This window comes from Rattus norvegicus, chromosome 13 (assembly GCF_021556685.1).
Source record: "Rattus norvegicus strain SHRSP/BbbUtx chromosome 13, alternate assembly SHRSP_T2T, whole genome shotgun sequence".
In the NCBI taxonomy this organism is placed as follows: domain Eukaryota; kingdom Metazoa; phylum Chordata; class Mammalia; order Rodentia; family Muridae; genus Rattus; species Rattus norvegicus.
In genome coordinates, this window is record NC_141546.1 from 87,570,658 (window position 1) to 87,631,400 (window position 60,743).

General features: G+C 49.5%; 2 protein-coding genes and 2 long non-coding RNA genes across 9 annotated transcripts in view; 3 read left to right on the forward strand and 1 right to left on the reverse strand.

Annotated features, from left to right (window-relative positions):
* LOC148001817 (uncharacterized) overlaps nt 1–7,760 on the forward strand; it is a 9,783-nt gene extending 2,023 nt beyond the window's left edge. Inside the window, exons 1-5 of one of the 4 annotated variants that reach the window (XR_015636187.1) lie at nt 2,135–3,084; nt 3,226–3,371; nt 4,544–4,773; nt 5,331–5,663; nt 6,095–6,956. This is a non-coding gene — a long non-coding RNA (uncharacterized LOC148001817). Of the gene's footprint in view, nt 1–1,528; nt 1,626–2,134; nt 3,085–3,225; nt 3,372–3,437; nt 4,774–5,330; nt 5,664–6,094; nt 6,957–7,558 lie in introns of those variants that run through there. The other 3 variants (XR_015636189.1, XR_015636188.1, XR_015636186.1) reach the window with 3 other exon arrangements.
* Nucleotides 7,761–10,720: 2,960 nt separating this feature from the next.
* Cfap45 (cilia and flagella associated protein 45) lies at nt 10,721–34,114 on the forward strand. Its single transcript, NM_001024882.2, is given in 12 exon segments — nt 10,721–10,778; nt 16,612–16,737; nt 18,267–18,409; nt 20,485–20,629; nt 20,975–21,145; nt 22,382–22,560; nt 23,709–23,838; nt 26,785–26,931; nt 28,928–29,041; nt 29,637–29,830; nt 33,407–33,631; nt 33,921–34,114. Coding segments are annotated over 12 exon segments (1,656 nt in total). The 5' UTR covers nt 10,721–10,775; the 3' UTR covers nt 34,000–34,114.
* Nucleotides 26,389–47,254, reverse strand: LOC120096318 (uncharacterized). 3 transcript variants are annotated; one of them, XR_015636192.1, is made up of 3 exons: nt 39,129–39,361; nt 36,401–36,523; nt 26,389–26,787 (listed from the first exon to the last, which is right to left on the reverse strand). It is a non-coding gene; the product is annotated as an uncharacterized LOC120096318 (long non-coding RNA). The 3 variants fall into 3 exon arrangements; XR_015636191.1 differs by lacking the exons at nt 36,401–36,523; nt 39,129–39,361 and adding an exon at nt 46,202–47,254; XR_015636190.1 differs by lacking the exon at nt 36,401–36,523.
* On the forward strand, nt 44,399–52,537 carry Vsig8 (V-set and immunoglobulin domain containing 8). The gene is given in 7 exon segments (NM_001105972.1): nt 44,399–44,595; nt 48,479–48,654; nt 49,124–49,325; nt 49,451–49,672; nt 50,364–50,483; nt 50,785–50,983; nt 51,841–52,537. Coding segments are annotated over 7 exon segments (1,254 nt in total). The 5' UTR covers nt 44,399–44,546; the 3' UTR covers nt 52,127–52,537.
* The last annotated feature ends 8,206 nt before the right edge of the window (nt 52,538–60,743 follow it).

Genomic DNA, 60,743 nt, shown 5'->3' on the forward strand with positions numbered 1-60,743 from the left:
ATCATCACCACCACCACCACCATCACCATCATCATCACCATCACCATTACCATCATCATCATCATCACCATCACCATCACACATCATCATCATCACCATCATCACCATCACCACCACCATCATCATCACCATCATCACCATCACCATCATCACCATCATCACCACCATCATCATTGCCATCATCATCATCATCACTACCACCATCACCACCACCATCATCACCATCACCATCACCATCATCACCATCACCATCATCACCATCACCATCATCACCACCACCATCTCCATCATCATCATCATCACTACCACCATCACCATCACCATCTTCACCATCATCATCTTCATACTTCTACCATATACTGAGCCATATTTCCCTACTAGAAAAAGTGAATTTTAAAAATTGGATTCTGCCATACACCTTCTAAGGTGTGTGGAAGAGGATGACATCTGGGGATTCAAGGATGACTAGAGGCATAAAAGGAGGCCAGGGATGGTGCAGTTTCCCAGGCAGGATGCGCTAAGTGCCTTTGCGAGATGAGGTTATGCAGAACCGGGTTGTAGATCTTTGAATTTTGGGATGACGCTCAGGAACATGACTGAGAACAGAGGTAAGGATCAGATTGTCAAAGGAGCTTCAAAGAGAAATAAATACCGTGAGAAATTCCCAAAGGGAAATAAAGACAGGGTCTTGTGTGGTTGACCTTGGACTTGTGGCAGCCTTCCTACCTCTGCCTATGGCATGCTGGGATTACAGGGGCTTGCCATGGTGATGATGACTGAATGATTCTAAGCCAGACAACACAGTTGCAGACTGTGTTTTGTTCGAAAGCTCCGTGAGGCTTCCAGGTAAATGGCCTGAAATTGGGTCAGGATTGCCAGTCTTTCAGGCTGAAGTGACAGAAGTCAGGGTTAAGGGGAGGGCACAAAGGACTGAAAGGAGAGCGGGAGTTCCAAATTGTTTGTGACTCTCTTGTTGCTAGCAGAACATGAAGGAGAGAGAAAGGGATTAGGAAAGGTCTAGCTTCAGTAACTCACACGTTAGCTATTGCCAGGATGAGAAATCAACAGAGAGGGCACTCGCCCAAAATACGAATGCTTCCCATTTTGCAGAGGAGGAGACTGAAAACTGTACAGTAACAGTAACCTAGCCCAGCCAGAATAACGGAGCGACTGAAATCTAATCTCTAGATGGCATGAGTCTGAACTACCACTCATCCTATTTTGGGGTTCCCCTGTGAAGTGACTGGCCCCGAGGAAGGGGTTCAGCCTGCAGCTGACTTGGGCTGCGGTTTTCCTGTGAGTGGAGGCCAGGGCCGCTGTGGAGGAAGGGAGAGGTCAGGCTTGGCAAGAGGTACAGGAAATTCATCTCTGTAGCAGAACTCTAGTTAAATGGAGATCTGGCTGCTCTGGATGGGAGCTGACAGAGAGCCTGAGGCACTGCCCCTGGATCCTGCTTCTGCAGGTTTCTGTGCTCAAAGCAGCCTGACCTTCTCAGACTTCTCTCAGATAGCCCCATTTTTACCTCCAGCAACAGAAGCTACTATGACCACCAAGGCAATACCCGAGAGATGTGCTTTCAAGACACTTGGACATTTATTGATCCCGGAGAGGCTTGTAACCTCCTGGTAAGGCTTTAGTATGTCATATCCTTTGGAGAGAACAGAAAGACCGAACCATAGGGCATACATGTGATTTGCCTGGAGTCCTCGGGTTCCTGGGAACAGAAAACATGCATGACATATTTCCCGTTGGCTCTGGCTCTCAGAACCAAACGTGGTACAGCCAGGAGCTCAGAACTCAGGAGTTTGAACTGGCTCTGCATGAACTAAAACCCAGGTTTCTAGACTCGGGTCACCAATCAGTCAATATTGAAAGTCAGGTGCCCTTGGGCATGGGGCTGGCTTTAGACCTCAGGGAGCACAGGATGGTAAATTCTCCTAACCTGACCACCAGAAGTTCCAACGTGCTAAACACGGCTGTTCTCTAAGTGATATCCTTCAGCATGGGACTCCAGCATGAGAGTGAGAAATGCAGATTCCAGGAGACTTAATAGATCTGTAGACACAGATCCTGGCCGGGATTGCACCTCAAGCTGACTCTTCCTTAATCTTTAGGCAGTATGTCCCAGAAGACTGGAAAAACGTTTCTTTAGCAAGAAAACTGAGGTCTTGGAAGGGCCCTGGCCTGAGCCAGGAACAGTTGTCCCTACCCCCTCAACCCTAGCTCTGTTTGGTGACTGTGGTGGGGTTGCCAGGGGAACCGGGCTGTGCAACTTCCTGGCTTTGGCGTTTTTCCCCCTCGTTGGCCTTATCTCGGCATCCGCCACCCAGTCCAGGGCTGCGTGCTGGTCACGTAGAGGGGAAGCTGGTGCCAGGCGTGTCGAGGACACCAAGGGAACACTGCCCAAGTATTGGAAGGGCCAGAGGGTGGTGCTGCGAAATTCAAGAAGTCCAGGAGAGTGGGCAGGGCCATGAGTTCGTTAATGTCTTTCTCTATGGCTTGGGAGGTACCTGCCAAATGAGGATGTTGGAGAATTATGGCTAACTAGGGGCTCTCTCTGCCTTATCGCTCAGTTCTTTTCACAGCCGGATCCCGGCATCACCTGAACGAATGTTCTTCTCCAGACCTACTCTCCAGCCCCAGGATCCCCCAGTGGTCCCTACCCCAACACCAACAACCCTGCTTCCAAAGTTCTATGCATGTCTGCTCTTTCTGCTCGGGTCAAGATTACTTTCTGTGTTTTGGGCTCTCCCTGCTGCAGCTCAGTCTCGTGGGCAGTCATTAAGAGCAGGAAAGGGGAATGGGGTTTTGAAGACAGATGGAATGCTGCTAGCAGTGTAAGTAAAGTAATTCGTGCATTTAAGTATTTATTTATGTTTTGGGCCTTTGATTTGAGAAGAATTTAGGGTGGTTTGGAGAATTTAAGTGTTCCAGGAAAGGCAGCGGGGTGATGCAACTCTCAAGCTTCATGCAATTTAGAAACAAAAGAAAAAGACCCATTCCTGAGTCCTGATGTTTGCACTACACTAAGGACAAGACCCCTGCATGGCTGAGGGGAAGAAAACACAGCAAACTGATTCTCAGGCGAGGTCTTATCTTCATTCCCTTCCGTCCCCCAGGGATGGGGGCTATTATCCCCTCCCAGGAGGAAACCAGGCTCAGGCCAGGGTCAAGCCTTGGGAGACTTATAAATCATAGCTGTCCTTTTCCGTTCTGTTCCTCCAGGGAACACAGCATGGGAGAGCTTCCTCCCAGCCCTCCAAGATGGGATTTTGGCTAGGAACCAGACGCAGCAGAAGCAGCTTTACTGAGGATCAAAATGGATACCCCGAAAATGGAAGCAGAGGCTATGGAAGGCTGAGGAGAAGGAGGTGACTCCTTGCCTCAGGAACTCTGAGGACGAGTATAGAGGTTCAGAGAGATCCTGAGGAAGAAGCGTTGCCACATTGGAGCAACACAAATTCCTCCACAGGAATGTAGATCTCATCCCGTTCTCTGTCCAGGCCCAGCCACGTCATCCTGCTTCTTTCCTCACCTACCCACGGAATGTGTCTTTCCCCCTAGTGCTGGGTGGCTGGGTTCCTCCATGCACTTCAGAGGGGCGGGGGAAGGGGAGGACAGGGAGTGGTAGAGAACTAGTGTCCCTCTGCATTGCTCTTAGGAGACATGCTTAAGTGAGAAGCCAGACTTTATTTTAACAGCTCTGCTGAACCATGTCTCCCAGGCTCCTCCTGCCAAGTAGGCTTCTTCATCATAGAGTCAAGCTTCCTATGTCTCCTGCCTCAGCTACTGTGACGGCATCTCTAGGGCCAGCAGGGCGATTGGGATGAAAAGGCCGTTTCAGGGTCAAGTCCAAACCAGAATGGACAGGGTGGGCTACTGATGTTTGGCCCCCTCTACTCCTCTCCTGGATCCTGACCCTTGGGTAGCAATCTAGGCCTTATTCTGGGCATTTCTGGGAGCGATGCCATGGTAGGACGGCTAGAGGTAACTGCTTGAAGTTTGGGTAGGGATATTGCTGTACTTTTGAGCCATATTTTGCTGAGAAAGCTCTGTATCAGTGCTGGGACCTGGTTATGGGAGGCCTGAATCTTATGTAGTTTTGGAAGCTCCACTTGAGAAAGGCAATATGAAATTATTAATGCAAAATTAAATACAGAGACAAACACTTGGAATAATAAAGCCAGAATAATTACAAGCTGTAAGCACTCTTATATGTCACCAAGATTGCCACCCCAGGAGGAGTAATATGCTTTGTGAATGGCGGTAATTCCACCCCCGCCTCTCAGTCTCTTTGAATAATAATGATTTTATAACTTGTATAACAACCCAGTCTTTCCCGGGATGTGGACTGAACGACACTCTTGTTATTATTGATAGATTAGGATGTTTCTCTTCTCAGCTGCTGTGGGGAGAAAAATCACGTCAGTTTTTATTGTTCTTGTCAAATTTGGGGGAAATTGTATTTCATTTCTTTCTTATAGGAGCTGTAGGATTTCGGAGCATCGTTCAGTAATTAATCTTATGTGTCTTTTGAATTGAGGGCACTCAGTAATTAGCTTGTCGCTGGTCCAGCTCTTGCCCGGCTAGTATGGGTTTCATGGATTCTCTATCAAGGCCAACGCTTTCTGTTAAATCAACAAGGACTTCAGTGGTCTTCTCCCAGATGTTCGCGTCACTCCCTTCTTGTTAAGTGGATCACTGTGCAACAGAAACTCCATCTTACTCCTTCAGATCTCATCTGCTCCTCTTCCGGAATTGCCTTTCTCTGTGGTATAATTTAAAAATTGATTTAATTTGCCTCTCAATTTCAGAGTAATTCCCACCGAGTTCGTGGCACGCTTTTGCTGTTTCCACTCCATGAGCTATCCGTCTTAAGCTCATCTAAGGCGCGTTAATACATACACACGTTAAAGACGTCAGAAGAAGAATGTCCATCCGTGTCCGAATCAGAAATCTTTTAAATTCATCCTCTGATTTAGCTCCGTGGTAGAGTCAGTGCCTAAGGCCCCGAATTCGACCCTCGGTTTAAGGAGATTGCAAAAGTGCTTGCTGCAAAAGCGTGACTGACCCGAGCCTGATGCCTGGATGTGGTAGCCCACATCTGTATTTACCTGGTAGCTTGCATCTGTCTGCATGGCACTCTTATGTGGGGATGGAAGGTAGAGACAGGAGAATCATGCTACCCCACCTCATCCCTGCCTGTGTGTGTGTGTGTGTGTGTGTGTGTGTGCGCGCGCGCGCGTGTGCATGTGAGTGCGAGCGAATGCCACAGATATATAAATAAATAAAAATAAAATAGAATAACCTCATCAACTCCCTCCCCTCAGGGTACAGAGACCTATGCAGAAAATGAGGTAAAATATTGCAAGAGCCAATGGATGGAAGACGCCAAAGAAACAAGTGTCTTCCAGACGCGACAGGGCTGATGCACTTGTGAGCTCACACCAGGGAAACAGTATCTTCCAGACACAATAGGGTGGACGCACATTCAAACTCATGAAGATGTGGCAGTAAACACAGGGCCTGTACAGGTCCAAGCCAAATGGGGGGAGTGAACATGAACCCCTATCCCTAACTGAGAAGCTCTCTCCAGCTGGCAATGTCTCACAAAGGAAAAGCTGGTCTCTCTAATGGAGTCTCGCTGGGTGTACAGATCACAGGTAAGGGCAGGTCCCATTCCCAGCAGGAGATGCCCAATACAAGATGAACTCAATGCTATTTTTGTATTATATTGCTTTGCGTGGACTTTTTTGGTCTTTTGCTTGTATATTATGTTTTCTGAATTTTGTGTTTTTATGAGCTTACATTTTGGTGTGTATCTCTCTGAAGATGTTTATCATGCATTTTCTTTCTCCCTTTAAAATGTTTCCCTGTTTGCTTTCTAAAGGGAGAGAGGAGGAAGGTCTGAAGTTGGAAGGGTGGGGAAGTGGGGATAATCTGGATGGAGATGAGGGAGGGGAAATAAAAACATAAATAAAAACATAAATAACATAAATAAAACAAAACGGATTTAAAGCAGCGTATTCAATTGTTTCATCATTTTAAATACTTTTTTATTTCATTTTTTCAAATCTTTGGAAATACATTACAGGGTATGGAGAGATGGATCTGTGGTTAAAAGCACTGACTGCTCTTCCAGAGGACCAAGGTCCAGCACCCACATGGCAGATCATAACCATCTGGGATTCCAGTTTCACGTGATCCTATGCCACCTTCTGGCCACCAGTGGTACTGCAGACACATGGTGTACAAACATTCAGTCTTCATACTCATCCACATAAAAATTGTAAGAAAAGCGTTCAAAAATGTTAAAATATTCTTGTTATGCTTCACAGTGTATTTGTAGCCCACTGTCCTGATGTACTTGTCAAATGTCTGCCTCTTCCTCCCCAGAACTTGTGAATACTTTCCTTACATGGCAAGAGAGGTTTTAGAGAAATGATTAACTTAGGGAGCCTGAGGTGGGAGATGATTGTGACTGTTCAGGTGGAGTTGATGGGCTTTGGGGACAGGGGAAGGGGTCGTGAGCCAAGGAAAAGGGGCAGCCTTCAAAGCAACAGAAAGCTCTAGGGAGAATGCAGCCTTGTCGATGCTTCAATGTTAGCTCAGTGAAACGCATCAAACTCTAAATAAAATTTGAATAAATTTGTTTTTATTTAAGCTACTACATCCATGGTGGTTTGTCATAGCAGCACTGGAAAGCTAATGCACAGGACTTAAATAGTTTTAAAATGAGAAGACTGCCTCATCATGTTTGGGAAAATTCGGGTGACATAGAGATTCAAAGAGAAAGCAAAGGAGGAATACAAGTGGTCAACCGGTTTGGGTGCCCAGTTGTTCTCTGATAGGAGGTCTGACATGTAGAAAAACTATGTGTGTTGAATTGCTGTGTCTCTGGACACAGAAAACTTCAGGCTTTACTAAGCATTAATATAAATGGAATCCCCACTTAATATTTTGTTTTCTATTCTTATTTGTATGTGTATGTATGATGTGCATGCATGGTGTTTATGTGTGCCTACATATGTGTTCACTGCATGAGTGTGAATGCATGCATGTATATGTGTTCACTTCATGGTGTGCATGCATGTGTGTATATGTGTGCTTACATATGTGTTCACTGCATGAGTGTGCATGCATGTGTGTATATGTGTACTTATATATATGTTCATTGCATGAGTGTGCATGTGGAGAATGGAGGTTGGTGCTGGGTGTCCTTTTCAATTGTTCTCCACCTTTTACGTTGAAGCAAGATCTCTCACCTGAACCCAGAGCTTGCTGATTCTGGTTATGTAGGAAGCCACACTGCTCTGGGACTGTTTCTGTTTCTAGGGCTTATGGGAGGGACTGTCATACCTGCCATACCCATCAGGCATTTATGTGGGTTTGTGGGATCTGAACTCTGGTCTTCGGGCTTGTGTGGCAAGCATTTTACCTGATGAGCCAGCTCCCCAAGCCCACTTAGAACTTTACAGCATCAGTGGTTGGAGGAATATTTTTTTCATGGACTGGCTTCTGGCTTTGTTTCCCAACCACGTTTCCTTTCCATTTCCAGGCAGCAGGCGTCACAGCACAGCTATGTGGAGAGTATGGCTGATAAGTTGTGGCCTGGATGTCCAACGAGTTGACTTAGTAGCCCGGTGAAGGGAGCGTTTCAGGAAGTTTTCCTATCCTGGGAGAGTCTTAACTGTACATGCAAGTGATGGAAACCACACCAGCATGTGTCACTAAATTCAGAATAAATGTTTCTTTAAATCAACTTACATTGCACAAATACATGAGTAAGCAGACGTATTGCTCAGGGCTTTGCTATGAGCCTTAGAGTGGCTCACACCAAACGGCAGGCCTGGAGCACGGCACTGCTAACTGAGACACCTTCAGGCAGAACACTGGGGAGTGATTTCTTTTTTTTTTTCTTTTTTTTCTTTATATATATATATATATATATATTTATTTATTAACTTGAGTATTTCTTATATACATTTCGAGTGTTATTTCCTTTCCCGGTTTCAGGACAAACATCCCCCTCCCCCCTCCCCTTCTTTATGGGCATTCCCCTCCCCCTCCTCCCCCCCTTGCCGCCCTCCCCCCAACAATCTAGTTCACTGGGGGTTCAGTCTTAGCAGGACCCAGGGCTTCCCCTTCCACTGGTGCTCTTACTAGGATATTTATTGCTACCTATGAGGTCAGAGTCCAGGGTCAGTCCATGTTTAGTCTTTAGGTAGTGGTTTAGTCCCTGGAAGCTCTGGTTGCTTGGCATTGTTGTACCTATGGGGTCTCGAGTCCCTTCAAGCTCTTCCAGTTCTTTCTCTGATTCCTTCAACGGGGGTCCTGTTCTCAATTCAGTGGTTTGCTGCTGGCATACGCCTCTGTGTTTGCTGTATTCTGGCTGTGTCTCTCGGGAGAGATCTACATCCGGCTCCTGTCGGCCTGCACTTCTTTGCTTCATCCATCTTGTCTAATTGGGTGGCTGTATATGTATGGGCCACATGTGGGGCAGGCTCTGAATGGGTGTTCCTTCTGTGTGTTTTAATCTTTGCCTCTCTATTCCCTGCCAAGGGTATTCTTGTTCCCCTTTTAAAGAAGGAGTGAAGCATTCACATTTTGATCATCTGTCTTGAGTTTCATTTGTTCTAGGCATCTAGGGTAATTCAAGCATTTGGGCTAATAGCCACTTATCAATGAGTGCATACCATGTGTGTTTTTCTGTGATTGGGTTACCTCACTCAGGATGATATTTTCCAGTTCCGACCATTTGCCTATGAATTTCATAAAGTCATTGTTTTTGATAGCTGAGTAATATTCCATTGTGTAAATGTACCACATTTTCTGTATCCATTCCTCTGTTGAAGGGCATCTGGGTTCTTTCCAGCTTCTGGCTATTATAAATAAGGCTGCGATGAACATAGTGGAGCACGTGTCTTTTTTATATGTTGGGGCATCTTTTGGGTATATGCCCAAGAGAGGTATAGTTGGATCCTCAGGCAGTTCAATGTCCAATTTTCTGAGGAACCTCCAGACTGATTTCCAGAATGGTTGTACCAGTCTGCAATCTGGGGAGTGATTTCTTTTCTTTTCCTTTCCTTTCCTTTCCTTTCCTTTCCTTTCCTTTCCTTTCCTTTCCTTTCCTTTTCTTTTCTTTCTTTTTTTTTCGGAGCTGGGGACCGAACCCAGGGCCTTGCGCTTGCTAGGCAAACACTCTACCACTGAGCTAAATCCCCAACCCGGAGTGATTTCTTTATAGCTCACTCCAGCACCCTCTTCTCCCTGCCTTTAACTGTTCCTGCCGTGTGGCAGTCCAAGCTGAGAAAAGAATGCATCCTTTGTTTTGCAGTCGCCTCTTTTGGCCTTACTTTGCTCTTTGGTGTGTGGTTAATAACTGCCTAAGAGAGGTGTGGATAGTAATTGGATTCCAAAGGAGATAAGAGTAGAGGAACCCAGAGGATAAACTGTGCAGCTTTTTGGATTAAGCAGCAGCAATGGAGGCCGTAGAATCAGTGGTGGTGTGGTGGTGTGGTGGTGTGGTGGTGTGGTGGTGTGGTGGTGTGGTGGTGTGGTGGTGTGGTGGTGTGGTGGTGTGGTGGTGGTGGTAGTGGTGATGGTGGTGGTGGTGGTGATGGTGGTGGTGTGGTGTGGTGGTGATGATGGTGATGGTGGTGTGATGGTGTGGTGGTGGTGGTGGTGGTGTGGTGGTGTGGTGTGGTGTGGTGGTGGTGGTGGTGTGGTGGTACAGTGGTGGCTGATGACTCTGTCTCCCTTCCTCCACTACCCTAGGGTTAGTCAACAGCTTTCCGTACTCAGGTTGGAGTAAGGTTCTGGAAGACAAGTTTGGAGGGAGACTTGGGGGTTTGGAGAGACCAAGAGGTCAGAAAATAAACTGAGAAAGAAAAGCAATCACAGTTTGGTGGGAGGTTTTGTGGGGGTGTGAGGCATGCGGGATCCCAGGTCTGCTCAGCCTTGTGCTACAGGTCTAAGGCACAAGGGACTAAGGTAAAACTGGGGAAAACCTTAAAGCTCCTGAAAATAATCACAGGAGGAGTGTTAAAAGGCAGGTTCCCTTAAGTTCCTGCCATTGATTTTGACCTTGTTTCGGGTCGGGCTTACATTTGAGTTTGTTTGTTTATTTATTTATTGGGATAGATCTTGCTATGCTGCCCAGGCTGGTTTTGAACTTCCTCTCTCAGACTCCTTGTATTTTCAATAAACTCCCTCAGATCTAAGGCTGTGAGACTGCATATGCGTCTTCAGGGATGGAAGTCGTTCTTTGGTCTAGTCAGACTCCCTCCTACTGTGAAATTTGTTTGGTTTAATGCTGCTTGCCTCTCAGCAGCCTGAACTCTCATCAGGTTTGGTTTGAATCCTCCCGGAAACCGGTAGCAGTAACCATGGTAACCTAGGGTTGGTGGAAGGGTCTGTGAGGGAAAAACCATGATCCTGGGCCTGGCTCTTAGGGGTCTTGCTAGTTGAGCTCTCCTGGGCCCATGGAAAGTAGACCTTTAAAGTTTGAGCCTGACTTGAACTGGGTTAAAGCCAAAGTGGACATGATGGGCGTATCCAAGGGGCTCAACCTTCAAGAGCCTGGTCCCAGCGATTCTAGGGCGGGAAAAGGTTGAGGGAGGGGTTCCTGCATCTAAACTACCTCGTGACTGCCCCAGGAATTGGGAGGGGCGAGGGCGGGTCTAAAACGCTGAGTGCTGGGTCTTGGTTGCTGTGGTAACGCGTCAGCTCCGGCGGAGCCGGTCGAGGCGCCTGCTGCTGAAGCCGCCACAGAGATGGTGAGGCTCTTGTTAGCTGTGGTTCTCGAGTACTGGAGTGGTTTGGGGCTCTGAGAGGGAAAGCTAGGACTTTCTCCAAGAGACTGGGGAAGACAGGAAGCTCTGGGAGTGAGGACAGGACGACGGCTGGAAATGGAGTAAAGGAAGTCTCAAAAGACTTAGTAGTGACTGGCAACGTCTGGCACGGTTGAGTGGGGGATGTGGTGCACTCTCTTCCCCCATCCTCTTGAGCTGAGTCTTCTTGGGCTGTGCGGTGTGATGTTGAGAAGAGCCTGTTGAGTCTGGTTAGAAGGCCAGACGATGGTCTCCATAACCTGCTACGCTGTTAACCAGCAGGGTGATCATGGGAAAGGCACCTAATGTTCCAGGAGAGCTTATGGGAATGCCATAAGTGTTTGTGAATGAATGAATGAACGAATGAATGGATGAATGAATGAAGAGGATCCCAGGTTGACAAAGTCCTGGGGGAATGATTGGGATAAGTCTGCCAGTCCTGACATGCCTTGATCCGGGGTGGTCTGTCACGGTCATAGGTCTCGTAGGAGTCATGAAAGCCTACACCCTAGTGGGTTGGCTCTGAGGGGTTAGGAGGGTCTGCGGACAGGTATTAGAGCGTGTGGTTCCTGGAACTTACTTGAAATGTCTGGCAGCCTAGGTGGCTGAGGCGCATAACTGGGTTGTGTTTGTAGGCATACTTTTGGCTCAGTGTCTGCCTTGCTCTTATGAGATTTAGTGGATTTCAGAAGAAGCTGGGTTCCGAACTTCTGAGGACTCCCTGGAGGGTAGTGATGGGGTTCCCTTTCGGTTGTACATTTATTTAATTTTCTTCCCTCAGTACAGCAGTGTGTGTGTGTGTGTGTGTGTGTGTGTTGCCACTCACAAGCTTTTTTGAGAGCATGGAGGAATGAGAAGAGGTGGTGGTGGGGTGGCTCATAGACAAGCTCCCAGGACTCCTCAAAGGAAAAAGACTAATGGCATCCTCTGGAGGGAGAGGCAAGAGGCTCATTTCCAACCCTGGTGTCATGTTCACGGAATATGTCACAGGTGGGCAACCTGGTCCATTTAAAGAAAGAGGATAACCGGGTGGATCACTCAGAGAGGCAAGAGGCCTGATGTGAGAGGATCCTTCCTTTCCTAGTAGCCAGGTCTGTGGGATGGGAAATACACCCAGGCCAAGAATCTGAAGCCGGACCTTGTCAGCCTGTGTTGACTCTGTATGTGGAAGAGGAACTGGATGTGAGTGGGGAGGGACCTCTAAGAATGAATAGCCTTTGTCTTTGTTTGGTTGACAGGTGTTGTACTTACGTCAGGGAAACTCCACACCGACCTATTCCTGTTCCTGCTGGCCTAGTCTTGCTTGCATTTAAGCCAAACACCCTAGGTCCTGCCATATACAGATATATTTTGTTCTCAACTAGAAATAGCTTTCTTTTTACTATGTTTCTTGGCCATAAAATAGTTACCTATTCATTGCCGAAAACTATTCAATGTAAGAAACCTCTTAAGGTGGTAATACCCAAAATGTGGGGCCGGGGGTAGTGGGTGGCCAGAATCACAAACGTGCAATGCTATGCCTGGCTTTTATGTGAGCGCCAGAGATCTGAACTCAGATTCTCACAGCCGTGCAGTGAGCACTTTGCAACCAAACCAGCCCTCCATACCAACATCCCTAGAGGAACACTTACATGAAGTGAAACTTAGGGGTTCTTTGGAAAGTCGGTTGGATGATGTTTTGCTGGGGTAAACAGTGAAGGAACGTTTAGCTGAAGTGGACACAGGTGAAAGACTAAGGCAGACTCGTGAAGGAATGTTTCACTGAAGCAGACACAGGAGAGAGGATGTTCTGCTAAAGCAAGCGTGTGAAAGGACACGAGATGAAGGATTCTTTGCTAATGACACACATGTATTGGTCCGCCTTACACCGTGTAGTTGAGCTGCATTTGTCGGGACTTGAAGTTTCTTGCTACTTCCACACACATGGGCTGATTGGAAGAGTGATGTCAGGTGAGATAGCACGTGCTGAGGCAAGACATGTGGAGGACACTCGATGTGTGGAGGATATAAATAGGACTCGAGGCCGAGACAGGCTTCCTTATAGAGCTAGCTGTGCAGAGCTTGTGGGTCTCTGGTCTTCGCTGACTTTCACTTTGCTGAGAGAGGCGCAGCTGAGAACTCCTGTTGGTCCTCATGGTCCCTCCTGCGGAGGCCTGGCTGTCTCTGCTAGGTCACTGCTGTTACTAACTGGACCCTACCACACGTGACAGCCTGTGCATCCACGAGTGTTCTCGAGTGGATAGAGCCACAGCTGCTAACCTGTGAACTGAACTGCCGATTTCCAGACAACACAGACGGCAGTTGCTCCAAAGAACTTTTCTTTCCTTTTTTCTTTCTTTTTTTTTTTCTTTTTTTTCTTTTTTTCGGAGCTGGGGACCGAACCCAGGGCCTTGCGCTTGCTAGGCAAGCGCTCTACCACTGAGCTAAATCCCCAACCCCCCAAAGAACTTTTCTAAACAAGTCCACTTCCTCCCACCCCCATCCATATCTTTTCTTTCCCACTACCTCTAGTGGGTGATGGACTAAAGGGAGGTTAAAGCGTTTAAGAACCATCATTAAAAGTAAGATTTTGAAAGAAAGATTAAAGTTACACTTACATGTTTCTTTCTTTTTTTTTTTTTTTTTCGGAGCTGAGGACTGAACCCAGGGCCTTGCGCTTGCTAGGCAAGCACTCTACCACTGAGCTAAGTCCCCAACCCCCACTTACATGTTTCTTAGAATATATTTTCCCCAATAAAGTTTTGACTGCTTTATTCAGTTATAGAATGAGATTCAGGTGTGTCGTCCCCCCCCCCCCCCAATTGGGAAAAAAAAATCCATGTTTTCTTAAAAACTGTATGTTATGGAGCTCTCCCTGTCTCATCGATATCCACTTAACATAATCTTTCTGCCCCAGAGTCCCTGTATGAGTAACCTTGTTTGGAGCAAATTCTGTGCTCCCGGAGTGAGGTGGTAAAGAAAGGGGGAGGGGCAGCTGGGTCCCTAAGATAAGCATTTATTTCAGGACTTGCCTGCTTCTCTGCCCCCAGTCCGTCTTTCCCTCCTCCGTTGTTGGTAGCTGGAGACAACTGCTTTTCCTTCCATGGCTGCCTCCTTCCAAGCAGACCAGGCAGCTTCTGGCCAGCCACTGCTCAGTGTCATGGGGATATTGTCTAGTCACGCAAGAAAGAAAGCCAGCCCTTCTCCTCAGAGGACAGCTTGAGTACAGCCTCTGGTCCGGAGGGATCCAACTTTCCATTTCTGCTTGGTTCTTCATTTTTTTCCCCCCTAGCGTGTTTACACAGTGACCTCCCAAGCTCTTCTTGTTACTCTTGGCAAAACTGGTTATTCTAGCCCTGGGGTAAGGCTTGTGGCTTCAAAGTCAGCAGTTCTTAAATGAGGTTTTCTTAGTTACCCAACGACGGGGCGGGCGCTCACAGCCCAGCCCCTCCCCTCCCCTCCCCACCCCTTGGCCTGCTAGTGGCAACTTTTCTGTGGTTATTTGCTTTCCTTCCTCTGTTCTGACTTCGAGGTTCAGACAGTGGATTATTTCCTGTGGTGACTTCCTCCAACCTGGGTACCAAGGACGCAGGAAAGAGAAGGCAGTCTCTACAATGTGGGACCTACAGTCCCGTGCACAATGGCACACACGGGGAGTCCTTGAAAAGAAACAGGAAAACAGATGGGAAAACAATTGTAACACTTCCCATCTGCACTCCGGAGTGCTCTCGTATATGTTATTATCCACACACGTGACCTAGAAAACGCGGCATGGTGGAGTGACTCGGAGTCAGAAAGACGCGTTCCCCAGAGGCGTTCATCTCAGTCTTCTCTAGAGTCCTCAAGGGGTCATCTTATTTAATTTCATCCCTTGTTCTGTATCACATGTGAGTTGGGTTCCTGCCATGTGTCAGACCCCACACGCCTTCCTTAACTCTATGGAGAACTCAAACACTACCACCCCTCGCGTTCCTTCCGCTGGCTTCCTGTATTCCCAGGGCTTACTCGCAGTCCTACCCATGGCCTTTCCGTTCATTTCCTCATAGTCTAATTTTAAGTGGGAGGGGGAGCGGTTGCTCACCACCCACCCACCATACAACAACCCTTCACAACAACCCTTCAGAGGCTGCTCTTGGCGTCACCCGGGGCTCCCTTATCTGCCTCTTCACAAATCTAGGCTCTTCTGCTCTGCTCCCTTGGGGCTGGCCGAAGATGGTTCCCTCCGGAAGCCTACACTGGCTGGGCATTGAGGGGAAGGCGCGCATAGCTGTGCTCGTTGCTTGGTAGAGAGCCAGTTGACGAATAATCAGTGTAAAAACCAAACACAGGTGCTGCAGGTGCTGGGAGGGGGTCTTGTTGGTAATGACAGATCAACGGGAGATTGCAAAAACACTGTTTAGTGACCTGAAGAGTCACTAACACTCAGTGACCTGGTTGGCTCGCTTCTCCGTTTACGCCATCCCCCTGGGGCTGCTGATTCCCAGACTCGGAGGGACCCAACATGTCTAGACCATTTCCCCCAAGATAACTCAGCTCACAGAGCTTTGCTGAGACGGGTATGGGCTCCTTCAAAGCAACGAATGAATCAGCTTTAGATTAAGGCTATGGTTATCCAGAAGCCTTCGCAGAAATTGCCTCCCGGATGTAGATATCTACTCTCAGCAGGGCCAAGGCGAAGCTGAACTGACCACTGGGACTGGAGGTTGTGATTAGCTGGGTTCTTGGTTTTAAGCCGCCGAACCAGGACTCTTATTTAAGTGGGATGGAATATTCCGAGAGGATTTAGGAGAGCCCCACTGATTTTGTACCAGCAGGGAAACGAGGTTTGAAAAGTAGGAACAGAGGGAGCCCCTTCAGCTGTAACGGAGGCCAAAGTCGAAACAGAACGGAGCTGGCACACGCTCCTCAAAGCTGCTGCTGGCTTTGCATGCTGGTGGCTGCATGCTGGTGGCGTCCTTATCAGCGCTGTTCCGGATGTGGCTGCTCCTGCCAGGCTGGGTCAAAAAGACTTTCCTCATTCAGTGTCTCTCATCGCTGGTTCCCCAGTTGCTGTCAGGTCAGGGGCTCTGCCTAGATCCCCTACTTGACTAGGGAGGCAAGACCTGACGTTTTCAGCTTTTGTCGTTGGGTATGGTCCTTGTCTCCCACAATCATTAGACAGGGTAATTTGCCAAACATAGGAAGCTATTGGCACATCGAAAAGTATTCTATTTTCGTTTGCTCTGTCTGACTGTAGCGGGTAACCACTGTTCATCCACTACCTGAAGTTTGCCAGCCGTCACATGCTGAGCTGAGTTTCTATAGCTTTTATTTCCTTCAGTTCCCAGCCTGCTCAAGAAACAGGAAGGGGGTTGGGTGGTTTGTCCTTAATGAAAGGGTCCTAAAGCTGAGGCTGCAAAGGTTGGCCACAAAGAGGACCTATGCTTTCTTGGGAAATAAGGCGCAGTTGCCTCTCTAAGGCCAGTCTTGTGGGAGACTGTGCCTGTGTGCAGGGACGAGGAACAGGGAGCCTCCCTCCCTCTCCCCACCCATGCTTTCCACCTTTTCATCTGTACCTTGGGACCAACTTGGCTTCATTAGCTCCAGAGACTGCAGAAATGCCCTTTTGCAGACTTAGTGTGCACTTCCCAGAGCTCTCCTCATGGGGGATGCTCTGCCCCTACATTTCAGGACCTATATAGACATGTTCTGTAAGAGGTTTCGCCCTTCTAGCTCTCAGCATAGGCTAGAGAAATGTTTGCTGCCTGTGGTCTGGATGCCACCGGGTACTAATGACCAGACTTTCTGTCTCTACCTGCAGCCACTAAGCACAGGGGATGCCTCAAGCTCTATTTCCACCGCTTCCAACCGGTCACGGAACAGGACTCGCTATCGGACCAAAGCCATGAACTCTGAGGTAGACGAGAGCCTTTTTGGAGGTGTCAAGGTAACTCATCGTCAGTAGACCCCACTCCCCACTAGGACAATGATGGTTACTGGAGTGCAGAAAGGGAGAGGTGCAGTGCTCCTCGGCACAGCTTTGGTGCCTGTGACAGTTGATGAGAAGGAAGGAGAAAGAGTGACACTTGGAGAGCTGGGCAGGAGTGACAGAGAGAGAGAACACAGAGGAAGATGGGCCACTTCTGGTAGCATAGGAGCATAGGTAGGCCAGGGAATAGAGAGCTGATGTCTCTTCCTGCTCTCCCTGTGAGTGGAAGAAGCCTTTCTAGAGGGTCCCCTTGGAAGATCTCCCACTCTGCAGTGTCTTTGCCACTGGTGAAGGCAAGACTTAAAAGGGTGCAATTCTGTAATTACACTTACAGAATCTTTGTGAGGGGAAGGGTCCTCATGGAGTTTTCTATTCCAAAAGGAGGGTGGGGAGTGGCCCAGAGCTCCAGGAATAGTCCTGCTTGTTTACCAGTCCTTTCCTGGCCCAAGTTCTTTGGCCTTATGGGTAACCGAGAGTCCAGGCTGGCCTTATGGGTAACCGAGAGTCCAGGCAGTTGGCGGTAGGGGGCAGAAGTGGCCTGCAGCATTGCTTCGATGTGCCCTTGTGGAAGCAGAGACGAACACCAGGTGGCAGTAGCGCTCAGGGGACAGTGTAAAGTGACCCAGTCAAAGCTACCCCCTGGACGCCATGCAGGTGTCAGCTACAGCATCTGTGGCACCTAAAATTTCCTGTATTTGGAAACTGTATTTTCTTGCTAACCCTTCTGAGGTTAGAAAAATCTGAAAAAAACATCTGATCTGTGTTCATTTTGCTGAATCCCGAGTGTCCTCCTTAACCACATTTTGTTTCCTAAAGAGTCTTGTGTGTAGCCCATGCTGGTTTAAACCAGCTGTCCTTCTCCTGGCTTCCAGTTGCTGGGCTCAAAGGTATATGCCACAGTGCTTGACCCAATGACGTTAGATTTTAAAGGCAGTTCCTGTTAGGCCACTTAGCTATGTCTAACTCCCCTGATAATGGCTTTAAAAAAAAGTTAATCATTAGAAAGGATTAAAAATTACTAATAGTGTAGACTTATCCATAACATGTTGTGTTGCTTCAAAGTCATAGGGTGGTCCAAGAATTTCACAAGACCAGAAATGTTCCTGGAGAGATAACCTAGACACCAACTTTTAAAGTTTCAACCCGATGGGTTTAACATAGGTACAGATACACACTGTCAGCCCCTCTCCTCCCCACCTCTCAGCATAGTTTCCGGCATCTTTGGGAGGAAAGCCTGCCCAAGAACAAAAGGTATCGTTCTCAGAAGGTCAGGCCAGTGGGGAACACACCCAAGCCATGTTTTGATGAAGACGGCCAGGATGCTGTCCAATACCCTAGCTGTTCTGGTGTTCTGTCACTTATACCAGAGCCAGCTGCCCCTGTGGCTGCATGGGGTGGAAGCCTCCAAGGAGTCACTCCTGAGATTTGTATTGGGTCAGTGGGAAATGGAGTGACCATCTTCTATGGCCTTCTTTCTGATCTTATAGCCTCCACCCCAGGACAAGTGCGACAGCCCTATCGTGGTGATCCGTGATAAACATGCCATCCGGAAAACTCTCAGTGCTCTGGGCTTGGACCACAAGCCGGAGACAATCCAGCTCATTACCAGAGACATGGTCAGAGAACTCATGTGAGTCCCCAGGGCACAGGCCTTGGGTCCTGGCTCAGACTGTGCTGCCTCTATGCAGGGTGACTGGGCCACCAGGATGATTCCATCCAGACAGCCCAGCTCCATCTGCTTCCCTACCCACCCGTCTCCTCTTTTCTTTTCCTTTCGAGATTTTGTTTTGGTTTGCCTGTGTCGATTAAAAACAAGACAAACCAAAACTATTTTTGGTTAACGTACACAAAAATGGATTTCATTATGATATTTTATTATATCTATATACTTGGTTCTTATTTGTCCGTTCCCCCGCGTCTTCCCTCTCCTCTTCTCGATGGTCCCGTACTCCTCCAAATAGTCCCTTTCTGCTGTCATGACAGAGATATTCCAATGTCTGCTATAGTTCCCTTCTCCTACTTTAAACCTCTTCTTCCCTCTAACAGTCCTCTCTCTCTCTCTGTATGTGTGTCTGTGTCTGTCTGTCTCTCTCTCTCACACACACATAATTCCATATGTAAAAAACATATCAATATGCTCCTCTTGTTTCAGCGGTTTTTCTCCTCCATCTTGGCGGCCCTCTCCGCCCTTCACTGGAAAGCACGCTTTAGGCTCTAAAAGTAAAGGGCAGGGGGGCAGTGCCTCTAGGCTATCAGCAGTGCGTTTGGGGAAGGGCCATGAACGATGAGTCACTTCCTTTTGGCTCCATCCAGAATCCAAAGCAAAGGGGAACTGACCAGATGCCTAATTAGCACTCTGGCTTCTTCCCAGACTCAAGGCTACCAGAGGAAACTCACAGGGGCTCTCCAGGTTCCTTTGGGGTTAGCTCAGTTTTACTTCTGGACTGGAACAGCGCCATCAGTCTCCTGCAGGGCACAGGCTGAGCTCAGCCAAGTGCCAGGAGCCACTGCCGTTTGGTGGCTTGGCACTTGTGTCTAGGCTTGTGCTCTCTGACCATCCCTACCGCTCTGGCGCCATTGCTGGATGATGAATGACATCAGTTTGCTGAGTTTGAAGCCCTTGGCTCATGGCTTCAAAGCTGAAGAGACACAGCTGGATCCCTGTGCAGGAGCTGAACCTGACTATGGCCTCTGTTTAGCTGAGCCTGGGCATCTGACAGCCAGATGTGGGCAGTGGCCTGAGGGGCCCTACTTCTTGGCCTCTCTGCAGACAGGCCGGTCATGGTTCAGATCCACTGTCTTAGATTCAGGTTGCTCCGGGTCACTTCCCACCCTCCGTTGTCTTGGGCCACACCACTTGGTGCAGTCTAAGACCTTGCTAATAAGCGAACCTACTTCTAGGACAACCCTCCCCCGTCCCCACCCCCACCCCAGCTTTTATTAGAAGAGATTTCACTTCCTGTCTCAGATCGCCTGCGTCTTGTTGCCATTGCACCTGTTAAACTGCCCCGCCCAGAAGCAGCTTTATCCTCCCCCCTCAGCTGCTCCTCCCCCACCCCTAATGCATGTTATTTATTTCTAATCATTATAATTAGCTGTAGGTTTGTTGAATGCGTTGGGTAGCTACACGGAGAGCTCCAGAGACACGTCCCCAGTAGTTGTCTGTCGATCAGAGTTTTTAATTAATATTTAGGGTTCAAAGCTTCTATCCAGGCTGGGTGGACAGAGATACTTAGATTTCCCACCAGCATCCACTTCAACGTCAAGCATTCCCTTATACCTTATTCCAGCATCAGGAACGATCTGCTTTTAAAGTGCCTAGTACTGACTGGCTCAGAGATCAGTCTCCATCTGAAGAAGCTCGAAACAGACCTTGCACCATTGGTCCTGAAGTGGGCTGTAAAACGAGTCAGAATGTGGTGGGGCTCAGAGGAAAATGCTTGGAGGCAGGGTGGACTTACGGAAACACAAGGACAGGTCGCTGACAGTCACATAGAGAATGCGACACGGGATGGACCATAGGAAGAAAGACACAAAATGTCTCTTTTGGTCTGCAGCATCAGCTGCTTCGCACCTGAAACCCTTCCCTTCAGTGGCCCATGAGCTGCAGACTCTTCTGTCTCAGCATACATAGTATGGGGAAGAGAAGAGAGGAGGGAGCTTGGAGCCTGCCCTCCTCCCTAATGCTGGTCCTTCCTATGTCAGTGTTCCCACAGAGGACCCCTCTGGGGAATCTCTAATCATCAGCCCTGAGGAGTTTGAGCGGATCAAATGGGCATCCCACGTCCTGACCAAAGAAGAACTGAATGCCAGAGAGCAGGCCTTCAAGAAGGAGAAGGAAGCCATCTTGGTAACTTACCTCCATAGCTCTGTCCTTGGTGGACGGGTGGCAGAATAGGAAAGTGGAGTAGGGAAGCCAGCTTTTCATAGCGGGCGGGATAAGCTCAGTTAAGGCATGCTAAAATAAGGCGTGCATGTGCATTTAATAAACAAATGTTGGGCATCCGATGACTGGGAGGAAATCCCTGAGATAGGGGAGCGGCATGTGGACCACTGGGTGGATGGGAACAAAGCCAGGCCGTGAGACCTCTCTGCTCTGATTCAGTGATGGACCGAAGAGAACTCTTCTCGGGTTACCTGCGGCAGGCAAGTTAACAGGGAATAACCCCACCAACCCCAGGCTGGTCTCCCTTAGGATGCAGTCACAGTTCGCAAGAAGATCATGAAGCAGAAGGAAATGGCCTGGAACAATAACAAGAAGCTAAGTGACCTGGAGGAGGTGGCCAGGGCTCGGGCCCAGAACCTTCTGCAGAGAGCCAACAATCTTCGCATGGAGCAGGAGGAGGAGCTCAAGGACATGAGCAAGGTGGGTCTCTCCCTTTTACCTGAGGACTCCCTGCCGCTCCCTCGGTGCTCTTACTCACACAGGAGACAAGGTGAGGGACTGGCGTGGGCGGGGCTCGCGTGGATAGGAGGAGACGTGACCCACCCTCCCTGAGCCTCCTCATGTCTACGTAAAATAATGACGGTAGCACTACTTGGCAGACATTTTGGCAGCACAGCACTGAACAGGCTAAGATGTGGGAGCGTCTTTGTGAACCGTGCTTGATAGAGATCTCACTCCTCACTTCCGTCTCTATCCTGTTAGTTCAAGTCTGGCCCTAGATAGTGGTGGAGACAATAGGGTTCTTTTTGAAATGCCCAGAATACTTCCTTTAGCTGGGAGCACAAGGATCAGGGAGCTCATTTGAAATGCCGTTCTGTAATTCACTTACGTGTCACTCCCTTTGTTGACCAATAAAAACAACAAAAACCCCCACCGACTCCCCAAGCCCCTCATCATCTCTGATTTCCATCTCTCCGGTAAATCTCTACTTGTACCTGCTTTATTATTCCAAAGCTCTTACTTTCTGGTTCTTAATGAGGGCACCATGGTTTCCCGTTTCTTTTATGCATGTTGGGCTCTTCTAGATTAAAAAAATGTACCGGTTGAATTTCTGCTGGAATGTCTTGGCTTCCTTAAGCATAACATGCTGCTCATGGTTCCTTGAGAAGGAATTGCGAAGCTCTAACACCTTATGGAGATTATGTGTGTGTTTATGTAGGTGAACACGCTATCACTGTGTTAATCATATTTCCTTCCAAAGGCCGATCCATTACCTCCAGAATGCTACAGTACCCCTACTGGTGCTGTCTCTGCTTGAATAAACCTTAGTGCCTGATAAGGGTCTGGAGAGATGGCTCCGTGGTTAAGGCCACTGACTGTTCTTCTAGAGGACCCGGGTTCAAGTTTCAACACCCACATGACAGCTCACACCTATCTGTAACTCCAGTTCCAGGGCTTCTGACAGGCTCACACAGACATGCATGCAGGCAAAACATCAATGAACATTAACTAAAAATAAATTATTAGAAAAACCCCACAGGTAAATGTTTGAGCTACCTGGTGAGTGAAAGGTGCTATTGTTTGAACTCAGCAGCCAAGCCCATCTCCAGGACATGGCTCTGCCCCCATGTTTCCCCTTTTACATTCCCACCCACTCATTTCTCCTCCTTCCTTAACCTATCCCCAAGCCCAGAATGCTTTCCCCCGACTCCCTAGATTATTCTGAATGCCAAGTGCCACGCAATCCGGGATGCCCAGATCCTGGAGAAGCAGCAGATAAAAAAGGAGTTGGACGAAGAGGAGAGGCGGTTGGACCACATGATGGAGATAGACCGGCAGCAATCCCTTCAAAGGCAGGAGGACCGGGAAAGGAGAAGGAGGGAGGAGAGAATACGGTAGGTAAAAGTGGGGTTTCGTCACTTCCCCCATAAGTCCTTTCTGAGGATCTTCAGGTCCAGGTAGCCTAGCAAAGAGGCAAGACATGGTTCTGAGGCACCCATAGCTCTCATCCCTTAGGGAATGACACAGGGAATCATACACCCTGTAAGGCTTATGTATAGATTGTACTAGGTGCTTCTCTGTGTACTCCAATTCAGTGTCCTCTCTCAGTGCCCCCTGTCACCCACTCTACCTGTCTCCCCACCATCTACAAAGTCTTCATAAGCAGATCCAAGGAAGGAACACTCTGCCTCATTAGGCCGCTCCCGATCTTGATGCTGACTGAGCTCAAACCCGCTCTCCAGGCAACTCTTTCTGCTCCTGCTAAGTCTCGTCTGTCACACGAAGCATTCAAGTACCCCATCTGAATCTGAGCTCACATTCTGCTTGATTCCTATCTTTGTCTTGTCTACTCCCACCCCTCCATTCTTTACTCATGCCATAGGCTTTAGATGCCCCCAAGTTTACTGATACACTTATCGCACCCTGGGGTCACAGGCAGGCGGCTCTGATTGTCCAATCAGTATCCCTGGATTTACTGTTGAAAAGAGGGCTTTGCTGAGTGGACCGCAGGGTTCAGGCCTGTCTATCGGCAGCCGAAGAGTCTTCAGTGTTATAAGTTCTTACACAAAAAGACAGTAGGCCGAGGGGGCATGAGAGTCAGGTTGGAAGACAATAGAGGACAAACACTAAAGGAATTAGAGATCCTGGTCTTTGAAATCTACAAAGCTCTCTGTGAATCAGGGAGGAGGAATCTGTCTTCCCAGACCATTAGGTGACTTAGGGAGAAGCTGGATTCCAGAGGCTCGTTAAATTAAACTAGGAGGGAGAAGGTGGGTTAGGATGTAGGGTAACTCCTGGGCAGACAGATAAGAGGAATCTCAGGCAGGAGTACTTGGGAACTAACACAGCAAAATGAGGACCTGTGTTCCAGGACACTGGAGGAAAGGACTTTAGTCTGGACCCAGGAAGCATGATCATGACAAAGAGACACTTGTCAAATGGTGCCTGTGAAACCTCCTGTCTTGGGGGCTATGTGGGTAGAAGTCAGGGTGGAGACTTGGATTCGTAACTTCAGAGTCACTGTGGTTTTGTATTCTCCCAGGGGAAAACGGCACATTGTGGAACAGATGAAAAAGAATGAGGAGGAGAGATCGCTTCAGGCCGAGCATCGTGAACAGGAAAAGGAACAGATGCTGGCGTATTTGGAGCGGCTCCAGGAGGAAGATTTGCAGGTAACAGACCACCAGACCATGCTGCGTTTCCCCAGCACAAGCAGCTAAGCCCTCCAAGGTTTCAGGGCTCAGGGTATGGAGTGATTTTTTTTTCCTCCCAGGGCATACGCTCATTTCACATCATCACCGCCATCAGCTTCTTAATTGCTGTCTGGAACATTTGTTTGGTCATGGCATCATGCTGGGGCCGGACTGTGATTTGGATAGATATTGTCCTTGCCTCCCAGGGACTTGGGGTCCAGGGCTGTCATATCAATGTGAACAGACACATAAAGGAAATAGATGGTTGTGTGCTTCGCGCAAGTAAACAGGGATGCTTTACAGTCCGTCCCTCGGTTACTGGGGGAAATTATACACTCCATCAATGAACAGACTCCTGCTCCCCGCTGTTGTCTCATTCAGAGTACACAATATCCCATTGTCATTAACTGTGTTGAGAAGCCAAACCTTCTATCCCTATTAGCTTAGATAAAATTAGTAGGGACATTTAATGAAAAAGAAAAAGAAAAGAAAACACCCGCTGACTCACCCATGTGAACTTTATAAAGCTAAGATGGTCTTCTCCTTGCCTTATCTGGTGTGTTGCAATGCACAAAAGCACATAGCACACATATGCACACAGGTCTGTGGGTATGCATGCTTTTGCACGTGGATAGACACACGTGTGTGCACACGTGCACCCGGGAAGGCCAAAGTTGGTGTGAGGAATCACCTTCCATCACTCGCAGTTCACGGAGGCAGGCCTCTCAGTCAAGCCTAGTCTTGCTGGCCAGTTTGCTCTGGGGAATTTCTTTCTCTGTCTTCTCGGGTTATAATTATACGTGGAGCACCACACCCACTCAGCATTTACAAGATTTCCAGGGATCCGAACTCCAGGCCTTATGGTCCTCATGCCTGTGTGGCAAGTGCTTTAGCCACCGAGCCACCTGTCTGGCCCTGCATACACGCATTAGAGCTGTATTCCTTCTTTGGCAACGTCGTACAATGTGTTTTGATCATTTGTTTTTGTTTCATTTTTCAAAATGCTATCCACAAACAAAAGTTGAAAGAATCGGAACCATACCGGCCATACTTGGTTAAACTACACTCACCTTCGACATTTTGACCCCTCAATACAAAATGCTTCACGCTCCCGTCTCTGAAGAGCAAGCAAGGCCCACTTACACAGTCACCACCAAAAGCTCCTCCAGAGGCCCTGTAACATCGCCTAATACTAACCCAGGTTCAGTTTTCTGTAATTGGTAAAGAAATGCATTTCCAGCTACTTTCCTGTTTTCCAAACCGGTTTCTAATCAAGGTTTGCACGCTGTATTTGATTAAGTCTCTCTAGTCTGCCTTGATGAAGAAGCATCTCCTCATTTGTTGACTCATTTGTTTCTTAAATATATTTTTATTTTTAACTGCACCCAGCAGTCGTGCATCTTTGCGATCTACAGTGACAGTTCTGTGTGTAGGGTGTGTAATGGTCAGTGCACCTTTGTGACCTACAGTGACATTTCTGTGTGTGGGGTGTGTAATGGTCAGTGCACCTTTGTGATCTACAGTGACAGTTCTGTGTGTAGGGTGTGAATGGTCAGTGCACCTTTGCGATCTACAGTGACAGTTCTGTGTGTAGAGTGTGAATGGTCAGATCAGGGTGATCATCATACGCATCACCTCAGATAGCTGACATTTCTTCATATTGGTAAGACTCAGGAATCTTTCCCATTAGCATTTTGTAGTGTACAGTTGGTTAATATCACAGTAATTGTCCCGTTGTGCTATAGAACACCAGAAATTATTCCCCTTATCTAATTACATTCCTGTACCAGATTCCTTTTCCATGATGCCATTTAATTCACGGAACTCACGGTCTTTGTTTTTGTCCCTCCTCCTCCTCTATGTGTGACTGGGGACCCCCAAGAGTCCCGTAAGTGATCAGCAGGTTTTCCTAGCTCCCACAATGTGAGGACCGGTGTGAAGACTCAGGTTGGAGATCCCTGCAGGGGGCAGAAGATGAGAAAGGAGACCCAGGAGATAGATAGACACAACTAGCTAGGGTACTGGCTCTGGGGAGAAGTGTGGGAAACAGAGGTATGGGGGGGGGAAATACGCAAGGAATGAGGTGGTAAATGAAAACTGGACACTTCAGCTCAGTTGTGGGGAGCTGGGAATTGGTGGGCACACTGGGATGTTCCGGTAGTGAGCCAGCACCATTCCACTGGTGCGTCACTCTGAATGTCCTTCCAAAAGACACTCCCAAGTCTCCAGGAAGTAGTATTAGGCAAGCTCAGGTAGAACCCAGTGCCTCACCAGCCATAGAGCTGCTTGTCAGCATCTCAGGCAGCAGCTAACAAGATGGAGAAGAATCGAGGGAGTTTGTTTGTTTGTTTGTTTGTTTTTGGGTGGGGGTTGCTTTGAAGGGTTTCAATGGCAAAAAATAGGGTAAGTCCCTTTGGTTCCTTGGAAGTCAAATGGACCAACAAAAACAACAACTGAGGAGTAAATACACAAGTTTTTCCTCTGTTCAAGCCCCGCCTTTCAGACCTTGGGAAACAGCTAAATGCCCAGTGAGTGGAAACCAGTCAGTGCGAGCAGCACTGATTTGTTTTTTAATCATCACTACAGAGTGGGATCTCAAATTCGAGTTTCAACAGGAGCTCATGAGGTCACAGGGGTAGACTTTAGCACTGCAAGAGGGAGAGAAATTTAAGAGCCTTCATTTCCGGAAAGCGTAGAGAGCTAAGTGTCAGGGGCCATCACTAAGCTGAGTTGGGTGAAGAATGCAAAGAGGCTGTTTGATGGCAAAGTCGCCTCTTGTCCATTGCTGAAAGACAGCTTCAATCCGGGCTGGTGCTGGCCGCTGTGCCACCTCCTGCCTCTGTCTCTTTCTCTCTAACAACACGCAGGTAGGAGCTGCATATCTTGCCTTCTGCTCCTCTGAGGATCTCTTCCTTTTGCTCGCAGGATCTGGAACGAAGACATCAGGAAAAGCTGAAGATGCAGGCTGAGATTAAACGCATCAACGATGAAAACCAGAGACAGAAGGCAGAGATGCTGGCACAGGAGAAACTGGCAGACCAGATGGTGATGGAATTTACCAAGAAAAAGATGGTAGGCACTTGGGGTCTGATGCCGGAACTAACGGGCCTGAGCAGTCATGGGACTCTAGCAGGAGAGCGCCATGCCTTCATTGTAAAATACAGAGGCCTGGCTTTCCCCCTCTTCATCATGGCCTGACAAATTGTTCAGTAAGAGTATAGCTTGTAGAGACACCCTCCCCCCAACCAATGTGTCATTATCTTCATTAATCGTCACTTAAAAGCTGGAGTCAGGGTCACAAAAAACAAACAAAAACCTAAAGTGATTGGTGAAAGTGAACTTTATGAATTCTTCAAGGGTGGAGAACCTTAGAAACCAATCGTTAGCTGCCCCATACTTTTTTTTTTTTTTTTTTGTAAAACCTCTTATATAGGATGCCCTGTACTGGGTAGTTAAGATACCTCACTGTAGAATGAATGGACAGAAGAACTAGATGGGAAAAGCAATATCTGCGAAGAGCTTGGGATGGATGAAGCTCCCAAATGTGTGAGCTCACTCTGGGACAAAATGAATGATGGATGATTTGGGTGTGTAGGGAGTAGAGGATGAAGGAGAGGGAAAAAATGACTTTTAAGTATAATTTAGAGTGAATATGGAGTTATGTAAAAAACATGGCAGGAAAATGATTCCTTTGCATGTGGACCCAGTCTCCTCTGCAAATTTGGAGTTCTCGATGACAGTAAACGTATTCTACTTCTCTATGGTGCATCCTTTTAGAAAGTATGAGAAATGGCTCAGTGGTTAAGAGCACTGTCTGCTCTTCCAGAGGTCCTGAGTTCAATTCCCAACAACAGCATGGTGGCTTACAACCATCTGTAATTGGATCAGATGCCCTCTTCTGGTGTGTCCAAAGACAGCTACAGTGTACTCACATACATGAAATAAATTGAGACAGAGAGAGAGAGAGAGAGAGAGAGAGAGAGAGAGAGAGAGAGAGAACATGCTGATCCTCCTAGCTCTGCCCCTTGTGGAACCATCTAGAATTTTGTTTCTTGCTATCCAGGGCAAGGTGAAGCAGAGAAACCAGTGTTATGAAATATAATAGGGTGGGGGGGGTACCTGGTGGTTCCAGAGGAGTAGAGGCAGTGAGGGAACCATGAGGGAGGGCATTGAGAGAGGTAGCAGAGAGGGAGAGAAAGAGGCTCCGAGGACAAAAAGGGGGAGAGAGAACTCCAAGGAGAGGGAGGGAGGGAGATGAGGTAGGATTCTTGTATTCAGCCCTACACCTAGGGTGGCAGGTGATGACGTAAGCAGTTGCTAGGTCCCTGAGGGCAGGCCAGCTGGATTGCCTGTAAGCTAACAACCAGCTTGACAGTGGAGCATGACCCCCAAAGAGGCAACATTCTGGGATTTTGGGCAGTCTGGGAATGTAGAATAATGAGGGATAAGGGACAGTCTTCATGGGATGACCACGGCATGCCACCCAACATGTGCCTGTGGTCATGTGACTGCTCTAGGAGCAGCGGTCAGGAAGCCGTGGGGTTTATTTGCTCCTTTTACCACTGTGAAAAGTGATAAAAGGGATGAATTTTGATGGTTTACTCTTGAGGTATCTGCTAAGCACTGTGGGGTTGCCCAAAGCATGGTTGGCAGTTTTCCCGGGCACTAATGAGATAACCTCTACCTGCTACATTTTACAAGGCAGGCAGGGAACCACAGTTGTTACTGGGCTCTGTGGCCTTGCAGCTTGAAATTATCTTCAGTGTGATGGAAGGAGTAAGAAAGCCTGGGCTCAGGGCTCCTGCGTTCAAATCAGTTTCGGCACCCACAGCTTCTGTCTGGTGTGATGCTGTCTGAGCTCTCTAGGATAAGGCCTGAGAAAGCTTCTTGTAAACCACGACTGCCTTCTACAAAGGCTAGTTGTCCTTATGTCTGTGCATTGCTAAAGTCCTGTTCCCCATCTTAGATGGAGTGAGGAAGTGGAAGGGGGAGATGCTGGAAGGGATTTGTGTTTCTCTGCGCAAAGCTGCAACAGTGTGCGTTATCAGGAGGCCTTTCTTCCTGGCAGGCTCGCGAGGCAGAGTTTGAAGCTGAGCAGGAGAAAATCCGGAAGGAGAAAGAGAAGGAGATTGCCCGCCTGCGGGCCTTGCAGGAGAAGGCTCAGGATTATAGAGCAGAGCAGGTATCCACTTCCTTTCCCTCTCCGCTTTCCTTTGTCCCGCCCACTCCCGGAAGCCATCCCTTGACAGCCTGTAAAGTTGCCTGCGGGGCGGAGGTATAGAGGAGAGGAAGCTCGGCGTCTAGCCTTCAAAATCCAACCGCAGACAAATGCCATTTAATCATGGGGGATGTATTCTGGAAAGTGCACCTGAGGAGGAAGGGTGGGCCTTTTCTCATTGTCCACGGTGGCCAGGAGAGAGCAGAAGTATGCGCTTAGGTTTTAGAGAAAGTTTTTGACTGCTACATAACGATTTTCCAACCTTAACTGACTAATGGAACGTCACCAGAGGAAGTGTTGGCACCTCTATCATTAGCAGTTTTTAAAGTTAAAAGCAATTCTAGGAGTCCAGGGAGGAACCGGGAAAGAATAAGGGTGAGAGGGGTAGGGCAAGGTGACCCCTTGGGGAATCTTCTGACCTTAAAGATCTATGCCAGGATTCCTTTTCTTCCTTTGGCAGACTGAAGTCTGTAAGTCGGTGACTCCTCTATCTCAGGTTCTTTTGTATCCTCATAGCTGCCCCTCCACCCCCACCCCTACCCCTGCCCGGCTTTCTTAGGATGCCTTGCGGGCTAAGCGCAACCAGGAAGTTGCAGATCGAGAGTGGCGCCTCAAGGAAAAGGAAAACGCTCAGAAGAAGATAGAGACAGAGGAGAAGCTGCGCAAAAGCCGCCTGGACCAGGTGGCATTCAAGGAACACACGCTGGCTGTTCAGGTTCAGCGGGACCGGGATGAGTTCGAGAGGATCCTTCGGTAGGAGAAGCCGAGAGCCCTGACTTCCTTTCCCTGTGTCAATAAAGTTGTGGAAGGAGAGCAGGAGTATGCTTAGGGGATGGCATGTGTTGGCTGGAGAGGAGATTTCCTGCCATGTTAACAGGCAGATGCACATCCATCTCGGTCACATTGCTGCAATCATCCCGACTAGATGGATGACTGAGATATTTCAAAGCCATTCGAGCCAGAAATTCTCTGATGAGAGAATTGGAAAAGAGCATCTGGAAGTGTTTAAGGAACTGAGGGTTATTTATCCTGTATCAGTAACGGTGTAAATACAGGTATACCTCTGTGTCTCTCCTAGATCACATTACTAGGGAAACTGAGTGGGCGAAGCCTAGAGGAGATGTAGGGTTCATCCTGACACTAAGGCTTGTGTCACTAGGGCAAGCCTTTGAGGGAGTCTTTGCCATTGATTTGACTCATAGCTGGTAAGCAACACATGCTGAAGACTCTGTCTGGTTATCATGAAGCTCATTAGAAATGAGGAACACTGTCTGTGCCTGCTCTACTCAAAGGTGTCCAGAGATTCCTGTTTGGGTGGGCGTCTCTATATATATCGTGCTGCTTGGAGCCTGGTGTCTCTTTACTGTTTGTTGTTTCCATTCAATGATGATTCCACCATGTACACAAGAGCCAGGGACTCATACCGCTTACTCTTCTGGTCCTCCCTCAGAGCAGTGGGCTTCTTCCTTTTCTGTTCTGTTTTCTCCCAGTCATATCTACCACCACTAGACCTGATCTGACTGGGGACCACTTCCTTTTTGCTTTGTTTCAAATATGATTTGTTGGGAAATAAGATTTAAAAAAGTAGAGATGGCGGACAAACCAAAGAAAATTTGCATTTGGAGAACTTGAAATCAGAGAAGTTATGCTCAAATGAAGAAAGATTGACCAGCATCCAGTCCTCTTGGTATCTAGGCTCTGGGTCCTTCCTCTTGGAGCTGTTTCAGCCAGGAGCAAGCCAGTCCAGGCTCCTGGGCCTCTAAGGAGGCAGAGCAGATCTGTAGACCCTCTCCCCTGAGAACAACACTCCTGGATTCTCACAGGACCTTGCCCCTGCTTTTTTCTTACTGGCTGTGATGCCTTTTGGCTCTTCTGTTTTTCCTGCTGTCCCCAACCCCCACCCTAGGGTTGTGCTGTGGTCACTGGACACCTAGTAATGGAGAGAGCCTCCCAAATCCCCCATAGAGCCTGCCCTTGGGCTCCAGATTGTCTTGCAGGTGTCTCCCCTGCCTCTGTGTCCTTGGACAGCTCTGTGCCTTTGGCAGGCACTAATAAATATTAATGCGATGAATTCCAAGCCCTACTTTTGCTACTGACCCACTTGACTCTGCTTTGCTGTGTTTGCCTGGAGCATGTACACGAGCCAGCTATTAAACTCCATCCAGCTCTTGGGAGAAGTCCAGCTTCACCTGCTGCCCTACTAGCTTAGCATCCAGACCTAGTGTCTCCTGACCAGGTGACTTCCATGACAGATGTCTTTACTCAGGGAGTGTCCCTGCCACAGCCAGCAATCCAGATGTTCTTACTTCAAAAGCGTGACCTTCAGGACAGCCTGCATATGGACTTCCTGCTTCTGTTCTGGAGATCCTGAACTTTCAGACTGGATTGAGACCATTAGAGGAAATGCCGAGATTTAGGTGACACCCTCATCGGTTGTGGTTTAAACAGTCTAGGGCAAGTAGCTTTTGAAATCTCTTGGGTGACTTTAGCATGCAGTTAGAGTCCACAGCTTGTTGCCTTGCCCTTGTGGCATGACCAGTGTATCACTTACTTTTCTTATTGCCATGACAAAATGCTCAGTGAAAACAGTTTGAATAAGGGCTTATTTTGGCTTATGGTTTGAAGGGATGCAGTACATCATGGCAGAGAAGCCATGGCACTGAGATGACTGGTCAAACCACATTCAAGAAGCAGACAGAAAAAAAAAAAAGCTGGTTCTTGGCTCCCCTTCTCCATTAAAAATATTCAGTCTTTCAGTCTAGGACCCCAGTCCACAAGTGGTGCTGTCCAAATTCAGGAGGAGTCTCTCCTCAGTTAAACCTCTCTAGAACCCCTACCCCCCACCCCCAGACACGTCCAAAGACAGTGTCTTCTTCTAGGTGAGTCTAGGATCTAGTCAAGCTGACAATGAAGATTAAGTTCCTCCTCATTTGGACTTTCCACTGCCCACCAATCCAGCAGCTCTCTAGTAACGCAGCTCGCTCCCCCTCACCCCCCACCCGTGAACTATCCCCTCACTTAGATGAGTATGAAACAATAGGAAGCTAATCCACCACAGGTGAGTGATCACAAGCAGGGAGAGTACACCCGCCTCAGGGCCTCCTCAGGGCCTCCTCAGGGCCTCCTTAGGGCCTCCTCAGGGCCTCAGGGCCTCAGGTCCGCGTGGGTGTGGGGCACTTGATGTCTCAGTACTGAGGTGCACGGGGACCAGCACTTCCCTTCCCATATACCGGGCAGCGCCCCACAGAGCTGTGGGATTCGGGGTGGTGCTTGCATAGGGCTGGAGGAGCTCTTAGGATTTGTTAGGGTTCGCCATGTATGATAGATTTTGGAAGATAGTAAGGACGTGAATAAATGACGAGGTCTTTGGCAGTGGGATGGGGTGGGGGGGTTTGTTTTGGTGTGAATGATTCTGTGGGAGAAAAGCAGGTGAGGATTTCCTGCCTAAGATAGTTTTACAATTTGTTTTTGTTTGTATTAAGAAGAAATCCAATATTAGGTTAGGTGGCCTCTGACCAAATTTCTTTGAGATGTAAATATATTTCATTTGAGCGTCTCTGGATGCCATTAGAGATTTTTCTCCCCGATAATAGAGTCTAGGAACTATTCTTACAGAAGACATCCACAGAAGGAATGTCAGGACAGGAATCCATGAGAGAACAGAGAGACGTCAGACTGAGTTCTTGCCTTCTCCCAGCACCAAAGTAGGGCTAACCTTACAGACGATGATTCTTTACCCTTTGTTGATGTTATCGTAAGGGAGGAAAGGAAGGAAGGTAACTTAGAACAGGCTGGAGAGGAGTTACATGCATCCTTAGGAGGAGGAGAACAGACAGCTCTCGGTGGGTGAAACCCTGGCTGTAGGGCCAGCTGCATAACTTACGGAGCCCAGCGAAAGCTTTGACTGTGGAGATTTCTGTCTAAAATATATTAAGGGGTCGGAGAGTTATCTTAACAGATAGGAGCACTGGCTGCTTTTTTGAGAGGATCCAGGTGCAGTTCCTATCACCCACATGGTAGCTCACAATGGTCCATAACTCCAGTCCCAGGGGATCCGATGCCCTCCTTTGGTCTCTGAGAGCATCAGGCATAGATGTCGTGCACAAACACATGTGTAGGCAAAACACACATAAAATGAAAAACAGAAATTATTAAGAATGTTAACACTGTGACATATGACAACGTATTTGGGTCTGTCCAGGGAGAGGAGCACCCAGTGGCCACTTTTAGTCTGGTGCTTGAGGTTGGACAGCTGTGGACTTTGAAGCACGACCAGTGAGGGGTCACCCAGGAGCTCAGCCACTTGCATTCCTTTTGTCCCTTCCCCAGGGCCCAGAGAGAGCAGATTGAGAAGGAGAAGCGGGAACAGGAGAAAAAGGCTGCGGGGTGCCTCCAGCATGCCAACGAGCTCCGAAGGCAGGTGCGTGAGAACCAGCAGAAGCAGGTGCAGAACCGGCTCGCTACCTTTGAAGAGGGCCGGCGCCTCAAGGAGGAAGCCCAGAAGCGCCGAGAGCGCATCGAGGATATCAAGAAACAAAAGCTGGAAGAGCTGAGGTGCGCTGGGTTCCTTTCTCTCTTTCCTCCTCTTTTTCCCAAAGAGGTGACATAGCAGGCTGGAAAAGCCTTAAAGGGAGGGCTTTCGGCCCAGGGCTCCTTGGCAGTGTGTTAGGATCCTGACTGGAATGTACTTGGTGGTACATCAGCAGTGCCAATGAGCCAGCTAGAGACAACCTGAGGAACGGATTGGGGTACAGGACCCCAGGTTCTGGAAGCCCAGGGTGCTTTCTCCTATCACACCTTTGGTAAGTACCCTACTTATATATGCCCTGCATCTCTCCGGCAGAGCCACCGGCCTTCCTGAGAAGTATTGCATCGAAGCTGAGCGCAAGGCCAACATCCTGCCACCCACTTCCGTAAACTGAAGGGGAGCCTCTATGGTCTCTGGGAGAGCACGGATTCAGCTTAGTTCCAGGGCATCCAAGTTGCTGCTAACCTAGACATTTCATAGTTACAGATTAAAGCTATTTTATTCTCTAAGGCAACATCTCCACTTTACTGCTGTGGGGATGGGGGGTACTAATGGGCACTGAGGGTGGATCAAAATAAATTACAGTGGACCTGGATGTGGGACGATTGACACCCAGGGGCTAGAACCAGATGGTGTTTTGGTGGGGTTTTCTCCCTAAACAGTGGGATCCATTTTCTCAGGGGAGGGGGCTCCTGGCCTTTTTGTAATCATATGGCCTGTCCCTTTTCACTATATTCTTATCTCTCCGCTGGCCCTGTACCCAAGTCATAGGAATTTGGGGCCACTGAGGCAAGAGTTAGAGCTCTGCTTTTGTCAAGGGCTGGTGAAAGTGTGCACAAGGCAGAGCTGGAGGGGGAGGAGCATGGAGAGCTGGGACTGGCTCAACCTGGGCTCCGAACTGTGACTCAGACCACATGTATGGAGGGGGCAGTGTATGAGCCCGGGTCTCAATGCCCTGGGCTTCATCCCTTCCTGCTTAAGACCTCCAACTCCAGGCAGTAGTGCAGCACAGACATTTGCCCATTCTCATCGAGCCACACCCAGGGCACAGCTCCCCACCCAAATACAGCCAACCCCCACTCATGGCTCTGCTCTCCTCTGTTCGCTTTATCCGGTGAGCGAGCCTCCTCAACAGTCCTGTTGTAAGCTCGTCCCGCTTTGCCCTTGTCCATGCCCATTTTCACATTCCCTCTCCAGGTACTTACTGAACACGTGGTACACCATGAACCGTCTAGGCACGCAAGTGTACTACAGTTGACTTGGTCCCCTCTTCTGGAAGCTTCTCATTTGTCCTGATTCTTCCCTTGGCTTTTATACACCTTTAGGATGTCTCATACATGCCATTTGTATACCTTTAGGATGCTCCCAGCATTTTTAGAAGGTCCCTGAGCATCAGGCCTTCTATCTTGAACGGCAACGCTATCTCCAGTGACGGAGGCAGCTCTCTGCCCTGGAAGGAAGGGCTCCCATCTAAAGCCATTACTGTGGTGCCCACCTCCCCCAGCCCCAGACCCTTTGCACTATCTCTCAGACTCAGTCTGGCCTTGTCTCCATGCAATGCACACCAAGGAGGGGAGGACGGGTGCTGGGTGCGTCCTGGGTGTTTACAACGCCGGGTTACAAGGGCCTGGGGCAAGAGTCGTCCTTTCATAGTGCCCAAGGAGAGTCACAAGCTGCTTCCCGTGTTTCCTCTTCCTCAGGACCCAGTGGCTTCCCCAGTCACCTTCCTCAACTAGAAGGCTATTGCTTTTATACAACTAGGTGAAAAGCTCCATTGGATGGGGGGAAATCCCCTAACTCGATGCCCTCCAATCTAGAGCTGTGTACCCATCCCTTCCTAAAGGTCTTGGAAGGCGTGGTACCCAGCCCATGATAGGACAGAAAGCATCGGTGGTGTCACCAAGGATTCTAGTCTGCCTCTAGCCGGCACATTGGCACCACTGATTGTTGGGTTGATACTGGGAACACAGGACAAGCCTCATGTACTTCAGAGGACTTTCTTTCTCAAGAATGTCACAGCCGTCGTTGGTACCTGCTGTTTGTCTGCTTCTACACCTGCCGTCTGCAGAGCTGAAAAGAATGGGCTGCTGTGCTGTGCAAGTCAGGCAGGATGGAGGTTCACACCCACCACCAGCTCCCAGGTCTACAGAGAGATGGGCCAGGTTCATAACCGCACGACAAGTCTGTCATTTGATCGGGGCTGCTGCTGGGGAGATGCAGCTCTGGGGGTTTGTAGAGCCCTCCTCCCCTGAGACAGGCTGGAAAGGGTTTAGGCTCAGGGATACAGGTCTGGCTCTGGAGAAGGGACTATAACCAGCTAAGAATATGAAGATGGTTGGGTCTGGGAGAGGTGGTTCTGTGGTTAAAAGCACTGGTTGCTCCTCCAGAGGTTCAATTCCCAGCACCCGCATGGCAGTTCACCGGTCTGTAACTCCAGTTGCAGGAGATACATGGCACCAGGCATGCATGTGGTGCACACATCTGTGCATGCAGGCAAAATGTCCATGTACATAAACTAAAAGAATTTTTAAAAAAGAAACTAACCATATATATGTATATACACATACACACACACACTCATACGCACATACACACACACATACACATACACACACATACACATACTCATAAACACACATACACACATACACATATACACACACACTCATACATACACACACACACTTACTCATACACACACACACACACACACACACACACACACTCATACACATACACAGAGATGGTTTGGGAGAGAATCTCAACACAAAGATTGCCCTTCTAGTCCCACTAACCTTTTCAAATTGGCCCATGGTGTGGAGGAGAGGTTGGGTACTTTATCTCAGGATGTGTGAGAGCCTCTTCACAGGCTTCGATAGCCTCCAGAATCAGCTGGCTCATCTACGAGAGCCCAGTTCCTGGAAGAGGGACAGTTCTGAGAGCTGCTGGGGTCTTGGACAGCTCCATATTGTCACCTCGTATAAACCTTCTACCTGTTCTTTCTAAGGTGCTTTGTTGGGGGTGAATATTTTTATTGCTGGGGAATGAGTGGGAGCCTCACGTATGCCAGGGAAGCCCTCTACTACCGAGCTGTATCTCCACCCCCTCTCTAGCCCTCTTAACGGTGACTGGCAGTGGGACTAGCTCCATACAGAGGTCAGTCACCCGGCTCAAGTAGGTGGGTCCTTCTGTGGCAACAGTGGTTGAGTCAGTAGGAAGTGGGGTGAATACAGCTTATGGGGTGGGAGTGAAATGAGATGAGGTACAAACACGTGTGGTACTGGGGGCTCTTGGGTAACCCCCAGGCTCAGCAATCAGGAATGACCAGCCTCAGCCTTGCCTCTAAAGGTTAGCTCTTGGCCCTTTGCTGAGCTTTCTCCTAGAGAGGCCTCGGCTGACCTTATGCTCAGAGGCACAAGTGGCTTTGTGTTTTTCTCTAAGCCACAGATCAGCCTTGGGGTTTTCTGGAAGGCTGCAGAGGGCAGTGGGAGGGGTTGGGGGTTGGGGGTGGGGGGTGGGAACCAGGAAATAAGTAGAAGGTGTCCTGGTGTTGTGCATTCTCTTTGTTGATGTATGTAAAGTTGTTCTGTTTGTTTGTTTTGAGTGCTCAAACTATTAGTAACTTAGAGCAGGGTTTTTTTGTTTGTTTGTTTGTTTTTTTAGCCCTGGATATCCTGGAACTCACTATGTACACCCGTATGGTTTCTAACTCACAGAGATCCACCTGCCTCTGCCTCCCAAGTTCTGAGATTAAAAGCATGCACCGCCACACCAGGCTCAGATTAATTGATTACACTTATATCGTCTTATATAGAAAGGTATATATTAGTGCCCGAGGATCTTGTAGCACGTCTTATGCCTCTGGAATTGTCAAGACTGGATTGGTCCAGCCTAGGAAACCCAGTGTCTGGGTACTCGGGTAGAACACCCAGTCAGATTGGCAAGCAGCTTCATCTCAGGCACGTGTGCCCCAGGCCCTGCCTGGGCTCTGTGCCCTACCTGCCTGTTGCCAGACTCCACGGTGGCTTCCAGGGCGGTCTCTGAACCTCTGCACCTGCTCCAGCTGGGCATGACTGTGCTGCTGGCTCTGGTAGCCTCGTCACGTAGTCCCTGACTCAGCGGGGTGCTTGGATGTTCTTTGGTGCTCCTGAAAGCTTCAGCACCCCTATGTGTGACTTGGGTCACAGCTGGGCATTAATTGGTCTCAGTAAAAGCACTTTGAATGGGCTCGGATGAAAGGGGCTCTCGGAGTTCAAAGCCCTGTAGGGTTTTGGGGGTGAGGAAAGGTGGCAGCTGTTTAGGTGACAGAAGAAAGAAGACGCCGAAGTTTCAGATGAGAAGTCTGGGTAGACAGGCTTGGAGGCTTAGGGACAGACAGAGAGTTCCTCACTTTCTGTTCTTTCGACCACACCCCTCCTGCTACATTCTTGTGAAGCCCGGAAGCGCCACTGTAAAGGCAGCTACTCACTAGAGACCTCAGGTCCCTTCCTATGGAAAGGTGACCCACATCTCTCTCCATGCACTGAGATGCATCCCAGGAAATCATGTGAAAGGTTACCTGGCATATCTCGTTTGTCATGATTTATCTATCCTTAAATAGTTCAACCCCCCTGAGAGGCTCCGCCAGAGCATGACAAATACAGAGGCGAATGCTGGCAGTAAACCATTGACCTGGGAACGGGGTCACCATTGGAGGGTAGAGAAAGAACTGAAGGAGCTGAAGGGGCTTGCAACCCCATAAGAACAACAATGCCAACCAACCAGAGCTTCCAGGGACTAACCACTACCCAAAGACTACACATGGACAGACCCATGGCTCCAGCTGCATATGTAGCAGGGGATGGCCTTGTTGGGCACCAATGGAAGGAGAAGCCCTTGGTCCTGTCAAGGATCGACCCCCCAGTGTAGGGGAATGTTAGGGCAGGGAGGTTGGAAGGGGTGGGGTGGGGAACACCATTGTAGAAGAAGGGGGATGGGATGGGATAGGGGGTTTATGAACGAGAAACGGGGAAAGGGGATAACATTTGAAATGTAAATAAAATAAATATCCAATTAAAAAAAAAAGACGTCAAAAAAATTAGTTCAATCCCTTTCTCTGCTTTAATGCCCACAGCTCCTGCCCTCGTCTCTGATTTTTCTCTTGAGCTCAAACTCCTGCATCCACACCTACATCCTTCCTTGGAAGGGTGGCCACTGTCTCAATGACTTTGATGACTCTGGTGCTGGGACAGTGTTGCAGCTGAAGTAGTGACTTTCTCAGCCTCCCAGAAAGAGGAGGTGCGGAAGGGAAGTAGGCTAGGAAGGGCCTGGAAGAAACCTCTCAGAGTCAGTGATATTTTTGTTTTCCGACATCGCTGCTAGAGAATGTCTCTGGGCTAATGGAGAGAGCACCAAATCATGAGAACTAATGGCTAGAGGAGACCTTGGAGAAGTGCCAGAGTTCCGGTTTTCTTTGAAAGCCTTAGGCAAATGGTTGCAGAATCCGGCTTGCATTCTCTGAGAGATAGGGTGCCCACTACCTACCTGCCATTGGAACCCTGTCATCCCAGAGCAGGCCTCGGTGCTCAGAAAGTTCAGTCCACCCGTGTCTTCCTGTGTATAGAATACACAGCCCCAGCCCCGCTCTGGGGCCACACTAAACAGGTGCGGAATCTACCAGACCGGAGCCCTCTGTGTCCACTCTGCACCACGAGCCTTACGTGGGAAAGTGCCGGTGGTTCTGGAAACTGGACTCTGCAGAGGCTTCCGGGGGAAGTGTTGGAAGGAGGAACCTGGAGGAGGTGGGGAGGCTTCCTCTTTACTCTTGGGCAGGGCTAATGGCTCTCCTGAGAGTTAACGCTTCCCTCTCCAGCCAGGCCTGGCTGAGCCGAGAGAAGCCCCACCTTCTCTCAGCTAGTCCTTTATCCAGGTATCCAGGCAACAGGAAACAAACAGGGAGGGCAGAGTGAGGGCCTGCCTGGTCAGGCTTAGTGGGAAAACCCCTGAACCTGATACCACCTTTCTTCTGATGCCTCTTTCCACCCCTACCTCTTTGGGCAGTCGTTTACAGCACGACAGGATTGGGACCCTTGGGGGTTGAGGGGACCACAGCATCTCTTTGAAGATACAAGATCAGAAAGTCCAAGTACTGAAGCTAAAGCAAATTTTATTCCTACAAGTCCAAAAGCCAAGGCCCCCACTGGACACATACAGATTAATTCATCACAAAATCTGCCTGCACAGACCGGGACACATGGTTCAGGCTAATCAATCTGAGTTGTAGAATCTATCCTGCGGACCTGGCTACCATCCCAGTGAAGTACTCGTAGGTTTTGAGTGGAAGGTTCCGAGAGGTTTAGTTCTCAAGGGTTTTATCTACTCTGCCCAAAAATAATCACCGACTGTCACTCCTGGTTTCATTTTTCCGAATTGTGTCTGGCAGGACCCTGGCTTACTTCCCAAGCACCGAGACATAGCTCTGGCCACCTCTGGGCTCCTCTACACCTCTCTCTCTCTCTCTGGGCTCATCATCATCAATAACCTTTTCAATCTCTCTTTAGACATCATCTCCACCAAGCAGGACCTTGTGAATATTATTAGCACAGCTCATCATACCATGGGCTAGGTGTCCCTTCCCTTAGCTGTGTTCCTCTCCGTGGGGATGCTGTAGGAGAGGAGGGGAGACTCTTTGCTCTTTCCCCACACTCCAGCATGAAGTCCAGATGAAGGTCCGTGGGATAGAGATGCAGCTGGGCTTTGTGATGTGAAGACAACCACTAGCATCAAAGTTTCTTGGTTCTCCCTCAGCTCTGTCATTAGGATTCCACACATTCTTTACAAGGGATTCCCTCTCACCTTTGCTTGCCCTCCTGGCATGTCAGTTGATGGCATGCCCTTGAGCCTCACTGAAAGTGGTGGGTCAGGTCGCTCTTTCAGAAATCAAGATTGTGTGAGGCAGGCTAGTCCTGGGGATACTGCTTGATGGGACAGATCTGGTACACCCAGGCTCCCTCTTACAGTCCCCCTCTTTCTGAGGTGAGCTGGTGGAAGCTGGACAATGGGCCACGAGAATACTAGGGTCTCCTGTGTTTGAAGCTACTGTTTGTGGCTCTGATTTGAATGTCAGCCTGCAGCTGCACTGCTCATCTTCAGATTTAAACGCTCACTGACAGATCTGCTCTTCTTGAACCTGACTCCGATCCTTCCTGTCAGAACTTAGAGTGATGCCCTCATGCCACCAGCGCCACCTCTGAACCCCTGCTCTTGGCCTCACTTGGTTGTCCCACATCTTATTACCTTCACTGAAATCTGCTAGGAAGTCAACAGCTGCAGTAGCTCCTTGCCTTCCAGAAGCTGGCTTCTCTGTGACCATTTTGCTTTGAGACCTACATCATACCATCTGTCTCCCTGTGGTAGTTCCTCACTCCCGCTCTGGAACCCCTCTGATACCTTTTCAGTTGGTTAACTTGTCCCTGAGTGTTCTGGGGTGAGCTCTAGGTCTACATGGGGGACATAGAAGAGGGGTTGAAGGGCTGGCCATGAAGGAGGTCTGTCTAGAAGGGGGTCAGGTTGTAGTCCTGTAGTTCAATCTTGAACCTGTAGGGAGCCTGGAGAGGGACCAGGTCAAGTCAGGTAGGGAGAGAAGAGCTAGGGGTTTGTGTGGCTTGCTGAGAAGGTGGTGGGCAGAGTGTGATTAGGCTGCTTATCCTCTACAGGGATCTGGGGTTGGGTCCTTGGTGTTCCTCCTCCACCTCTCACAGTCTTTGTTCACTCTCTTCTAGGTCTTTGTCTTCAACTTTTAATTTCTGTCCTAGAACAAAAGCTATTATCCTCTCCTGGCACGGAAGTCCAAGATTTTCTGATGTCAGCTTGGACCTTTATAGGATCTGAAAGGGAAGTGGGAGTGGGGGGGGAGGGGTAGAAATGGGACATTTAGGGCAGAGACAGATGGTGAAGGAAAGGCAAGGGAAGATTTAGAGCAGAACGCCTCTCAGGAATGGGACCCTTTTCCTTTGCTGAGGCAGAGGCCTGGAGAGCCACCCAGCTGCAGGCCAGTCTCAGAAGGTGGAGACACTAGGCTGGATCTATGGGTGGTACCCTCCCACTCCCCATGGCGTAGGGCAGGGAGGCTGACAGCTTCTTTTATAGGCTCCAAATTGCAAGCAGGTGACAATTAGCCTTCAGTAGGTCATGGGGGACCAAAGATGATGCCATCTGCCTTTTCCAGCTTTGAGAAAACCTCTGTGATCCCCTCAAGAGTGTTTTCTAACCAATAGGCCCCTATTCTTCCCTAGCCCCTCAACCTCAGCCTCTCTGAGGCTCCACAGTGGGATCCCTTCCCCAACAAATCCCTCTTATGGGCCTCATCGTTTGGTTCAGGCTGGCGACAGAATCCACTGGTTACTCATAGCTTCCTGCATCTGGGAGCTTCCTCAGGCTGTGAGCAGGTGGCAGAGCAGGACTTCAGAAGCTACATCTGTCATGGGGTTAAGTTGCTTCATCTCCTCTCATATGGGCTCCTGCACTTTTGAATCCCTCCCTCAGACACTGGGCACATCACTACACACCACTACTGTGCGTCCAGAGCTGGGTTAAACCTGGGTTTAGCAGCTGGGGGCTGCCACCTTTCTATATCATAAAAGCTCACTTTGGATTACCTTGAAGACGCTTGATTGTACATTTTCACTCATGTTTTACCCCCCAACCACACTCTCCGGACTTAAATCCCAAACTCATTTGTAACAAACTTTAAATCAACTTCAACCCGGCCTTTTGAGTTACCTCAACCTGTATGCATACGCAGATCTTCGGGTGACACTGAAATGGGTTTCTTATTATAGCCACAAGTCCTGCCTTAACTCCTAGCTGCACTCCTAGCTGCAATTCTAACCTTAAGACTGACCTTAACTTTAATTCCAACCTCATATCCGACCTCAACCTCATTCATAATTTCAACTAACCTCAAATTTAACCTCAGAGGTGGCCGGCACTGCACATTAGCTCAATTCCAGAGCTCTAATGGATCCCTCCATGTCAGTTTAGTGGAACCACAGGTTCAGCCCTTTCTGCTCGGTTTCCCTCTTTCTGGTCCTGTCTGTTTCCCCCTCCTGGCCTTTGATGCTTTCCTTTGATGTGTAGTAGTAGTAGTAGTCCGTATGGCTACCAGGCTCTCTTTTGGGCCTCTCAGGACTGAGTGCCAGGGTGCCTGGCTATCCCTAGCTGGCCAGTAGCTGCAACTGAACTGGATCTTTGTGTCTCCAGGCTTCTGTTTCCCTACCTGTAGAATGGGGATAATGACCCCTGTTTTCCCGAAGGCTCAGGACAACCCCATAAATCTCAAAATAGATAAGGAAATAAGGATGTCCACTGTGTACATCGGGTGGGCCCCGGGGCAACCTGTTATTGTTGGTGGTTTGGGTAAAGGGGTTTGGAACACAGAGCTGCGTGGACTCCGTGTGCTTCCTTATTGTCCGGTCTTGTTCTTCCAAGGGGGTGGCTCTTGGCAGCATTCCTGAGCCCCATAACTCTCCTGAAGACTCTTCCCCCTCTGCCCTTCCTGAGCCCCAGGTCAGTAGTGGAAAAGGCTCCCTCAAGGGCCCAAGCTGTTGCATGAGGCTCCTCAGAACTTACACCCTATTGGATAGTCCAGGAATCCAGAGCAGGTTAAGGAACTGTCCTGAACCTGTGGACCAAGCAACAGTAGCGGGCCTTCCCCCCTTCTGCTGGCTAAGACCCTCCCGCCCTGTCTAGAACTGTGCTGGCTTAGTCACTGTGACGGCTGGCTGCCCAGTCCAGGCTTTGAGGGTCTTCGTTCTTAGGGGATTCTGACTCCTACTAACATGGGGCCTACATTAAACCTTCTAGACTTGGCTGAAATACCAAGAAACCCAGAAGAAAGCATACCGAGGGGCTCAGTCTTACCCTCATCCCTGTGAGAGGTGTACACACTCACCTGACCTCCTGTCTTGCCTACCTCAAACATTCCCTCAGGTTGCACAGTCCCTCCCTCCCTCCCCATGCCCCCACTCCTCTTCTTCAGGCCTCAGTGAACTGATAAAGATGTGTGTGGGAAGTAAGGATCTAAACCCATCACAGCACTTCCTGCTCTCTGGGATCCTTGAACTCGGGGATGACCTTTGTGTCAGCAAGGATGGAGAAACAGTAGCGTGGGAAGACCCTATGCTTATACACACCCCTTCTTTCCCTCTTTCAGCCTGGGTGCTTGCTTCACTCCCTTTACAGGGACAGAGAAAAGCTACATTCCTGTATCTCCTGTTATCTGGGCTTTCCTTCTAAGTCCCAGCGTGGCAGAGGGATCCCTTTTCTGATACACTTTCTTTCAGACCTGACCTGGAGAGTAAGGGATGCTTGAAGAGATTGGGACCCAGAAATCTGGGTCTGCAGTGGGAGGGTGTGTGAGACTCAGGGCCATCTTTGGTCAATGTTAACTCTACGAATGCTGACCATCCTTCCTCCCTAAATCTGGCTTCTCCTTCCTCTTTCCCACTTCCCCCAGGGAAGGAGGCATCGAATGAGTGGTGAGAGGAACTCCGTGGACGCTGGAAAGTGGGGCGACTGTTGTCACCCCGAGGACTTGGCCACGAGGAAGTGGAGGTTTAACAGGTGCCTAATTACAAGTCCCGCTGGTCACCCAGCACCACTCTTGGGACAGGGAAGAGCTTGGGTGAGGGCTGGGTAATGCCTGGGTAGGCCATCCTGTCACCCTGCTAATTAGGGCTACTTGGGCTCCTCCCCAAGGCGGGGACCAGGCCCCCTCCCTCCTATAGAAATAACTCCGGCTGCTCCTCAGCTCCACACTCATTGCACCTTCCTGCCACCCCGGGCAGTGTCTGGGCCCTCCGCTCCCCCTCCCTCCACCTGCCCCTTCCACCCACTACCACCACCACCACCACCGGCCCACTGGAGCCCAGCTCAGGCCCAGAAAAGACCAAGCCTAGAGACATGGGAGTTCGAGGAGCGTTCCATCTACTGCTCGTGTGCCTGAGCCCAGGTATGGGGCTGGGCAGGGGTAGAGATACCCAGCATTGTGCCGACGGTCAGGGATGCTCGGGTCCTCACAGAGGAGCCTCACAGCGGAGCCTCACAGCTGATCTAAGAGGCACCGGGTGGGACCATCTACTTTGCTGATACTGATTTAGACACTGCCAAGGGGGCTTCTTCCCAGGAGAGCCCGTACCTGAAGGCTTGGGGTAGTGCCTGTGTACAGAGGCTTTGGAATAGATCTTCGTGGTAATTGACAGCCCGTGTAGCTCATAGATTGTGTGCAACGTGACTTTAGTGCTGTTCCCACGCTGGGAGCTGGAGACAGGGCTTGCTTGGAGATCTGGGGTTAGTTGTGGGAATTGCAGGTGGGGTAGGAGTCAGGTGAGCAGCAGCTCTGGGTGGGGGCTGAGGAGGAGCCTGACAATGATCTGTTTCCTTTAGACAGTCTGTGTGCTCTTCCCAGTGGAAGGGCCAGCCCTCCCCAGCTGGGGCATTGGGCAGGAAAGCTGTCTGCTTTGAAAGGGCTCCACATGCTTTGTTGCTTCCATCACAGCTAGTAAGAACCCAGGCCTGACACCTCGGGTCTACAAGAGCCCCAAGGTGATGCCTCTTCTGGGATGAGGCTGAGAGGATGTGGACAGGATGGATGGGGCTCCTAGAGCCCTTTCACCTCTCTGGGGCACTCGTAGAAGGCAGGGCTCAGCTTTGGGTACTATGGCCGCCTGCCCGGGATTGAACAAGTCCCGACAAGGGAGATAGATTCTATTGAGTACTGCAGAAAATAGCCTGGAGACCCCCCTGGGGGGCAGTCTAGATGTAGGATGATGGGTCTAAAGGAGGAGGGAGGGAAGGGGGTTGTTAATATGCATACCTCTGTGTGTGTGTGTGTGTGTGTACACATAAGTGTGGTGGCTGTATTTCTGACAAGTTGTATGCTGCTCTCTTTGTCTGGTAAAAGCCCCTCAGGCAGTGCCCACTTAAGGATCCGTGGCTGTGCCAGGAGAGCTGGGGCATCTCCCTGTGTTCTATATGTGTGTGGGTATGTGGGCTAGACGCTTGCTTCGTGAAGTCATGCGCCAAAACTTTCTCTGAGCTGCCCTTTTCTTCTCTTTTCTCCTTTCAGTTTGAAATTAGCTCGAGAACTCAGAAATAGGGTTTCTTAGCGGAGCACAGACACTTACAGAGCTATCTCTCCCCACAGACAGTAGTCAGCCCTGGAGACTTTATAAGGGACAATCACCAGTTCCTTGAACAGCCTCTCGACTTCCCTTTGCCCCTCTCTCCTCGAGTCCTCTTACCCAGCACTCTTTCCTACGCTCGCTTTCACCCCGATTCGTCCTTCTACACAAGTGTCCCTTTCCTCTTAAATTCCCTGGAAATCCTTCCTAGGTGCCACAGCAAGATAAACCAGAGTGATATGCCAAAGGGGTGGGAGGAGGTACAAAACGGCTGGAACCCTTGGGAGGAGCTGAGGAAACATCTAAGGACACCGAGGAGCTAGGGTGAGGCTCTTTGGCCTGAGACAGTTGAGGCAATACGGCCTAGTGCAGTGTAGAGGCTTTCTATTCCAGATCATCCCTCCCCCCCCCCGACCCCTTTCTCTGAATACTTACCCTCTGCCTGGCTGACCTCTGTGGTTCAGGGAAAGAGAATCCTCCCAGTTGTCCGCTGTTCCCAGTGGTTCATCCCCAGGGTGGAGACTCTGCTCTCAGCAGAATTCTGGCTCATCCCTGGCTTGCCTCTCAACGCCCCAGGATCTGACAGATGGCATCAGGATCCTTATCTTAGGAATGAGCTGGTATTCTCTTGGCCCAAGGCTGGAAGAGGCCTCTCCAGGTCCCGTTAGAGTCCCAGAAGCTAGGCTGCCTGTTCAAGGTCAAGTTGAGGTCTTTTCAGGTCGTGGAGTGGATGGGGTCTAGCCATGGTTTAGAGGAGCAGGTCCAGTGCCGCTTAAGATGTTGGGGGACATGTAAGGTCCTTGCTAGCTTCTCCAGAGCCAGGCTGCACCTGGAACTCGGGGCTTCTGCAGATATGTCTGGTCTTGAATGGACGCGCAGGAAGCCACAAGAGCGTGCAGTGGGTGTGTCCTAGACTAATGTGTACTCTGTTTGCCTGTGTGTGTCTGTGTATAGATCCAATAGTTTTCGTGTGTAAGGAGGAGACTGCATGGGCATATATTCACATTCTGAGGGCTTGAAGGAACATGCTTCTGTCTATTTGTTTTGCCTGGGACAGCAGTATATAGGTGTGTGTGTGTGTGTGTGTGAGAGAGAGAGGGGGGGGGGGAGACTCCCTAAGATTTGGGCTTGGGATTCCCAAAGAGCATGTTTACTCAAAAAGACCATCCATAGACGAGCTTGGTGAGGGTTTTGTAGAAGGAGTGCTTCGGAGACTGAGGAGCTAGGGAGCGGAGTATCTAGGGTGGAGCCCTGGGTTCACTCCCCCCCTTATTCTTCTCTAGGTCTAACCGGTTGGGGCCAGAGCTTGCCTGGGGCTTCAGGGTAGGGAGGGAGAGGAGCTCAGTCCCTAAGCTTCCTGATCCTGGCTCTAAACCTTGGGCTCCTGCTCTGACTCAGTGGCAGGAGGGGCCCCAGTGGGAGCAAGCAAGTGGGAGCAGCTACACTGGAACCACACAATCACACAAGGAGGACGCACAGTCTACAGCAGTGTATTTACCTTTACAAGGCTCATTCTAGGAAAAAAGCTGCCATAGACAAAGACATACGCAGGAACAAGGCCAGGCTCTAGGCTACAGCTGCCCCATGTCAAGCAAAGACACATACTTGCCCTTAGAACACCCAGTCAGCATGCATTATCATACACAACACATACACACATACCACCACCACCACCACCACCACCACCACCACCACCACCACCACCACCACCATCACCACCACACCAGCATACACAGATATACTCATGCTTTTTCAGAATGGAAAGAGACCTGGAGTCACTATATCCACTCTCCTGCTTCTGGCCAGGGAACTTCACTTGACCCAGATAGGGCCTAAACCCAGCCCATGCAGGTGGCTTTTAAATAGCCTGTTTCTTCCAATAAAACATCTAAGGACTCTGGGTGTTCACACACACACACACACACACACACACACACACACACACACAGAATCATGCAAATATGAAGGCAGATATCCTACATGGCCATGTGAATGGACATCTTGGCAGCTACAAATAGACATATGCACATTTGAGTGTGTGTGTGTGTATTCATACATGCAAATGCACAATTATGTATACACACAAGAAGAACACAAGAGCTCTGTGTATGTAAACAATACTCAAACGCTCATCTACACAAGTCTGGAACATATACACAAGTTCACAAGGATGCCCAGACACTGCCATGTGAATAAACAAACAACATAAGTATTGCTCATGCCAGCACACACACACACACACACACACACACACACACACACACAGACACATACAGACACACCACACAGACACATACAGACACACCACACAGACACTCACAGACACTCACACACACAGAGACAGACACACAGACACACACAGACACACAGACACACACAGACATACAGACACACACACAGACAGACACATAGACACACACAGACACACACACAGACATACAGACACACACACAGACACACAAACACACACACAGACAGACACACAGACACAGACAGACACACACAGACACACACAGACACACTCAGACACACAGACACAGACACAGACACAGACACACACACAGACACAGACACAGACACACACACACACGCAGCCCCTCATCCTATGGAAGCCCTCTGAGCTCCTGTTGACAGGTGACAGAGTGATGGAGACTGACAGCTAAGCGTCTTTGCTTCTATTCTCTCTTTACCACCCTCTCTACCCTTCACCAGCATTGTTGTCTGCTGTAAGGATCAATGGGGATGGCCAGGAGGTCCTGTTCCTGGCAGAAGGTGACAATGTGAGGCTAGGCTGTCCCTACATCCTGGATCCTGAAGATTATGGTCCCAATGGTCTGGATATTGAGTGGATGCAAGTTAACTCAGAACCCTCGCATAGGGAGAATGTGGTAAGTGCTTGGCACAGGGTTCTCTGTACTCTGTGATGTCAACTTGATGGGGAGCCAACATCCCGAGGGAGAAGGAAGGTAAAGGAGGAAACCAGGGCCTTGAACTTCCTTCAAGATCTCCCAGGGAGTGAGGCAACAGGGATGAGAACCATCCAACTGGGAGTCAAGCCAGCCAGTTTCTCTACCTCCTTGTAGCCCATATCAAGATGTGTGTGTGTGTGTGGGGGGGGATTGACTGTAGGCTCTGGCTTTAGAAGGTCCCAGTCTGACCTTACATTTCCCCAGAATATCTAACCCCATCTGCTCTCACTCACTCGGTAAGAGGCCAGCGTGGCTGACAGCACCATACACTCAGATTCAGTTGAGAAAGCTGAGCCTTAGAGAAGGTCAGTGAATTGCCCACGCATCTCACGCAACCTTCCTTTGCCCGGCTTGTCTCAACAGCTCTGTTTTCCTCTCTACTTCACAGTTTCTTACTTATCAAGACAAGCGGATCAGTCACGGCAACCTCCCTCATCTGCAGCAGAGGGTCCGCTTCGCAGCCTCAGACCCCAGCCAGTACGATGCCTCCATCAACCTCATGAACCTGCAGGTGTCTGACACAGCAACCTATGAGTGTCGGGTGAAGAAGACCACCATGGCCACCAGGAAGGTCGTGGTCACTGTCCAAGGTATGACGAGATTCTTCCAGGCTCCCTTTTTTTCCAGGCTCCAGAGCCAAGGGCAGATTGGCCACCGTGAGCCTAGCTCGGGCTTTTGGCCGAGTCTGGGCTTACAATTGCCTGCCTTGTTACAGCACGTCCTGCCGTACCCATGTGTTGGACTGAAGGCCACATGTCAAAGGGCAACGATGTGGTGCTGAAGTGCTTTGCCAACGGAGGCTCTCAGCCCCTCTCCTACAAGTGGGCCAAGATCAGTGGGCACAGCCACCCCTACCGAGCTGGGTCCTACCACTCACAGCACAGCTTCCACTCTGAGCTTTCTTACCAAGAGTCGTTCCACAGCTCCATCAACCAAGGTGAGGGGGCCTGGCCGAAGGAGGGTGAAAGAAATCAGGGGATTGGGAACTGGAGGCTGCTGGGGACTTCCAGTGGTACCAAGTCAGACCCAGCAGACCTGTGAGAGGCTGCTTGTTCATTTGGGCACGTCCAGGCAGCTGCTATTGAGGGAAGGTGCCAGTGGAATGTCAGTCAAAAGCAGCATGGGTAATTTGGCTAGGATGCTGATTGGTAGTAAATCTCAGGCAAGTGGCTTAACACCTCCGTGGCAGATGGGAAAGGGAACACTTACTGGTAGCTGCCATCACTGGCCTGTGAGGACTCAATAGGATAAAGTGTCTGAGGCTCCTAGCACTTAGAGAATCGGAATAATCACCACAATCAAAGAATAACGAAGCCAGAGGGTACCCTACAGCTCCTCTGGTCTAACCTTGTCTTCACTTTACAAACTAGTGCTGAGTCAATGTATTTCCTTAAGGTCACAAGGAATTAATGGTGGACGCTGTCTTCTTATTTTTCTTCTTCTGTCTCAGCAAGGGGAGTATGGGCCAGCTTGAGTGGAGCGGACTTGTGGGTGCTTGTGTACACCATCCATGTTTTTACGGTGGCATTTCATGCTTCATCCCATAGGGACTGGGCAGGGTAGGACTTCTCAGAGGTCGTTTTTATTTTCTCTGTCTCAGTATCCCTCTGATGCTCTTCCCATTCCAGGCCTGAGCAACGGAGACCTGGTGTTGAAGGGCGTCAACGCGGACGACGATGGGCTGTATCAGTGCACAGTGGCCAACCATGTGGGCTACAGCGTCTGCGTGGTAGAGGTGAAAGTCTCAGGTAGGTACAGCAGCCCTAAGAATCCCCTGGCTTGGGGAAGGAAGAGGGCGGGCTCGGGCTTGGATTGCAGGTACCTAAGCTCTATTTCGGAGTCTCAGCTGGTTGCCCTTCCACCGCGGTCAGGCAAGGTCTTTGTTTAGAGCAGCGGGAAGCCTCCTGCAGATTCACCTAACCCTCACCTTCTCTCCTCCCCACAGCTTCCTTACCGGGCATCCCAGGGGCCTGGGTTCTTTCCCACAGACATCTGCCCTGGCATGTGCCAGGCTGTCAGAAGCCTGACTCCTTCCACTTCTTTCCACAGACTCCCAGCGTGTAGGCATGATCGTCGGCGCAGTGCTGGGCTCTTTGCTCATGCTAGCCTGCCTGGCAGTAGGCATCTGGGGGCTCATCTGCTGCTGCTGCGGAGGCGCCGGGGCCGGTGGTGCCCGAGGTGCCTTCGGCTACGGGGTCGGCGGCGGGGTCGGCGGAGGGGCCTGCGGCGACTTGGCTAGTGAGATCAGGTAAAACCTGATGCATGCTGCATGCTGCTGCACGGCGGGGGACCGGCGCCCTGTCCTCTTCACCCCTGCCTGCCATCGGCCGGCTGGGAACCCCATTCTCGCCATCGCCATGGAGTGCTGGGACTTCAGCATGTCGACCTGCCCACTCGCCGCATGGCTTTTTCTGTCTTTCCCCTTCCCGCTCCAGTCTTCACCTCTGCTCCTTGCTTTCCCCCTTCCTTCTGTCGTCTATGCATCCCCCACCCCCAGGTCTGTCTGGCCTAGACTGTAAGCTCGTGGAGGGCAGGGACCACGTGTTTTCACCTTTCCCTTGTATTGCGCCGGCAAGAACCTCGACATGCCTATTTAAGAAGCGCTACCACCAATAGTGCTCATAACTTACATTAGAAGCAATCTAGAAATAAAAATAGAACAAGAATAGCCGTGCTAATGATTGCAATGCCTTGGGGTCAGAGGAAAGGAAGAGCGAGGGACAGGAGGCGAGGAGAGCTTGCTGGAGTTCAGGCGAGGGTTCGTTAAGGAAAGGAGGGACATCGTTCCCGGATTACTAAGGCTCCCTTTTAGCCAAACATTAGAAAGGGACAGAGGGCAACCTGACTGGGACTGCCCGCCGTGAGCTGGGACACTCGAGGACAAACAGAGTGTGAAAAATGGGGATGGTGGCATGGGGGCGCTGCAGGGTCGCTGGCCCAGGAATGTGAAGAGAGAGGAGAGTTAAGTTGAGGTCTAGAGGTGATCGGGCAGGCGGAGGGGGGCGCGGGAGATGAGAGGTTGCCAAGAGCCCCCAGCTCTGCCCAGGCCGTGCCAACGCCGCGCCGTGGAGGAGCCAGCTCACGCGCCCGCCTGTTGTTTTCCAGAGTGGACGCCGAGGCGCCCGGGTGCAAGGCCAGCGGGCGCGGCAGCCGCGTCACCCACCTCCTGGGGTACCCGACGCAGAACGTCAGCCGCTCCCTGCGCCGCAAGTACGCGCCTCCGCCCTGCGGCGGCCCCGAGGACGTGGCCCTAGTGCCCCGCACCACCTCTGCCGCCTGCGAAGCGGGTCCCTCCCCGGTCTACATCAAGGTCAAGAGCGCGGAGCCGGCCGACTGCGCCGACTGTGCCCAGGTCGAGCAGCGCTCGTGCAAGGACGGCCTCTTAGTGTGAGCGCGCAGCACCGGGCTGCGCCCCGGCTGGGAGGCGGTTCGGGGGCTCTCCGCCCGCAGCTGGGGACAGGTTCGGGCCAGCAGACTTGGCTCTCATCGGCCACCTAGCGGTGGTAAGGGGGTTTCCCTCTGAGAAGCCAAGAGGGGCAGAGCCTCCTCCCCTCGAGTGGGAGGAGATTGGGGGGGGATAAGAAGACAGTTGGAGCCTTCCCTCAACCCTGGGCTCCAGGGATAGTTTGGGAGAGGAGCGCTGTCGGTATCCCAGAAACGCAGAGGTAGGAGCCAGATGTTCCCAGCCAAGGCAGAGGGCCCCCCAGCCTTGGGTAGGTGGATGTCAGGGCTGAATTGTTCTGTGTGTGAGATCTGAGCTCTGAGGCAACAGTGTTAGCACAATAAAGAAGCTTAAAGACTGACACCGAGATGGCTGTCCCGTGTTCCTAGAAGGGCTGGGCATGGGGTGGGAAAGCTTGGCAGGATGATATTTGCTTCCTTACTTCCTATCGGAATCTTCGCCTTCCCATCCTATAGGGAAAGCCACGGCTGGAAGGAGACATAGTTCTACCCCTTCACAGTATGAATGGGGAAAGTCCTTTAGAACAGACTTTAAAATTCCAAACCCATCTTTCATCTCTTATTCTAGAAGAGGAAACAAATGGGAGTGGGCAGGTGTTAGAGGTGACCTGCACATGCTCTCCGGCCGTCTCATCATTCTCTTCTCTCCATCCATCTACCTAATCCGAACTCCTTGATCTCTCCCAGGTATATGCCTCCCTTTCCAGCAGCCAGGGAGGGATCTAAACTCATTCAGACACTGGAGTAGGAAGACCCGAGGATACCTAGTTCAGCCCTCTTTGATGGGAAGCTTAAGTTTATTAGACACCCACTCAGTGCCAGGTGCTTTCAAATAGTTTATTTTGCTTACCTACTTAGTTCTGTGAGGCTGTGCGCGATTCCCATGATACACAGAAGAAACCGAGTTTCAGGGGATTATTATATCTCAACAGAGGCAGAAAAAAAAAGGCAATAGTTCAAGATTTGGCCTTGAACAGTTGACTCCAGGACACCGGGCTGTTCTCTGATAGCTGAATTCCTTCTATAACATTCCTGATGAGGGCTATCCCAACCCCTTGTGGCCAGAGTACCTTTAGTGGCAGCTCACTGCCTCCCAAAGCACGAGTAGGATGGGAGTCAGGTCCAGGTGGCAGAAGAGTAGAGTCAGAGAGCAGGGCTAGAGAAGACACTTGGTACAGAAGAAAGACTGAGTAGGGCTAGAGAGGAGAAGGCAGTTGGTGCAGAGAAGAGATCGAGCAGAGTGAAACTAGGAGACCATTGTGCCAGGAGAAGCTGAGCTGAGCCAGAGGAGATAGTATTAGGAGACAGAAGAACAGCCAAAGAACACACCAGGTAGGGAAAGAAAAAACAAAGAGAGGCTACAACGATCTCATAGGGTATTTCTTCTATCGACAATGCGCAACTTTTATTCCTTGCTCTAAGATCTACTCGTGGGGAGCCCAGAGCATCCTATTTCAACTCAGTGGCCTCTGGTGGACCACATGGTTATATTTCACAAAGGACACCTATCTGGGCTAAGGGCTCTTCAGAAGTTCATAGTACTTCAAAGCCACTGAGTTCTGGCTGCCTTTTCTTGCCAGCTACCTGCTTGTGGAGAGCCTAGACTCTTCTTTTGTTTCTCTTCTCCTTAAAAGAAACTGCTCGCCCTAATCGTCCTTCTCCTGTCCCAGGGCATCATAAAGTAGGTGTGTATAAGGCTCAGAGTATCCTGCCTGGCAGAAAATAACCTGGAAACCTCTATGATGGCATGGGAGCTCGTCAAGGGGTGGCTGGAAGTGTTGTCTATTCTGCCTTAACAGTGCTTGGCAAGATAGATGAGAGAGAATGAATGCTGGGGCAAAGGGAATCAAAGACCCCTTATCTAAGAGTTGGGGTATGGGCACTGGGCTGTACAGGATACAGGGGGAGAGAGTTAAGTAGGGAGGAGTTGAGAACCTGTCAATCCCTGGCCATGTTTATGAGTGCATTTCAAATGACTTATTCATAGATAGAGTTAGCGCCTCAGCAGGGCCCTGTGCCAGGCACACTTTTGCCCTAAGGCAGGTGACTGATAAAGCTGATATGAGGAAAAGGTGTTTACACTCCGAGGAACTGCCAGCCCAGCCTTCTGCAAGGTGGTGAGGGGCTGAGGCAGCTATGCCACTTACAGGTTGTCCTGAGCACATTTTTCCTCATTCTGGGAGTCGGGGAGCCATGCCGACTGAGACTTAGCTTTCGCTTGAGTTTGTGGAAATTGTGAAGCTCCTTCAAGAGAAGCCCATTAAGAAGTAGCAAGAGAGGTTTCAGTGAGTCTGGCAGCAACTCCTGTTAGGGCGAGTCACCTGGGAAGCAAGAGAAGTTTCTGGGAAGTATAGAAAGGAAGCTTACTTTAAAAAAGAATAGATTTTCCTTCAAGAACACCTGGATCTCTTCCCCTCATTTCTTCTGTGTGTAACCTGTTTGGGCAGAGATATGGGAAAAGGTGATCTACACTGAACAATGGATTTGGGAGTGGACAGGACTGGGCTGGGGTCACGCACAGAAGCTTTGATTTGTGGTATTTATCTTCTGTGCCATAAATATTCCCATAGTTTAATACCCAAGCTGCCGACAGGATGTTATTGGCCTGGGGTTGGGAGAAATGTTCGAGATGGCATACCATTGTACCCACAATTCAGATGCAGTAGGGAAAAAAATAAAGAAATTAAAAGAGAAGACTGATAGCAAAATAACCCAAAAGTGGTGAAGGTTGGGGCGCCTAGCACCCCTATTTTGATACGACTCATTTAATTGCACATTTCCAGAACTTACTTTCAATGGATGGCCCTGTTGGATAGCTGGCTTGCAGAATTTATGTTAGTCAGCTTTGATTCATGATGACTGAGTTCCTGAGATAGTGAGTTTTGAAAGAGGAAAAGCTGAATATTTTGACTCACAGTTTTGAAGGTTTTAGGTCCTGGCTTCCTTACCTTTAGGCCTTTGGTGAGACAGCACATGCTTGTGAAAAGCATAGTGGGGGAAGATGCTCATTCCTTAGACTTGGAAAGCAAAGAGGAAAAACAAGAGGAGAAACTGGGCAGGCCCCGGTGTCTTAACTTCCTTCCAAAGGCCTTATCTTCTAAAAGTTCCACATCCTCAAAGAGCAGAAACTAAAACCAAGCTGGTAACACTCAGGGCCTTGGTGGTCCCCAGTCCAAACAGCGGCACCAGGCAAATGATCAGCTAGGCACAGACACCCCTCTGAGAGGAAATCTTAAGGCAGTTCTGATTTTCTGCCGTCTGACTGTCCAGAGACACAAATAGCACAAAGACACCTATTTCTAGTTCTATTCCTGGTTCTGGCTTTTGCACCAGTTCCCAACCCTGCCAGGCCTGAATTCTAGTTCTGCAGGTTACTGATGAGTTATGTGGATAACCAACATCTCCTGGGTAACACACACCACTCCCGTGATAGCCATTAGAAACTCAATTTGCCATCCACAAGATTTTCATGAATTTTGCCTTCCAGTGGATGTGATGGTGAGGCATCTATGCAGATGCTTCTGAGTTTTCATTACCCACCCCCTCTGATATCCCCGCCTCCCCAGCTCTTAGAAGGGCACAGAGTCAATTCTCATAGCCCTTGGGTGGGTGGAATCCCATGAGTCACCTGTGAATTCCCCCAAGAATAACCATGACCATGTGGGCTGACCATTGCATTTTTATTGCTCAAGTCAAGGTCCAGACGCCCACCCCCTCCCCAGTCTCTGTCTCTCTGTCTCTGTCTCTGTCTCTCTGTCTCTCTCTGTGTCTCTGTGTCTCTGTCTGTCTCTGTCTTTGTCTCTCTGTCTCTCTCTGTCTCTGTCTCTCTCTGTCTCTCTCTCTCTCTCTCTCTCTGTGTGTGTGTGTGTGTGTGTGTGTGTGTGTGTGTGTGTGTGTGTGTGTGTGTATTTCTCCCCACTTACTGGAGAAAATGGAGTTTGGGGAGTTTCAGAGGTATAAACTACCTAACTACTATGAGATTAGGTTTGGCTTGTCTGGAGGCAGACAAACGACTGGTGATGACTTCTGTTTCCTAAGCTTCCTGGGGCCTTCTTCCTGGCTTGGTCCCCTGATTTGGTAGGAGCCTGGGAAATCCTTCTCTCTCTCTCTCTCTCTCTCTCTCTCTCTCTCTCTCTCTCTCTCTCTCTCTCTCTGTGTGTGTGTGTATTTCTCCCCACTTACTGGAGAAAATGGAGTTTGGGGAGTTTCAGAGGTATAAACTACCTAACTACTATGAGATTAGGTTTGGCTTGTCTGGAGGCAGACAAACGACTGGTGATGACTTCTGTTTCCTAAGCTTCCTGGGGCCTTCTTCCTGGCTTGGTCCCCTGATTTGGTAGGAGCCTGGGAAATCCTTCTCTCTCTCTCTCTCTCTCTCTCTCTCTCTCTCTCTCTCTCTCTGGTTCCCCATCTGAAATAATAATTTCATAAATTGCTGAATTTATTTTCATAAAGGCTGAGTATGCTGGTGGTGGGTCCTGTGTGGGCTTGGAAGGGGGGAAGTAGGAGAAAAAGCTGAGAGACAGAACAGTTGTAATAAAGGTTTGTGAGTTTTCCATGCTGACATATGCAAAAAGGAGCTTCCACGGTTAGAGCCAGACAGAACTTGATCCATAGCTATGAAGTAGGTTCCCAAATTGTCCAGTTATTTCTTCGTGACAGGAACAGGAGCACGGACAGGAAGAAGGTTATCTGATGTAATGTGAATATTTCACACACTGCTATGCAGTAGGGACTCGGCAAGCAGTTGACTCCTTCATATCTAACGCGTAATCTCATCTTCCGTAAAAGGGCAGGCCAGGGAGCCTGGATCTAACCATACAGGGATCGGGATGGAGGCTCAGGTGATGGGAAGGCTGCATCGAGGGGGCTGTTTTGAGATTGAACTTAGAGATAGTTCACTATCTGGAGAGAAGGGACAAGGACTTCTGCGAATAGCCAATAGCAAAGTGGAAGGACCAGGCCCAGTCTGTGAGGCCTGCAGCCCTCAAGCAGCCATTAATATTGACAGCAAGCCTCATTACTAACAGCGATACTAATAATTACAGGAAGCACCGGAAACACAAGCTCGGCAGGGGCCTGGACCAGCTTCTAGAATCCTCTGGTGCCTCTTGGGACCAGGGCGTGTCTTCCTGGCATGTAGCACAGCTGCTGCCCTCTGGGGTGCCCACTGTAGCTGAGTATGACGGCCTCTCCCAGGTGGCTCATTCCTCCTGAGAGTTCTTCACACACTCAGGATGGATGCAGACCAGCAGCTGCTTCCTCCCCCTCCCCCCTCCTCTTCTTCCTCCTCCTCTCCCCCCCTCCTCCTAGAAAAATCAACTCAGTTCAATAACTGGGCTTCTCTGGTCACTCAGCCACTTACTCTGCTCTTTCTCTGCTCAGTCTCTTCAGCTTTCTCTGGGTTGTCCCTGCCCTTCTCTTACCAGGATGCCTTCTGTCTTAGACCCTAATAATGTTCAAAAAGGCTCCTGTGCCTCCTCCAGCCACAGCCCCCAACTTGACCAAGTCCTTGGCCAAGGCAGTTTTCCTTGCTTGCAAAGCTGCCAGGCCTTCTCACTTCATCTCTTTCTCAACTGGCCTTCACAGGAAGCAGACTGGACCAGCCCTGCCCCTTCATCCCAGCCTCTCTCCTGCTGCTAGACCAGGAGAAGATTTACTCAATTATCTTTTTCTGTTTGGGGAGTGGCCTTTTATGTTGCAGCTCCACCAACCTAGGTTTCCACTGAGAGTGGTGGCCTGGTCTCATCTTTCTCAACATTAACTCCCTTGAGAGCTCAGCTAATGGGTAAAACTTAGTGATGGATAGTTTGTGCTAGCTACTCCTCTCCGTATTTGATCATGACAACAGTCAAGAGTATTTCAGAGAGGTGGGGCAGACAAGGTTCCTGTGGAATTAAACCTCCCTGAGAGAAGGGACAAACAGACCGGGTCATGAGTGGGGAATCTGTTGCCAGTGCCCCAGGGTTCCAAGGCAAGGGACCATGTCTACCAACTAGGCCACAGTGTCCTTGAATCTGTGACCAACAGCTCTATGAATCTATGACTGTCAGAACTCATTCTCTTGTAGCATGAAGGCTTCTCATTTACAGTTTGTGAAGACTTGAGGACACGTCTTGTCTGTGATTATTGCTATAAAAAATTGAGCAACCGATTCTTATCCAGAGCCTAACCTGCTATTATAACGTTGGTCCTGTGGGGAAATCTGATCTTTTCAGTAAACACGAAGTCTTTCCAGGAATGGTGCATACAATCTGAGAAGGGGGGTAAAGAAGGGTCAGTAGTTTTTCCGTTGATATCTTTCACTCCAGTCACCTAAGTTCTGTATACCAACAACACACAGGTTTATGCACCCGGGTTAGACTGCTCTCCTAAATCCCACACTCACTCTCTGCTTCTTAAGACAGCTCATTCGGTGTTAGCATGCCCCATAGATGGCCTATGGCTGTCCTTAAATCTATCCTACTGCCTTTCTCTTTCAGCAGATGGCAAACTCTGTCTGTTGATTTCTTTCTTCCCTGTTTCTACCATCTACCTCTCCCTGGGCCAGGACATCTTGGTTTTGCCTTCGGAATAAGTCTAGAAGTAACTCATTCTTTCCCATTGCTTCGTGGTCCCTGAGTGCTGTCACATCTTACCTGGAGATAATGTCTTCAGTGGGACGCTGGGTGTTCACCCGGCTTCCTTCCTGACAGCCACAGCTTGGTATCTAGAGGAGCCAGACAAATAACAGCTCATTCTTCTGCTTAGACGTCCAAAACAGCTTTCCAGAGTCAAAGATCTTGGTTGGTTCCAGACCTTTGCTCTGTCTCTGACTTGACCAACTCTTCGGCCCCACTCCCTAGCTCTGTCCGTTCCAGCCATCTTGGACCACCTTAGGGTTTTCACCCTGGCTGATGCCTTGGCTCTTCCATATTTCCCAATTCAAGTTCTCATCTTCTTCCAATTTTCTCTCAACAGTGTCCTTTTCAGTGAGGCCCATCATGGACACCTTGGGAAAGACTATGTCTTCCTCCTGTGCTTATCATCCCTGATGTCTACCCCTTCCTTTAATTTGCAGACAGTGGGCAGTCTTTGGGCACCCTGCCATACATAATGTTTCAATCACTGGTGTGTTTCAATCTCTGGTGAATGTTGCTAATGGATTCGCCCTTTGTTGTCCCCCTATCGGTTCTACACGGAGGAAATGTAAGACAGGGATTCTTATCTGCTTTATTCACTAATGGACTTAAACTCCAAAACCAGTCAGAGATGGGCTCAGCCAGTAAAGGTGATTGCTGCACAAGCCTGGTGACCTGAGATCAACCCTTGGAACTCAGGTAAAGCTGGAAGGAGAGAACCAACTCCATAAAGTTGTCCTCTAACCTCTGTATATGTGCCACAGCACATGCAAGCCCCATTGTGTACACATACACACAAAGATAAATAAATACATGGCAGGCAAATAGAGAATACTCAGTTCTAGGAAAGGAAAGAGACAAGGGTTCAGATTGCTTGCATCAAAACGAGTTGACCCTTGGTCTTAACTCCTGCGGAGGTGAAAAGTTAAGGAAGAAACCATCTTCTCCAGAATACAGAGCTTCCTGAGGGCACTTGGAGTCTGAGCCCAGACTCTTGACTATGCTGTCTGGAAGGGGAGACAAAATGGTGGCATCTTCTAACCCGAGACTCTTGGCTCACTCAGTTGGAGAGAGAATATGTGGCAATGGCCATGTCTTATCATCTGCCTCTGGCTCCCTACGTTAACCGCTTAATGCACAAATATGCTTTGGGTCAAGTGCTTAATGTATGTAACAGGATTGGACTATGAGACCCCATGCTTCCAGGACAGCTGGCCTCCTGGGAGAGAATATTAAGCTCATTTGGGAAAATGATTGGATGATGCCTATAGCTGTTGATTCAGCTTTGTGTGAGCTGGGATAGTTGATGCAATGAGATCACTTGAGGAAAGGCTTCTGCAAGTAGGAGTGCCCGGGGCTGGGCCTTGAATCACTTGCTTGGAAGGCAAGATGGATCTGACTTCACGCTGGGTTGGGATTTAGGGAGGAGTGCCTGGATTAAGGGATAGAGTGTGTGAGTGTGTCAGAATTTTCAGACAGATAAGAGCCTTGCTTGGAATGGAGGATGTGCGTAGGGATGCTGATGGCTCTTAGCGTCATCTTTAAGCCCTTAGGTCTAGGGATGGTTTGTTTATGTCAGCTGCTATGTACCACAGTAGGGGATCCATCCTCCAAGCCAGACTTCATTCATTTTACTGAAAATTGTCCACGGAAGCCGAAACCTTCCAGGGTTGAGGGATTCTGGCTTCCTCTGCATTTTCTTTAGATTTTTTTTCCCAACTCAGACAGTATAAGGAGATCTTTAGTGTTTAGAATCCAGCCGACTCAGATTCCAGGGATGAGATCTAGCTGTGACAATAGTACCTAGGCGTGCTGGCACTCTGTTCCCAGTTTCCTGACCCAAGGCAGCAATATCTGGTAGCCTTCCCATGAAAGGATGCTGTAGTGCCTTTGTCCTGGCCTGGGTGACACCTTTGAGAGCCAATC